Below are 72,089 nucleotides of genomic sequence, written 5' to 3'. Positions count from 1 at the left end.
CCATGAGAATAGTGACAACCTGTGACTTATTGACTTACTTTATCAAATACCTCCTTGATAAACACTCAGGGGTATATTTACTAAAGGTCGATTTTAATTGATTATAATCGATTTAAAATCGATCAAAATCATCAACGTCTACATTTTGTTTCTGGGACTAAATCACAAATTTACTAATACTTAAAAAACAAATTAAAAAATAGTCTGTTAGTAAATGTGTGATTAGGTCCCAGAACAAATATTGATGTTAATCGATTTAATACGATTAAAATTTATTAAATATGACCTGTAGTAAATATACCCTCATAGCTAGTTATTATTGATTCCTAATAGTCGCTAGTCGCTATTTAGCGCTGCAAGTCGCTTAAGAAACAATTGCTTTCCTGTCTAATCGTGTGGTTCCAAAGCACAAAAAGTTATTTATGTAAAGAAAAAGTAACATAGTGAAAGATTTAACAGCTAGAGTAAAAAGCAATCAATAATAGTACAAGCCGATACATACGCATGCGCACTGGTCCCAGTATACAGTCATCAATCCAGAAGTCTGTGATCAACAAAGAGGATGTCTGTACACTGGGATCGGGACGCCGTTTATATACCTTACAGAGTTCTACGTTAACAAAGGAACTAGTTTACAGGTTTCCATTGGTTCTTGCTTCTGGATAATCTGGTCATTGGTTGATTCATACGTTTTCATCAGGGGCATGTCTTAGTTCTCCAATGGTCACATTGTGTAGTTTCCCACCGAACAACTGGCTAATACTGGCTACAACAGAGCATACAGATAATAACATTATATGCAATAAATCCCTATCATCCATAACTAGCGGAGGCAAGATGCAACTCCTTTGCCGATAGGAACAGGAGTCTGCAAATAAACCGGGATTTAATATGATACCAAACATGACATGTCCACTATATTCTAAACCTTAGATCTCGCTTAAGTACATTTACGTTATAATTATCAGTTTAAAATACCTTTAATAACACTGGTTATTAACTATAATGTGTGGGAACCATCTTGCACATATGCATCCGCATATGTGCGTCTGTGTGTTGAAATTAGCAACTATATACATAATGAGTGTCCATGTGTAAGTATTTGCATACACATATGAGTGTCCGTGTATATAAATATATATACATTTATATGTGTGTGCGTTATGTGCATCAATGTATGTGTGTGTTGTGAATACGCAGTTTAGCGCATTGGATTGTGCAACGCAAAGTAGCGTTGTGGTTTAATCGACATCAGACTATAGACCAGATCGTCAGATAATAATTGTGGGTGATCATATTCAATTATTTGACTTCGACAGTCCACCCTTTGACAGCAAACATAAAACTATCACCTTCTAATCTTAAACTTTCTAGTCATGCATAATAATTTATTATTCAATGTTCTAGTTAGGGTGACACAATTTGGTCATGGAACCATCACTAATGCATTTCAAGAGAGGGTAAAACAACCCTTATATGCACTCAGCGGATCTATAGGGGACCATTGGTAAGATGTGGGACCTCATCGAACCTATAAAGGAAGTTTGGGGGAACTAAGACTACATTACCTAGGATGTTTAATGGAAATTTACAATAATTATTATTATACATGACTCAGCCTATTCACATATTATTATCTGATGGCACATTCAATTTCAGGATTGTAATGCAGTTCTTTATCAACCTTAGTACCTATACCACCACCACTCACCACCATCATGATCTCATTTTCACAATTTACTTTGGTGTTACATTTTCCACTTTTTACCAAAGTAAGAACACATCTGACACATAAGCCAATTACTAAGATGACAATAAGTATAAAATAAGAAGCTTACCTGCACTCGCTACCATCTCCTGTACCCACTCTCCCAGACCAGCGAACCATTTTACAGGGTTTAACCCAGAGAACCATTTCTCTACCTTTACCTCTGTCTCATACAGCAAAGTATTATGATTCTTCTGAAACTCCCACTTTAGTTGTAGGATTTCATCCATTTTCTGGTCTGTCACCTCTTTGGGGTCATTAGTATTATTGGTGATGACACCAAAATTGGGTGGCCAAAGTCACACAATATCCACCAGTAACAGCTGTCAGGTAGTTTAACACTAACCTATGTTGTACCAATTCCTTTTTATAAGCCTGTAGCTCCCTACCCGTATACTTGAAAGTGTCATCATACATCTCGGTGATGTCTATTAATTTAGCCAGCTCTTGGATGTATCTAAAACTTAAAGTTCCCCGAGTGATCCTGGTGGGATCTAATGCTACCAAAATTTGGAAGCCAGTTGTTTCACTAATCAACTGTGTGGCTACATGTTCTTCACCAGGGATCATATTTCTTTTGTCACGATGTTCATACTGTGTGTGTATGTATGGAGGTGGTGTGGTTTTATGGATACCAATCATTTCATCATGTGAAAGGGTCATAATTTCTGGTACCACCCTTCCAAGATAACATAAACCTTCAGAACTCGGAGAGAGCCACTTGTAAGCTTTCCTTCCACATATAACATACACATCATCTGGGAGAATGTAAGGAATAGAATGCATCATTATCATTGAACACATTATTCTAACAAAGGATCCTGCCCCTATTTCTCTTATTTGACTGGTACATGTTTCTGGCTGTTTAACAGTTGCACAGTATCCTAATGCTACTATTAATTTGCTGTAACTACGCGTGTACCGATATCGGAGGTATCTCCCACTTGCAATAATACTGCATACAAGTTCAGAATTGTTAGGCTCATTATCTGCTCGGTGTGAAAAGGTCATTGTCTGATTGTTCCTGGACATCTCCCAATTTCCTGGTTTTCCAAAATGTGTGACATTTAAGCATACCAGGGATCTATCTACGTGGTACTGGTGGAGCTTAAGACTAGGGGGTCTAGATATATTAAATTTCTTGTCCACCATTCTTCCCCCATGTAATTCAAGTACCTCTGCTAACTTTAATGGCACTAATCCTGAATTACTATGTCCTTGAGGTACTTGTGAGCATACCCAACATGCAGTCTGGTTTAAGACCTTAACCACTAAGGAATGGTGATCCTCTAAAGGATGCCCACCCACATACAGGTTGCTCTTGGACTGGCAACGTTAGATGCATTTCTTATCAATTAGGGACCCACAGTACTCGCAAATACAATATTCATCAGACAATAACCCATCACACTGTCTCTGAGTTACATGGCTAACAGATCTCTTATCAATTCCTGTACTGAATTTGACCATATACCGCCCTGATTGTTTTATCGCTCTCTCTCCCGACCCCACTCCATCGACATCACTATCGGCCTCCCTCTCCGTCATCTGTCCTCCGTCACAGAAACAGTAAATCCCGAAACAAATAAGGATGAGGAGAACCCTGGAAGGAAGCAAAGACACAAAAACAGCCCGCACCTCCATTAGTGGAATAGTGGTCTGCACACATCTTTAGCTCAGGTGTTTCACTGCAGTCTCTAGCTCTCCCGGAACAGGCTCGCAATTGACAGGTCCACATGATCTCTCTCGACTCCGCCTTGTATTTCCTCCGGGTGGTTGACCTTTCTGCAGTGAGTGGAATGGACCCAGGTATCTCTTTCCGCTACCTTCAACGATGTGGTACTTGTCATCAACACCTGATACGGGCCTTCCCACCGGTCCGTCAAACAACCTGAGCATAAGAAATTTCGGATCATAACATTCTCCAGGTTCAACATCATAACAGTTTGTTTCTGGCATATCAGGTGACAACTTTTTCAATTTCTGTTGCTGCTGTTTCAGCTGTTTACTCATTTTTATAAGATATCTCACAGTAACCTCATTATTACTCTTCAAATCATCCTGTGGACTTACAATCAAATGAGGTGGTCTCCCAAGCAGTATCTCAAAGGGGGACAGATTAAGAGGAGACCTAGGAGTGGTTCTGATGCTATGGAGGACGAGCGGTAAGGCTTCTGGCCATCCTAATCCAGTTTCAGCCATGATCTTACTCAGTTTATTCTTAATAGTACCATTCACTCTCTCCACCTTCGCACTTGCTTGCGGTCGGTAGTGGGTGTGAAGTCTACTATTGATACCCATAAGCTTACACATGTTCTGGAAAACATCACCAGTGAAATGAGTACCCCTATCACTTTCTATGATTCTAGGGATACCGTATCTGCATACAAATCCCTGAACAATCTTTTTAGCAGTAAAAACAGCAGTATTAGTGGCAGCTGGGTATACCTCTACCCAATTAGAAAATACATCTGTACAAACTAATACATACTTAAGATTCCTGCAAGGTGGTAATTGGATGAAGTCAATTTGTATTACCTGAAAAGGACCGTCTGTCGGAGGGATATGGGATGGCTCGGTAGGTATTGTCTTCCCGACATTTTTCCTCAAACAAGTCAGACAGGACATTGCTATCTTTCCAGCTTGAGAAGAAAAGCCTGGTGCACACCAATTTGCTCTGACCAACTTGCACATACCTTCTTTTCCCAGGTGAGTCAGACCATGCTCTGCCTCAGCCAAGCTTGGGTAATATGCCTTGGGAGCAACGGGCCTACCTTGTCCATCTCTTCAGAGTCCGGAGGTCTCCTGAACACATCTCCAGACTGCCTTTTCCTGTAGGGAACACAAATTTTGCATCTCAATTAATTTCTGCGTGTCTATTGTCTGGAAGACCATCACTTTATCAGTTGTTAAGTTTATGCGCAACCCTGCTGCCCATTTGGCAGCTTCATCTGCTCTGTTATTGCCCATTGACACCGGATCTTCTTCACATGTGAGGGCTTAGTATTTGACGACAACTACTGCCTTTGGTAACTTTAATTCATAAGTTTTATAACTGCAGGATTTAGCAAACAGAATAAAAATGGAGTGATATACCATGAATGTATGTGTGTTAAGTGTACATGCGTGTGTGTGTGGGGGGAATATATGGTAAACTGTATATCTATTTTAAGGGAAGTTTAATTATTCACCTGCATTTCCGGCTTGACTCATGCCTAGAGATAAATTGTGGAGAGCAATCTAGAGAAATAATTATTTGTGCATGTATGTGTGTGTGTGGGTTAGTGGGGTCTCATGGTAATGCAGCCATGACGGTATAAAGAGATCTATTGTACCAAGTGTGAGTGAGTTTATTGCATATATGATATAGGCAGCACAGAAATTATTCCTCGTCATTTACAACAGCATAACCTGTGCATATTTCTCCTTTGTCAGTTGTCTATGACAACTCCCATCCGTGTAAAACATCACTTGCAGTAAAGGTCTGATTCAGATACTCCATACAATCATGTGTGTCAGTATACCTGCAAAACTCACCTTCAACCAGAGACTCACCTTCCTCCACCCTTTGTGCATCTCGAGGCACATATGGTAATCTTGCTGATGAGACATGTCTGGTTTGGGCAGAATTTAACAAAGTAGATACTGCATGCGGTGTATAGACAGTTGTATCATGCCCTAATACTACATCCTCACTCTTATTTACCAGAAGAGCAGTTGCAGCTATACTTCTTAAACACGTTGGGAGTGATCTTGCTACAGTGTCCATTTGTGCACTGTAGTATGCTACAGGTCTGCTAGCATCACCATGTTCCTGTGTGAGGACACCTGCTGCGCAGCCATCAGCTTCCGTGCAAATAACGCAAAGGGTTTTTCATAATCTGGTATTCCCAGGGCAGGTGCTTTTGTCAGACTATATTTAAGGTTAAGGAAAGCCTGCTCTGTCTCCTCAGTGTGTATGGCACGGTCAGATTTTGAGGATGAAACTAATTCCTGCAATGGTAAAGTCAAAATAGAAAAACCTGGGATCCATGTCCTGCAGTATCCACACATGCTCAAGAAGGTATGGATTTGCTGTTGGCTTTGCAGCAGTGTCATGGTCTGTATGGCATGTATTCTGTCAGTTGTCAAGTGTCATAGCCCCTGGGTTAGACAATGTCCCAAGTATTGAACCTTAGTCTGGCATGGCTGTAATTTGTCCTTTGCAACCTTGTGCCCTGTTTGTGAGAGATGAAGCAACAACAGTTTAGTATAATTTAAACATGACATAAACAAATCAGAGCACAACAACAAATCATCTACATATTGCATGAGGACAGACCCATTGCTTGGTTGAAAAGATTGCAAACAGTCATGTAAGGCCTGAGAGAAACTACTGAGGCTATCTATGAAACCCTGGGGCAATCGTGTCCATGTGTATTATACCCCTCTGTAGGAAAATGCAAGCAGATATTAACAGTCAAGGTGAAGAGAAACATAGAAGAATGCAGAACATAAATAAATGATAGTAAAATGAGTACTTGACCCCTAGCACTGACTATCATCCTCCAGCAGAGCATTGGCTGTCACCATGTGAGCAGGTTACTATAGGAAATTTCCTGAATCTTGTGAGTGCCCTCTCTGAGTGTACCTAGGTGTTCCCTTCTTAGGTGACCCCCAATTTCTTGATCTTCAATTCCTTCTTATGTGTCCCTCTTTATTACAATTATAACACCTTTGTGGTTTATGTGTATTGTAAGTTTGGGTCCGTGTATATGCTTCCTGTAGAGCCCGAATGCTTGCTGCCATTAACTTCTAACTCTGTGCCTCTTTTTTCCTATAAATGTTCTACGGCAGATTCTCTAAGTGTAGCTACAGTAGTTCCTATCCAGTTAGGTAGAGAGGTTTGCACTCTAGTTTTTAGATTGTCTTTGAGACCATCCATAAGTACCGTAACAGCTACTTCCCTGTGGTGTACATCATTTTTAATATCTGCTATCCCAGTGTACCGGGTTATTGCTAGCAGCGCTCGGGCAAAATAATCTGATGCCAATTCACTATCCTTTTGTTTAATAGTGAAGATTTTACTCCAGTTAACTACCACTGGGAAATATATAACCAATTGTGTTATTATACTTTCTATTTTTACCTGGTTATCCTCATCCATTAAGGATTCATCCTCCTCCAATACACAATCCTTAATAAACTTTTGTACATCAGTATTGGAATGGAGACAGGCCCCTAACACCACTCGCCAATCCTTATTAGTTGGCTCATGAGCATTACCTAAATCTTTAATAAATTTCTGGCATTTGGCTAATTGTTTCCTAGGGTCTGGAAAATCTGACATAATTGAATGTAATTCTGCTGTAGTCCATGGACAATGCATTTCTACATTCCTTATGGGAACTATACCATCTTTGTCCGGTTTCCCATTGGGAACTGCAATTGTACGGACAGGATGTACACCTACCACATCATTTTGTTCAGGATTACTAATTATTTCGGTGTTATGGGTGTTACCTCTCCTAGTACGGTCTCCACTAGTCTCACCAATTTCAGCTGCTGGCCCTGCTGGTTGGATCGCTGCCTTTCCTCTCTGTGAAACATCTAATATATTAACAGCATGTGCAATAGCTGAAATTACAGTAGGTACATCACCATTATCTTCAATAAAATTTTCCTTGAGGGGACTTAAAACAGTGTATAAGTTACTTATTACGATTTTTTTATTTTTGGTATTGGCTGTACTTTCACCTGCGGACGCATAAAGTGGAGGTGGTGCGCATTCGCTGTTTTGCGGCGCACCATTTTGTGGCGCCACGTGTTCCCCTCTTGCAACCACAGCCTTAAACAATCATTATACTTACTATCTTTTTCAAAGATTTGACTAAACATGTGTTATCTCTAACATTACCCAGTATCTCCAATTTTAGGAAAGGGTTTCATACATTCTTTGGTCATCTTGACCCATATGTCGCAGTACGCAGTAGCATACTCGCCATACTTTTCATTCATTATATACCTTGTCGATGCAACTGGCCCATTCATAAGCAGCTCTCCCTCGCCCATCCCTTGTCATTGCTTAGCACCCATCTAGGCCCATGCTTTCGCTTCTATCACTAGGGATTTCAGCGTTGGATGAATTAAATAAGATGCGTCCACTCACTTCAACCCACTGTGCACCACCAACCGCTAAATGTTTTTCCGTTAGCGTGCACAACGAGGGAGCAGAAAATAGCCTACGCAATTATTCTGCTTTCTTTACAACTTCTACCAAATTTCCTACTTTGAGTTACTCTCCCATGATAGAATTTAAGTATTCCAAAAAAACTTAAATTTCCTACTTTGAGTTACTCTCCACTGATAGAATTTAAGTATTCCAAAAAAACTTACCCTTTCCAGGGATTTCCTCCCACGACCCCCAAGTCACAATAACAGTTTACACTACCATGCGGTCCGATCGCATTGCCTAGAGACACTACCACTTATCAATGGACTTTGCGATTACTATTGGGGGTTCGGCCAAGAAAAGCTCCTTCGCTTTCTCGCTCAGTATACCTGCTGTGTATACCTACTCGGTAGTAGTTGTGCCTTGTCAGACACCTACCGAGTCTCTCCTGTCACTCCCTCTGACAGTGAAGAAAAAACCTTTTTCGTTTTTCTTTTCCCTCTTTTCACATCACAAGCATACGTTCACATCCATATTTTAGTTTTCTGTGCAGGAAAATGCTTTCCCTCCATGACAATATCTATTCAGAGGTTTTAACAAGCGATACAAGACTATCTATCAAAACGATTGCTTAAACATGTGGCAGTATTGCAGGGAAGACGCATACGCTATTTCCGAATCGCCTATTGCAGTGCAAAGTGACAATAAAAGAAACTGACTTTTCTCTCTTGTCCCTGGATTCTAATCAGCCTTCCTTATATCACCCAAAGAACGGATATACGATTTCACAACACTGAGTGCAAAACAGGTTTAAAACACATTGCATTCTTACCTGTATGTGACGCATCCACCCTTTGTTGAGGAATCGAAATCCAGTCGTCGCTTTGAGTAATTTCCAGTAGCTTGACCTCAAGGCCGAGCCCCCATCTTTTGACTCGTAATAGTCGCCAGTCGCTATTTGGCACTGCAAGTCGCTTAAGAAAGAATTGCTTTCCAGTCTAATCGTGTGGTTCCAAAGCACAAAAAGTTATTTATGTAAAGAAAAAGTAACAAGGTGAAAGATTTAACAACTAGAGTAAAAAGCAATCAAAAATAGTACAAGCCGATACATACGCACTCACACTGGTCCCAGTATACAGTCATCAATCCAGAAGTCTGTGATCATCAAAGAGGATGTATGAACACTGGGATCGGGATGCCGTTTATATACCTTACAGAGTTCTATGTTAACAAAGGAACTAGTTTACAGGTTTCCATTGGTTCTTGTTTCTGGATAATCTGGTCATTGGTTGATTCATACCTTTGTCATCAGGGGCATGTCTCAGTTCTCCAACGCTCTCTTTGTGTAGTTTCCCGCCGAACAACTGGCTAATACTGGCTACAACACTGCATACAGATAATAATATTCAATGCAATAAATCCGTATCATTCATAACTAGCGGGCGCAAGATGCAACTCCTTTGCCGATAGGAACGGGAGTCTGCAAATAAACAGGGATGTAGTATGATACCAAACATGACATGTCCACTATATTCTAAACCTTAGATCTCGCTTAAGTACATATTACATCATAATTATTACTTAAAAATACCTTTAATAACACTGGTTATTAACTATAATGTGTGGGAACCATCTTGCACATATTCGTCCGCATATGTTCGTCTGTGAGCAGCTATATACATAATGAGCGTCCATGTGTAAGTATGTGCATAGGCATATGAGCGTCCGTGTATATACAGTAAGTATATATATACATTTATATGTGTGTGCGTTATGTGCATCAGTGTGTTGTGAATACGCAGTTTAGCGCATCGGATTGTGCAAAGTAGCATCGTGGTTTACTCGACATCAGTCTATAGACGACCAGATCGTCAGATAATAATTGTGGGCGATCATATTCAATTATTTGACTTCGACAGTATATTTATAATTCTTTAAAGTGCTGATATTATCTTACATTACATATGGGGGAAATATATCAAATCTTGGAGAGAGTAAGAGAAGTTGCTCAAAGGGTATGAAATCCCGGTTGTCGGGATGCCACTGATCAGTATACCGACAGCGGCATCCCAACATCCAGAATCCCGATACCCATAGGAAGGAATGGTAAGTACTTTTCTAACCCCTACCCTAATAATTTACCACTAGGACAAATTACCTGTGTTAGAAGGATAGGTGGTGATCCAAAAATTATGAATACCAATTGAATGAAATCACTCAAAATTTAATTACATTTTGCTACACGAAAGACATTGTGGGTAAGCTAAGCATGTTGATGCAGCTATATGAAAAGCTAAGAAATTTGGGGCCTGATTCAGACCCGGATGCTAATCCATGATCGCTCGCTATGGGCGATTGTCGCCCATCTGCGCATGCGTATGCATCGCAGTGCGCATGCGTGAACCAGTCACTGCAATCGGGAATCGTGTGCTCGTAGCACAAAGACTGTGCGCTACTTTGAATGACAGATAGTGCCATTTGTGGGTGGTAACAGGGGAAGGTGCTTGTGAACGGGGGAGTGGTGCTGTGAATTGCAGGCGTGTCTGGGCGTCAAAACGGCATATTATGGGTGTGCATAATTAGCATGGAGGTGTCATTGTACACGTCACTTGGTTGTATTTCAGCCTGCAGTGATCACAGTGCTTGCGGTGGGGTAGGGGCTACCTCTACACTTCCTGGAGATGACTTGTGCTAAGTAAGAAAAGTGGGCGTCTTTTTACTGGCATGCGCTCACTCTGCCGTCTCTCTCTAAGACATAGAGGGCGTCCTTATACCAGACGGTGCGATCTCGGAATTTGCATACCCGGCCCCTTTTGGATGCGAGCGATCGCGGCTTAGCGTCCGGGTCTGAATCGCCCCCTTGGTCTTTTTTTGTTGTTGTCTAAAAGCATACCATAACATACCATGCAATTGGCTGGGCTATTATAAAAAATCACAGGTTTCTTTGCAGCAATGCTAGTCTTCCAAGGATCTTCAGAAAACTTGCTCTGTACTCCTAGACAAAAAGCCAAGAGCAGTAAACATTTTTTGGTAGATTGCCCAGTAGGTAAGGGACAAAAAATGCTCATCTGAATGTATCCCTGTTTAAGTAGGTAAGTTGCTTTGTGGTAAGATTAATGTTGCCAAGCTATTACCTATGAAGTTTTGGCATTCGGAACATACACTTCATATAAGAGAAGCTTTAAAAATCTTGCTAGAGAAACTTTTGATTTCCTCTTGTCGCAAAGCATATCTGGCAGATGGAACCTGGTGTCGTTCAGTTACGCTACCAAATAATTTATTCTGCACCACCAATGAAGAAAAATGGTTATAGAATTGTTACAAAATAAGGAATGCTTTCGGATATTTACATTGAATAGTCTGACCCTGAAGGGCATAACGAGCATAATGAATTTCCGTCATTTCTTTGAAATAGTATTTTTATTATTTCTTTTATAGATTGTGTAAGCCTTGGGATTGCGTTTTTCATCTTTATAACCAAGGGTAATATGTGGAGATCTTTCAATTCCCTTCTATCCTATTCATTTTTGTAAATCTTTATAGTATTTTAATGGTATGGGAGTATAGTTCATGAATTATAACATGTGCTATCATTTTTTAATGACATTAATTTACATTTTGTGGTGATTGTGCTGATAAATTATATGATACAATATGTTGTTTATTCCTATATGAAAACAATTATTTCACTGGTCCTGGACTCTTCTATTAATCAAGATTTTCTGTGGCAAATATGTCACAGTTTTAGCTATGTGTAAGGGAAATGAAAACTAAATTAGTTATCTATATCAATAATATATGATTTTTAATGTTATATGATTTTTATCTGAATCTTTTCTAATATTGTAATATGTATTTTATCATCTTTTAGAAATATTTACTGTGATTGCAACTCACCTGTGGCCCGTGTTGTTGCATGCATTACGCTGGTGTTCGTCGTTCTCCTGCAGTGTGGGTTTGATTTGTAACATGGAGTAGGAGCTTGATCATGCATTTATGAAGCTTGTGATTGGGTACCTTATCTGGGGCGAGCATTTATGCATATTTAAATATATATGTTTATTTGTTTTGCAAACTCTGTATATGTGTCTTGGAACATTGACTTGCTAGATATCTAAACTGCTTACTATAGGAAAGAAAACATGTTTTTCTCTATTGATGTCTACATCTGAGTGAGAAGTGATTTATAGTGCTGCATATCCCTATGCTGTTTTGATTATTGTCACATACAGCAACATATATATGAATACTGAGAGAATCTAATGTAACAATGGGCTGAATATCTCTATTCTATTGGCCAGTCACTGTGCAGATGGAAGGTTCCCATCTATGTGCCAGCAGATGTCTTTCCCATCCAGCAGTGCTGGTAATTATTGAGTATTAATCACAGCAATAGCAGTATGGCAGACAGTTATTACAGAATGATTACATCCATGACATTATTAGTAACACGTAGATTCCATTATAAAGAGTTTGGCATGCAGGACAAAATAAAAGTAATTCTGTCCTTAATTTCAATAAAAACATGAGGTTGAAGAAATTATATAAGTTGGTATTTCTACAATAAACTGTTTTAAAATTGATATGTATGAAAAATAAAGTGATGCGTACATGAAGGGGCCTATTCAGCCTTGCATGATAATTGGCTGTTATTACCCCTACATTGTGTGCACAGAGAGAAATATGTATATTCTCCTATAGGCATAGTTGTACACATCTATACGACCGCACTGCCCCTATCTATATGCTTGGTTTAATAGCCATCCTCACTATCAGCACGCACGTTCACAACCCCTATCAGTCTGAAATCATAACTATGGCTACATGCCCTCACTAAACTGAGCCTGTAGTCAGGATGGCGACAGAGGGGTACAAAGGGTACACCCGTTCCAGAACCCGATGTTCAATGAGGCCCCAAGGTTCAGAGGCACAAAATGGGGCCCTGGCACCTAATAGTTATTAACAAACTACATGGTCTGGCTGCCCATCAGGAGCATTCCGCAAAAAATATAAAATTATTAAGCTGACTAACACCTCCCCCTTACCGCTGTCACTTGGTCCAGTCCGGTACTGGGCATATGAATGATGTCACGACGCACGATGTCATCATGCATGATGCTGCCCCAGACAAACCTTTCCAGGACGTCAGTCTCCCCCCAGGAGCCAGAGTGACTGGCAACTCAGCAGCCTAAGCCTTAACCAACAGACTGTGGTGTGATAAATCAGCTTAGTTTTACTTTGATTTTGCTGCTACTTTGCTACTTCCAAATATATAGTGTATAAAAATGGGTAAAAATGGGTATACTGCAAGTAGAGTGGCTGGTCATGTGTTCATGGGTACAAGCAGCGTGGGTGTTTATATATATATATATATATATATATATATGTATATATATATATATATATATATATAGCAAAGGTGTGACTGATTTGCATATGACTCTGAACTGTCCATAGATGTGTGCTCTCAGCTGCAGGACATGAGCAGTATGATAACATGCAAATCGGAGTAGCTTGCAGCTCTGCATCAGCCCCAGTCTGTGTTTTTTATTAGTTCCCTTTTTTAAGGAAAAAAAATCTATTTTTAGGTCTGTCTGTGAATGTTTAGGTCTGTGAATATTATATATTTGTAGATAAATAAATAAAAACCACCAGACATTTTATGCGGGATTGGTTTGGTCTGTGACTCACTAGATACTTATAGATGTCCTTGTATTCAGTGCAATACTGCACATATTTTTTTAAACTTTGAACCCTCAATCTGCTACATTGCAGTCCTTATGTTAATAGAATCTACACTGTCGCGTAGCCAGAACTCAGAAACCCACACAAGAAATCTGTACAGAATGCAGAATCCTGGCTGAGAATGTGCCATTGTGTTCCAATACTGTATGAAGTGTTGGACTGTAATGGGGAGGAGAACAATTTAGAATAAAGCTAAGAGGAACATTGGAACACAGAGAACAAGTAAGGGCAGCAAAAGAGAACAAATGAATGAATAGAATAAGAACAAATTTAAACCTGAATGAAGAATAGGCACTATGTAGAGCACAATGTTCAGTGTTTGGAGCAGAGACAGGTTTGGTACAGAGGAGGAGATGTACCAATCCATAGAGAGTGATAAAGTTGAGAGTGATAAAGTACCAACCTGTCATTTTTCAAAAACAGTATGTAACATGGCAGTTAGGAGCTGATTGTTGGCACTTTATCACTCTCCAAGGCTTAGTACATCTTCCCCATAGTGTGGTATGCTGACATTCATGTTTATATTCATAATGGCGACAAGAGAATGTTGATATGGTCATAATGTCAACATGCATGTAGCATGATAGAATGTCGACATATCACCCCATGTAGCCCAACAGCGACTTACTTGCTTTCGATGGCTGCAACAGCTCCTGTGGCGTCTTCCAGGTCCCGGCAGTTATGTGCCTGTCAGTTCCAGTGGAGTCAAATAATGGATCGATGTTTCGATGAGGACATTGGCCCTATCCCTGCCCACAACCCTCCCTCTAGTGCTTAACCTGGGCACATCCAGGTCTTGACGGTCATGTGAATGTCAGTTCCGGTGGAGTCATCTGACGGAGTGACGTTCAGTACACTGGCCCTATCTGTAACTCCAATCCCTGCCCCTAAAACTACTTGACTTGAAGTCAGCCAGCCATAGAATCTGTGTGAATCATATGTGTCCTTTATTAAAGGGATGAGGTGGCAAACCTAGCTACATTCAATGCAACTCTGCTCAGGGCCATCCCCAACCGAATTTGCTTGGTAAGTGAATATATATTTTGGTGCCCAATGGAGCAGTTTTGCGAACCTGAAAAAATTAAGGGGGCGTGGTCTCATGAGAAAAGTTTCAGCCACGAGCCACACCCCATTTTTGTCACACTGGAGGCATGCCCATCGACCTGTGAGAGAGAAGGAAGCCAAAGGGGGCCAACAACAAAGGGGAGAGAGACCGTAGACAGGTGGAAGACGTTTAAGAAGAGAGAGAGAACAGGAAAGGCAGAGAGAGAGAAGGAGGCAGAGAGAGGAGAGAGAGGCAGAGAGAGGAGAGACGCACAGAGAGGAGAGAGAGAGGCAGATGAAGGAGAAAGGGGGGGAGAGAAAGAGAGGCAACGAGAGGAGAGCGAGTGAGGCAAAGAGAGGAGTAAATAATTTCCCTAATTCCAGAAGGTAAAGAGAACCCCATGCATGACTGGAAAACACACTATCCATCATCCAGGCATATACAAGTACAAACCACAAGTGGGTGGGTTATTTGACTTTATATATGTCACCACTCACTACAATAGCACTGGACTGAAATCAGATCTTCAGACTTTCTATTCAATATGCTTTATATGGCACAGTGTGTCCCCAATTCTGGGTGTACATATACACACACACATCTAGACAGGGTTACATATAGAGACATACATACATATACAGTGTTACATATAGAGACATACAGACAGGGTTACATAAAGACATATACAAATACATCCAGGTACGGTCATACACAGGACACAAGCAATATGTTCCCCTGTAGTCTCACTTTGATGCGGAGTCTCCAGTAGTTCCTTTATCCCCCATGCTGCCTGATGCCCTGGACTAAGGAGTTGAAGAACAAGACGGTGTAACCCCCCCCTGCTCAGGTCAGAGCATGTGTGCTGGGCTCCTCCAATCAGGGTTCAGCACTAGGGATAGATATCGAATAGCCCACCATCAAATGATGACTGGACTTCCACCATTAAAACTTTCGATGCGATGGTAACTAACCATTGCATCAAAAGAATTTGATGGTAAAAACTATACAGTATATATGATGTGTGCATGCGCAAAAAGCCCTGCAGCGTGGTTGGCGAGGGGCGGGGTCGGGGACAGGATTGGTGAGGGGCAAGAATTGGGGCAGGATTAGGGGTGGGACCTGGAGATGGAGCAACAAAAAACAAACATACATAATTACATATACAGTAGTCTGTCATTGTGACTGTCACGTTACTGCACACTCTATAGCAGCGCTGCTGCCGCACTGTACTGCAGGGACTGGACGGTGGTTAGACACTACTAAATATACGTAGTAACATATACAGTGACAGTCCTACTCCCACCTAGCATGCCTGGCACAGGCAACACTAGACTAGTCAAAGCGATCTGCTCAGTGACGCTATCTTACAGTGCATGCTGCGTATGCTTTATAAATACTGTTCCAGCACTGGGAGTACTCTCTGAATATACTACTTCATCACTGGGAGTACCTGCATTGCATTATCTATCTATCTATCTATATATATATATATATATATATATATATATATATTAGGGGTGTGCACCGGCCACTTTTCGTGTTTTGTGTTTTGGTTTTGGATCTGGATCTTTCTTCGTGTTTTGGATCTGGATTGGTTTTGCCAAAACCACCCTTGCGTGTTTTGGGTTCTGGGTTTTGTGTTTTGGATCTGTATTTTTTTGAAAAAAAGCATAAAAACAGCTAAAATCACAGAATTTGTAGGTTTTTCTGCTCCTATGCTATTATTAACCTCAATAACCTTAATTTCCACTCATTTCCAGTCTATTCTGAATACCTCACACCTCACAATAGTGTTTTTATGTCCAAAAGGTTGCACCGAGGTAGCTGGATGACTATGCTAAGCGACACAAGTGGGCGGCACAAACACGTGACCCATCTAGGCGTGAAACTGCAGTGGCAGACAGGATGGCATTGAAAAACTAGGCCCCAAACTGTACATAATGCAAAGAAAAAAAAGAGGTGCAAGATGGAATTGTCCTTGGGCCCTCCCACCCACCCTTATGTTGTATAAACAGGACATGCACACTTTAACAAACCAATCATTTCAGCGCCAGGGTCTGCCACACAACTGTGGCTGAAATGATTGGTTCGTTTGGGCCCCCACAAAACAAGCTGGCAATTTATCTGTCCCTGCACAAACTGGCTCTACGGAGGCAAGATGTCATCCTCATCCTCCTCATCCACCGATTCCTCACCCTCTTCAGTGTGTACATCCTCATCCTCACAGAGTATTAATTCGTCCCTGCTGGAACCACAGGTCCCTCTGTACGTTCTGGAGGCTGGTCTCCCTGGAAGAGTTGATAATTCATTTTATGAACATCATCTTCTCCACATTTTGTGGAAGCAACCTCCTACGCCTTTCGCTGACAAGGTTCCCGGCTGCACTAAACACTCTTTCGGAGTACACACTGGAGGGGGGGCAACTCAGGTAAAATAGAGCCAGTTTGTACAGGGACCTCCAAATTGCTTCTTTTTCCTGCCAGTACAGGTACGGACTGTCTGACATGCCTACTTGGATGCTGTCACCGATGTAATCCTTTAACAGACAGACGCACGCTTGTCGCTGCTGCTTTGAGGATTCAAGTGCGGCTACAGCCCACACAATTCACAAAGACAGAAAAAAAAAAGAATATTTTTATTGTTTGTGGAGCACACTTTGAGGGTTACACCACCCTTTAACAGACAGACGCACGCTTGTCGCTGCTGCTTTGAGGATGCAAGTGCGGCTACAGCCCACACAATTCACAAAGACAGAAAAAAGAAGAAGAATATTTTAATTGTTTGTGTAGAACACTTTGAGGTGTCACCACCCTTTAACAGACAGACGCACGCTTGTCGCTGCTGCTTTAAGGATGCAGGTGCGGCTACAGCCCACACATTTCACAAAGACCGAAAAAAAAAGAACAATATTTTAATTGTTTGTGTAGAACACTTTGAGGGTGTCACCACCCTTTAACAGACAGACGCACGCTTGTCGCTGCTGCTTTAAGGATGCAGGTGCGGCTACAGCCCACACAATTCACAAAGACAGAAAAAAAAAGAACAATATTTTAATTGTTTGTGTAGCACACTTTGAGGGTGTCACCACCCTTTAACAGACAGACGCACGCTTGTCGCTGCTGCTTTAAGGATGCAGGTGCGGCTACAGCCCACACATTTCACAAAGACCAAAAAAAAAAGAACAATATTTTAATTGTTTGTGTAGCACACTTTGAGGGTGTCACCACCCTTTAACAGACAGACGCACGCTTGTCGCTGCTGCTTTAAGGATGCAGGTGCGGCTACAGCCCACACAATTCACAAAGACAGAAAAAAAAGAACAATATTTTAATTGTTTGTGTAGCACACTTTGAGGGTGTCACCACCCTTTAACAGACAGACGCACGCTTGTCGCTGCTGCTTTGAGGATACAGGTGGAATCTAGACGGGATTTGGAACCGAGGACACACTACCTCCATCAATTGTCTAAATCCCACTGCACTAATGTCGGATACCGGACGCACGTCTAACACCAACATAGCAGTCAAGGCCTCAGTTATACGTTTTGCTTCAGGATGACTGCTGTCGTACTTCATCCTCATCGCTAGGGACTGTTGGAGGGTCAATTGTTTAGTAAAAGTAGTGATGTTCCTACTTCCTCTCTGGGATGATGAACAACTCCCAGCAGCAGCAACAGCACTAGGAGGAAGTGGTTCTTGATCTTTCCCTATTTTATTTTTATCGGAGAAAGTTTGGTCCTCCATTTATGTTATATTGATATATATACGTGCGGCTAAAGCGCACACAAACACAGAAAATATTATTTTATTTTTGCTGGAGAGTAGTGCACTTTGTGGGTTACACCACCCTTTAAGAAATGAGCCAGCCGGCTCTTTACTTATGGGACACAGGCGCACGCTTGGCGCTGCTCCTTTGTTGATGCACGTGCAGCCACAGTGCACACAATTCACAAACACAGAAAATAATTTTTTTTTTGGTTTGGACTGGAGTGTACTTTCGGGGGTTACAGCACCCTTAACGGTCAAGCCAGCCGGCCCTTTACTTATGACACAGGCGCACGCTTGGCACTACTTTGTTGATGCACGTGCGGCTACTGCGCACACAATTCACAAACACAGAAAATAATTTTTTTTTTGGTTTGGACTGGAGTGTACTTTCGGGGGTTACAGCACCCTTAACGGTCAAGCCAGCCGGCCCTTTACTTATGACACAGGCGCACGCTTGGCACTACTTTGTTGATGCACGTGCGGCTACTGCGCACACAATTCACAAACACAGAAAATATATTATTTTTTTAGCACTTGGGGGGAGCACCCCTGATGGACAGAGCACCCCCTGGACAACACTGCAGCACTCCTTTAGGACTGGGACACTGCACAGGACTTTGGAGTGGACACAACCCCTATGGAGAACTGACTGCACAACACAGTCCAGCCAGCCCCTATGGACTTTGAAGTAGTGGACACAGCCCCTATTAACAACAGCAGCACAGCACAACACAGCCAGCCCCTATGGACTTTGAAGTAGTGGACAACAGCAGCACTACACTACACTACACTACACAGCCCTAACTCCCACCCTCCCTCTTCACTGTCCACAGCCGAGTGAGAAAATGGCGCCGACGTGGGTACCTTATATAGGATCCAAAACCCGCGAGACTCGGAAGGCGGGATGATGACGTTTTGCCTCGATTTCAGATCCGAGTCAGGCGGGAAAAGTCGAGCCTGATTCGGATCGGACTCGGATCGGGGGGGCTCGGGGGGGTTCGGATTTCAGAAATCCGAACCCGCTCACCCCTAATATATATGCACAATGGTCAGTGATTAAGTAGTATATATATATATATATATATATATATATAATATAATATATTTTATTGTAGCAGCAGTGCAGCACTGGGAGTACCCACGTTGTGCGTGTTATCAGTCACATGTATGAAGGGGGTGGGGCACAATAGATCATTTAGTAAGCATGGCGGCTGTCCCCTTTTTATGGTACTCAGCCAGCCGTATCCCCTCACAATGTTCTTGTACGCTGAGCCCTCCTTTACATGGGTACAGATGATGAGCACATACTTGAAAACGCCACTCAGGTCTATGGACCTCATTCAGAGTCGGTCGAAGCGGCCGCACGGTCGTACGGAAAAAGGGGCCGGATATGCAAATGATTCCCTCGCAAGTTGCGTCCCTAAGTTCGGATCGGTAGTTGGCCGACCAAGGGCAGGAAGTGGTCGGAAGACAAAAAAATACGCCCCCTTCTCGAACGCATTGCACGTCATCTCCGGGCATATAAGGATTAATCGAGACCATCGGGAACCATCGGAACTGGTTGTAGAGCTTAAGGTTGACCATACCCTCTCTTAAGCTCTACGATCATGTCAGTGTAAAAACCTCCCATGTCACATGTGCCATGACGCTACTTTGTTAATTATGCACTCCCATAATCCGTATGCACTCCCATAAAACGCCGTTCGCATAATGAGGCACGCCTGCGTTCGGATCTCCACTCCCCCGTTTTCAAACACCTTCCCTGTTACCACCCACAAACGCCTCCATCTGTCACTCAAACTACCGACCTGGCTGTGTTCAAGGAGAGAGAAATTTCTGATCGTAGCAACTAGTTTGCGCACGCGCATTGCGAACTTTACGAATGCGCAGTATAGCGAACATTGGTGGCGTACGACCGTGCGCCCGCAACAACCGACTCTGAATGAGGTCCTATATCCACCCTGGCCTGCTCTGTGTGCTGTGTGAGTGACTGCTGCTGCAGGACGAGGGCTGCACACTGATTGGCTCTCTGAAACGGTGAGAGCCAATCAGAGCTAGCAATATGCCCTGTTGCCTAGCAGCAGCCTAGAGAGAGGGGAGGGGGGGACTGAGGGTCACCTCTCTGAGGCAGTGAGAGACAGCTTCCAACGAACCCAGCATGAACCATGAAGATTTTCAGATGCAGAGACATAGCACACAGCAGCCAGGGGAGGCATAGCTTTAAGAATTAAAAAAAAACAAGCCACCATCGGAACACCATCGAATGATTACCATTCGAACTGCCGCCATCGAATGGTAAAAACACTACAATCGCAAAAAATTATCAATGGTCAGCAAACCATAGAGAAAAATACCATGAGACTGTGCCTACGCATGTGCCATTCAGGTGATCCGTGATTCAGTAAACTTCTCAGTGGTCGCTATGCTCCTGCACTGTGACCCCGGTCAGCTGGCCAGGACTTCACTGCATCTCAGTTAACAGCACAGAGCAGATGTCTGGGGTTACAGAAGGAGCACAAAGATCAGCTGACTGGATCACAAAGGAGCTCACCGATCACCGACCACTGGCCCCTGGTGCAGGTAAGTGTAATTTTGTCATTTTTTATTCTAACTTTTTTCTTTGTAATCTGCCTGTGGTCTATCAGACTCACAGGCTGATTACAGAAACCTGCTCCGGGCTCTGCTTTCCCTATCAGCAGACAGTAAAGGCTGAACTAGAGTAAGCAAAACAGGGGAGGAAGCCTGCATAATGCCATCTCCAGATAGCTTTATTATCACAGGGCTCCCTCCCGGTTTTTTATTACGATTTATTTTAGTAACACTGAAACAGATCGCATCTCCCATTACAAGTAGGGAAATGTGATCTGCTTAATAAAAGGATGTGTATTTAAGGGCTTGGAGTAGTTTTTTTACGAAAACTGCTCCAAAAGCACTTTGATACACTTGAGTGATACTAAAATAATGTGAAAAGGGTCACCCTTTTTCACATTATTTTAGTAAAAAAAGATTGATAAATAGGCCCCAGAGTGATAAAGGAGAGTATCAAATGCATCACCACCGAAGTTGCACTTTTAAACATTCTTGCATCAATCCCCTTAGTGTTTATTGCTACAATGTTTATTATACATTTAATTTATTTAACAGTTTTTTAAATAGTACTTACATATTATGCTGAACTTTAAAAAAACAAATATTTAGTCATTCATATAAGTCCCAGTCCCAATGCAGCTAAAATCTATATTCCCATGGACACATATGAGTACATGCTAAGGTACATTTTTTATTGAAATTCAATTAACCTACCACTATGTTTTTGCATTGAGGGAGTAAACCCTTAAAAAAGCTCCACACAGTTGAGGCCCTGGCCAGGGCCCGCACGACATTCATGGGCCCAGGTAACATTTATTGAAAATACTTAATTTCTCCTCCTCCACAGCTTGCTGGGCCCTCTCCGGGCTCCTTTGACAATGCCGGGCCTGGGTTATTAGTATAGACCCAGAGGCGCTTTAAGCACCGTGTGCAGGCTCCAAACAGGCCCTCTCCTCTCTGGCGCCACAGTAGACTTTGGCATTGTGCCAGGGACTACTGCGCATGCGCAGGTCACCAGGAACATGGTGCAGAGCAGCAGTGATCCACATCAGACCATGGCGCAGAACAGCAGTGATCCACATCAGAACATGGTGCAGAACAGCAGTGATCCACATAAGAACATGGCGCAGAACAGCAGTCATCCACATCAGAACATGGCGCAGAACAATTAGTTATCCACATCAGAACATGGTGCAGAACAGAGAGTTTCACATCAGAACATGGTGCAGAACAGCAGTGATCCACATCAGAACATGGCGCAGAACAGCAGTGATCCACATCAGAACATGGCGCAGAGCAGCAGTGATCCACATCAGAACATGGCGCAGAACAGCAGTGATCCACATCAGAACATGGCGCAGAACAGTTAGTTATCCACATCAGAACATGGTGCAGAACAGCAGTGATCCACATCAGAACATGGTGCAGAACAGCAGAGATCCACATCAGAACATGGCGCAGAACAGCAGTGATCCACATCAGAACATGGTGCAGAACAGTAGTGATCCACATCAGAACATGGTGGAGAACAGCAGTGATCCACATCAGAACATGGTGCAGAACAGCAGTGATCCACATCAGAACATGGCGCAGAACAGCAGTGATCCATATCAGAACATGGTGCAGAACAGCAGTGATCCACATCAGAACATGGCGCAGAACAGCAGTGATCCACATCAGAACATGGTGCAGAACAGCAGTGATCCACATCAGAACATGGCGCAGAACAGTTAGTTATCCACATCAGCCACTGCCCAATGCAGCAACATAATCCATTGATGCAAAATTGGACCTACAGGGTTCCATAGTGATTGGAGCATTGAAGGACCAGGGCCCGCACGACATTCATGGGCCCAGGTAACATTTATTGAAAATACTTAATTTCTCCTCCTCCACAGCTTGCTGGGCCCTCTCCGGGCTCCTTTGACAATGCCGGGCCTGGGTTATTAGTATAGACCCAGAGGCGCTTTAAGCACCGTGTGCAGGCTCCAAACAGGCCCTCTCCTCTCTGGCGCCACAGTAGACTTTGGCATTGTGCCAGGGACTACTGCGCATGCGCAGGTCACCGGGAACATGGTGCAGAGCAGCAGTGATCCACATCAGACCATGGCGCAGAAAAGCAGTGATCCACATCAGAACATGGTGCAGAACAGCAGTGATCCACATAAGAACATGGCGCAGAACAGCAGTGATCCACATCAGAACATGGCGCAGAACAATTAGTTATCCACATCAGAACATGGTGCAGAACAGCAGTGATCCACATCAGAACATGGTGCAGAACAGAGAGTTTCACATCAGAACATGGTGCAGAACAGCAGTGATCCACATCAGAACATGGCGCAGAACAGCAGTGATCCACATCAGAACATGGCGCAGAACAGTTAGTTATCCACATCAGAACATAGTGCAGAACAGCAGTGATCCACATCAGAACATGGTGCAGAACAGCAGAGATCCACATCAGAACATGGTGCAGAACAGCAGAGATCCACATCAGAACATGGCGCAGAACAGCAGTGATCCACATCAGAACATGGTGCAGAACAGCAGTGATCCACATCAGAACATGGTGCAGAACAGCAGTGATCCACATCAGAACATGGTGCAGAACAGTTAGTTATCCACATCAGAACATGGTGCAGAACAGCAGTGATCCACATCAGAACATGGTGGAGAACAGCAGTGATCCACATCAGAACATGGCGCAGAACAGCAGTGATCCACATCAGAACATGGTGCAGAACAGTTAGTTATCCACATCAGAACATGGCGCAGAACAGCAGTAATCCACATCAGAACATGGTGCAGAACAGCAGTGATCCACATCAGAACATGGCGCAGAACAGCAGTGATCCACATCAGAACATGGCGCAGAACATCCACATCAGCCACTGCCCAATGCAGCAACATAATCCATTGATGCAAAATTGGACCTACAGGGTTCCATAGTGATTGGAGCATTGAAGGACCATACTTTGTCAGCTCTCATCTTTTCATTTGCACATTAGAATGTGAAATCTTTTTAAAATTAACTCACATTTAGAAATGATGGGCAAAATGTACTAAGCGGTTGGTTTGTTGACGGTTTGACGGCAGGTTCTAAACCCCGGGGATTTGGTGGCGGTTTTTCCGCTGTTTCTAAATGACAGCCCTGTTCTATTCTATTGTAAAATGTATTTTGACGGTGGTTTTGCAGGGTTTTGCAGTGGTTTTGGCCTTAGTAAATCTGTGGATAGCAAAACCGCCGCCAAACCACCACCAAACCGCTGGTGTTTAGAACCCGCCGCTTAGTAAATTTTGTCCAACATATCCATTTTTATTTTTTTTTTAGATAAATGGATTGAAATTTTATGACAGACAGAAAAAAGAAATAGCATAAAGAGATTTGATAGTATGTACTATTAACCTATTAATAAGACACAATCCTAGTATGAGCATACAGAAAAAACAAGATACATCATGGAGAAGTAAAGAATTTAAATAGTCGAATTGAGAAGGCAAGGGGAAAGAGGTGTGAAAAGGGAGAGAGAGGAGGGGCGAGGAGCCTGGGTGGTGTTATTAAGGGAAAAAAAAAGGGGGGGTGGAGGGAGAAAGGGGGAGTTGTTCGTAAGCTACACACAGGAGGAGAGATTATGAAATATCAAGTATGAGCCTCATGATAGGAAGTTCAGGGAGACCAAATTTCAGTGAATTTGCGAGGACATTAATGTAAGCGGCTATTAATATGTTCCAAATGATAGGTGTGCCAAATAGAGTTGTGCAAGGCAGGGGAGGAGGGGGTGTAAATGTTTTTCCAGGAAGCCGCAATTGCACAGTTAGCTGCATTAAGAATGTGTCTAATAAGTATTTGAGTGGGCTTATCCCCATGAGGGATGGGCCTCGGTAGTAGACTATAAGAGGGGCAATGTGGAAGTGAGATGTTCGTGAGGGAGACAATCAGATGGCGTACCATGTCCCAAAAGCATCTAATCTTAGGACAGTGCCACCAAATATGAGCAAAGGTGCCCTCCTCTCCATAGTCCCTCCAGCATCTATCCGAAGACTGGGGAAAAATGGCTCGGATACCATCTGTATAAATGCTTATAGGTGTTTTCTTTTATTCTAAAGCAAATAGAGGTTTTTAAACACTCCTCCTGCTACAGAGTATCTCCCATGTCCCTTTCCCAAGCTAACACATATCCATTTCAAAGTCTCTCAACCTTCTTTACAGAAACCTCCTTTGACAATGCAGCCCTATCTTATGAATGATAAACTCCCTCAGCTACACTAACAGGAAACAGACAAATTTGGGGGAAATTCAGTTAGCCGCAAGGTTTAGTCTGAACCTCTTGGGATACCATAATGCAAGTTATCCAGGTATGATAACCTTGCTCATTTCTGCTAACACTCTTAGAGCCTCCTATAACCTGCACCCCTACTCTCTCTGGTAACCACTTCTCAAAGTGTCCACACACTGGACGATATTTTCCATGATTTGCACAAAAACGATTTGCACGAAAACAATTTTTGGTACTATTTACATGAAAATGACACATCAGAACGATACATTGTTTAAAAACATGCAAATCGTGCAGCTTCCAGGAACGATAATGATCTGATGCGTGGTCCCCTGGGTTGTTTTTTGTATCTTCAGATCTTACCTACCGCAGGTAAGATCTGGCAATCTCCTTAATGACGCACAGGAAATCATTAAGGGCGTAAGTTAGGTCTTTAGTCACATTGCACAGTTTAGCAACATATCATCTGCCCAGGAGTGCCGGTGAGTTGCCTGGGGAGTTCAAGGGAAATTGTTGACGACATTGCATCTTTTGCAAGTTGTCCAGTGTGTGGAGGCAGTGGCGTATCTATATGGGTGCAGTGTGTGCAGGGCACACGGGCCCCGCACCGCACACCCTGCACCCATATTATTTTAAACTCACCTGTCCGTGGTCCCGCATCGGGTGTCAGCACTGCTCAGAACACGAGAAAATTACCACCATGGCCATTTTCCCGGTGTTCTGCAAACTCTAGTGCCCAGAGTCTACTGTGCATGCACAGAACGCTGGAAAATGGCCGCAGCGCATGCGCAGTAGACTCCGGGTACATTTTAGTGCCTGGAGTCTACTAATGCTCCAGTGGCTGGCCAGCCACATCAGTCGGCTGCCGGCCACCGGGGAGAGAGGAGGCGGCCACGCACGGGGAGTGCACACGGGCCCCTCCTCTTTTAAGACTCCCCTGTGTGGAGGCCTTCACTCTCACCAGACTTTTCCTGTGCCGCTACCCACTTATATAATGTCTGCCATCCCCGATCAGACTCTGCCACAGCCATCAGGTCTTTAAATGCTCTCTGAAAGCCCATCTCTTTAGTAGAGCTTACCCTACTGCCATCTATACTACCCACACTAGTGCACCATCACAATTACCCCAATCTACACTCTGAGGTACATGCACTTCTTTTGTTTCAGTAGTGCTGTCTTCCAACTAAATTGCAAGCTCTTTAACGAGCAGTGCATTCTCTACCCTTTGTTTTCATGTCTGTATTTATTTTGTCTACCTTGATTGTCCCTGTTTTCCTCAATGTTTGGCACTGCGGATCACAGTGGTGACTTAAATGGGTTCGGTATGAATGACCAAAGCCGGAAGACCGTCAGCAGTTTTTGATCCCGACAGGTAATTAAGGTAAGTATAACTAACCCCCCCCTTAACCCTAACCCTCTCCCCCCCCTAACCCTAACCCTCCCTTAGGGGTACCAAACCCTAACCACCCCCCAGTGCCTAACGCTAACCCCCCGTAAGTGCCTAAACCTAACCTGCCTGTCCCAGCAGCCTAAACCTAAGTCTCCCGGGGGGTTGCCTAACCTTAACCTCCCCTTCCCCTAGCCATAAGTCCCCTCCCGGGGTGGTGCCTAACCCTAAGTCCCCCCGGGAGTCCCTAACCTAACCCTCCCCCCCCCGCCGCTTACCTTCGTTCGGTATGCCAGGCATCGGGCTCCCTGCGTAGGGATAATGTTAGGCGTCGGGATTTCGACACCTATCATTAGTCCCCTGTCGGGATTGCACAGTCGGGAAGCCGGTGGTCAGCATTTCGAACGTCGGCTTCCTGACTGCTTACCGACTTAAATATCTATGATGATGATAATAATAATAATAATAGGGATGAATTAGAATGATCAATAACTCGTCAACATATAGCAAACAACAATGAGCAACCTTGTGTTATCACAGTTATTACTGTCCAGATGATATCACACAATTGCTATCATAATCCTTTGCCTTGCGATCACTGTTTGTCTAATACCTCTTTCACATCTGAATGCCGGGAATTAGTTCATGCGTTCATCTCCAAGCGTCGGCTCTTCCTTTGTAGTAAACGGGACCCGGGTTGCATTGACTCGGGTTACCCGTTCACACTGCACCGCAAGCCAGGTGTTCCACGCTCCTCGTGACCAGGGTTGAAATGTCGGGTCGCTCAACCCAACTTATTTCAACCTGGCCCTTTTCACACTGCACAGTAACCCGGGTTGCTGCTCGTTCACATGCAATAACCCGGGATATTGCTTACAGTGTGAAAGGGGAATTATTTGAGTATGAAGCTGATAGAGAAAATTTGATTCTAATAGTAATAATTATTCTGATTGTAGTAGAATCATTGTGCTCAGGGGACAGCGCTAATATATTAACACAGCACTTGAAATAATACTTTTAATCATACATCTTTAAATTGATCTGTTTTTATATTACAATTGGCATAAAAATGAATTTATGTCTAACAAGAAAGGGTACAAAGGAAATTGGTTAACAAATATTACAATAAATTATGCTTAGTTACACAAATGCATACATTTTATTGATTCTTGATTTGTTTTTTTTTTGGCTCCATGACAGCAAAAGGGTTAAAATCTGATGGTAAAGCAGCACCAATATTTTCCATTAGGCCCCAATATTTTCAGTTGTGGAAGACAAAAGAAAATTGAAAGGAGATGAAAACAGTCTCTCTGGTTGGCAGGACAAGTACAAATCCTGCTAAGAGATCCTAATTAGGAGGCTGTGATTCTGCTGCTGTTGGCAGGAGACTAACAAGTGGGGCTATTTTTATGGAATAAGATTATTGTTTTTTTAATTGCTATCAATGAGCAGAACAGAATTTGCAGCTTTGCTGGAGGCAACGATACTCTTTATGGAGCTGGGAATTATATTAATAATATAAACACAGATGCAATCAAATCATACACATAGAAATGTGTATATCTACACATACAATGCATCCGGAAAGTATTCACAGCGCTTCACTTTTTCCACATTTTATGTTACAGCCTTATTCCAAAATGGAATGAATTCATTTTTGTCCTCAAAATTCTACACACAATACCCCATAATGACAACGTGTAAAAAGTTTTTTTGAGAGTTTTGCAAATTTAATTATAAAAAAACCTCTAAGAAATCACATGTACATAAGTATTCACAGCCTTTGTCATGAAGCTCAAAATTGAGCTCAGGTGCATCCTGTTTCCACTGATCATCCTTGAGATGTTCCTACAGCTTAATTGGAGTCCACCTGTGGTAAATTCAGTTGATTGGACATGATTTTGAAGGGCATATGCCTGTCTATATAAGGTCCCACACTTGACAGTGCATGTCAGAGCACAAACCAAGCATGAAGTCAAAGGAATTGTCTGTAGACTTCCGGGACAGGATTGTCTCGAGGCACAAATCTGGGGAAGGGTACAGAAAAATATCTGCTGCTTTGAAGGTCCCAATGAGCACAGTGGCCTCCATCATCTGTAAATGGAAGAAGTTCGGAACCACCAGGACTCTTTCTAGAGTTGGCCAGCTGTCTAAACTGAGCGATTGAGGGAGAAGGCCCTAGTCAGGGAGGTGACCAAGAACCCGATGGTCACTCTGTCAGAGCTACAGCATTCCTCTGTGGAGAGAGGAGAATCTTCCAGAAGGACAACCATCTCTGCAGCAATCCACCAATCAGGCCTGTATGGTAGAGTGGCCAGACTGAAGCCACTCCTTAGTAAAAAGCACATGGCAGCCCATCTGGAGTTTGCCAAAATGCACCTGAAGGACTCTCAGACCATGAGAAACAAAATTCTCTGGTCTGATGAGACAAAGATTTAACTCTTTGGCATGAATGCCAGGCGTTATGTTTGGAGGAAACCAGGCACAGCTCATCACCAGGCCAATTCCATCCCTATAGTGAAGCATGGTGGTGGCAGCATCATGCTGTGGGGATATTTTTCAGCGGCAGGAACTGGGAGACTAGTCAGGATAGAGGGAAAGATGAATGCAGCAATGTACAGCGACATCCTGGATGAAAACCTGCTCCAGAGCGCTCTTGACCTCAGACTGGGGTGACGATTCATCTTTCAGCAGGACAACGACCCTAAGCACACAGTCACAATATCAAAGGAGTGGCTTCAGGACAACTCTATGAAAGTCCTTGAGTGGCCCAGCCAGAGCCCAGACCTGAATCCGATTGAACATCTCTGGAGAGATCTGAAAATGGCTGTGCACCGACGCTTCCCAACTAACCTGATGGAGCTTGAGAGGTGCTGCAAAGAGGAATGGGCTAAACTGCCCAAAGACAGGTGTGCCAAACTTGTGGCATCATATTCAAAAAGACTTGAGGCTGTAATTGCTGCCAACGGTGCATCAGCAAAGTATTGAGCAAAGGCTGTGAATACTTTTTTTTTTCTTTTCAAATTTCTTTATTGTTTTTTCCACATTAAGAGAACATAGTCAAAGTAGTACATCACAGAACATTATACATTTGCATAGAACTACAAATTGTACATTTTGCTAAATTAAAGTCTCAATAATTATTAGAAGTCATAATTAACATCTAAGATGTAACATTAGAGACAACTTTTCATCAATAAAGATACTAATAACAGGGTATTATGAATATCTATGCAAAATATTAGCAAAATAAAAAAAAATAAAGATATACAATCAGTATCTGTAAGCATATAGGGAGACAGAGGGGAACACAAAGGGGTAAGAAAGAGGGGGAGGGTGAATACAAAAATATATAGTCTGACATCTATTGACTTCCATTAAATTAATATATACTAAATAGTGAAAGAGTGGGAAACAACTTATCCAGGGTCTGATATGGTGAGACGTCTAAGTAAGTACTAATCTGTGTTTTCATATAATTTTATAATATGTTCTTGAGAAATTCCTTCTAATGTATTAATAAAGGGTTCCCACTTCTGATAAAATTTCTCAACGCCTTTATTGATATCAGGTATCGTTGAGCGTCTATCAAAGTAAAGAAGTTGTAACAATTTTCTTTGTACTTCTGAAAGAGATGGTGAAGATGAATTTGTCCAGTGTATTAGGATTATCTTTTTTGCAACAGTGAGAAGTATAGTTATAAGGCGTATTTTGGAATGTTTATCTGTACCTAGATCCCAAGAATTAAAATTTCCGCATAAACTTGCTTCTGGGTTAGGAATTAAATGAAGAGAAAACATACCATTAATAAATTGAATAATTTTGTTCCAATATTTTAACATTTTTGTGCATTCCCAAATACAATGTAGGAACGAGGCTTTAGAAATGTGGCATTTTAAGCATGATCTAGATTCGGTTGGTAACATATGAGATCTCTGAGCTGGAGGAATATATGCCCTATGAATAAAACGAAGGTGAACTTCTTGTAGATATGCGGACTGAAGAGGCTGTGAGCAGGGGCTGGCTGGCAACTTTTAGCCTGGGGGGCAAATGCATGCAGGCGGCCATGGCAGAGGACTAGCGTGCAGCCAAGGTGCCCGAAGAACGTGCGTGCTACGGCGCCGCCCCCCCTCAAGTGTTTCAGGGAGGAGGCGGGTCCATATTGGATTAATTTTAAGGTAAAAATAAAGATTAGGGGCAGTCCCCTGTCGTAGTGCCCATATGCAGTGCCCCCGTGTGCCACAGGAGAGAACACCCTTATGCAGGCCTCCAGTAGTGCCCCCAGTAGTGATCCCCCCCTATGCAGTGCACCTTGTGCCCCCAGTAGTAAGCCCCTTATATAGTGCCCCCAGTAGTGGTCCCCCCTGTGCAGTGCCCCTTGTGCCCCCAGTAGTAAGCCCCTTATATAGTGCCCCCTATGCAGTGACCCCAGTAGCAGTCCACCCCCCATGCAGTGCCCCCAATAGTGGTAACCCTTATGCAATGCCCCTTAAATAGTGGCCCCAGTTGTAGTCTCCCCCCTATGCAGTACCCCCAGTATTGCCCTTTATATAGAGCCCCCAGCAGTGGTCCCTCAATGCAGTGCCCCCAGTGGTAGTCCCTCCCCCTATGTAGTGCCCCTAGTAGTAGTCCCCTCCCCCCATGAAGTGCCCCTAGTAGTAGTCCCATCCCCTTGTAGTGCCCCTAGTAGTAGTCCTCCCCTTGTAGTACCCCCAGTAGTAGTAGTACCCCCTTGTAGTGCCCCCAGCAGTAGCCCCCCCTTGTAGTGCCCCCAGTAGTAGTAGTCCTCCCCTTGTAGTGCCCCCAGTAGTAGTAGTAGTCCCCCCCTGTAGTGCCCCCAGTAGTAGTAGTCCCCCCTTGTAGTGCCCCCAGTAGTAGTAGTCCTCCCCTTTGTAGTGCCCCCAGTAGTAGTAGTCCCCCCCTTTGTAGTGCCCCCAGTAGTAGCCCCCCCCTTGTAGTGCCCCCAGTAGTAGTAGTCCCCCCTTGTACTTCCCCCAGTAGTAGTAGTGCCCCCAGTAGTAGTAGTCCCCCCCTTGTAGTGCCCCCAGTAGTAATCCACCCCCCTGGTAGTGCCCCCAGTAGTAATCCACCCCCCTGGTAGTGCCCCCATAGTAGTCCCCCCCCAGTAGAGAGAGACTTAATAAAAAATAAAAAAAACACTTACCTGAAACTCCCGCTCCTGGTCCCGACGCTTCTACCGGCTCCTCCGGCCGCTTTGCATTATGGGAGAGACGTCGTCATGACGACGTCTATCCCATTACCCACTGCGGGAGCCAGAAGATGGCTCCTGCAGTGGGAGCAGCAGCAGCCGATGAGAGTCTGACAGACTCTCAGCGGCTGCTGATTACCGCAAACACATAGCTGCCGGCTCCGGCGGCTGTGTGTTTGTGCTGTGTAGCACTGACCGTACTGCGTCCGGTCAGCGCTACACATGCGGTGCAGTCTGTGTCACAGTGACACAGACTGCCCGCGGCCCGCATGACTCTGCGGCCCGAGGGGCACATGGCACCCTGCCCCCTGGCCCAGCCCGCTACTGGCTGTGAGTACTTATGTACATGTGATTTCTTAGTTTTTTTTTTAAATAAAATTTGCAAAAATCTCGAAAAAAAACTTTTAACACATTGTCATTATGATGTATTGTGTGTAGAATTTTGAGGACAAAAATTAATTTATTCAATTTTGGAATAAGGCTGTAACATAACAATATGTGGAAAAAGTGAAGCACTGTGAATACTTTCCGGATGCACTTTATCTTCATGATAACTATATAGTGATTGGAGGCATACTTGCCGACTCCCTGAAATAGTAGCAATTTCCCTTACTCCCTGAAGAGTCTAGCAATCTCCCTGATTGCACCAAACCCCTTTTATGTAGCTGTTATATACAAAAAGAAACAGAGATATATACTTCCATATGGGATCATTAGTATCGTTTCCCTGCATTGGTTATAAGGCACAATGATCCCTATGGCTAAATGCATTTTCTGAAAAGTATCAGTGTGTTTTCATACCCATCTTACTAACTGCTTTGAGGCTCATTTACATTTGTTTGCAAATCAATTTTTATGACACGCCTCTCAGATGTAGCAGCACACGCACAGTGCCAGATTAATGTCCACATGTGCCTGGAGCTGAAATTTATGATGGGCCTATTGTGTTCTGCTGCAGGGGGTGTGACAAGTGACACAGTAGTGTGACTGATGTGTATATATATATAATATATATATGTATACCTCCCAACTGTCCCGATTTCAGCGGGACAGTCCCATTTTAGATGCACTCTCCTGCTGTCGCACCCACAGGCCACAGTGTCCCGCGGGCGGGGGGAAGCTGGAGAGGACACTCACACTGCTGCTCTGCATAGCTGAGCAGTGGTGACTGGATGACGCACGCATGCCGCGTCATCCACATACACATTGTCGATGGCTCTGTTAGAGGCTGAGGGGCTGTCCAGCATCTCCTGGGACGCTGGGCAAGCCCCTAGTATGACGAAAACGAGGGCGTGGCTCGTGGGCATGGCATTTCTTGCAAAACCACGCTGCTTATCAATAGGCCACACCCCCTATTTTTGCACACGCGCCTACGCAACTGTCCCTGCTCTCCAATATCAAAAGTTGGAAGGTATGTGTTGGGAGGCAATCGGGAAGCCGACTGCCTAAATACCGGCAGCCGGCTTCCCGACTGTCTTATCCCGGCAAGGGTGTAATGCCGGGCATCTAGATGTAGACGCACGCATTTCCCCGACGCGGTGCCCGGCATCACGATCGTAGTGATGCCGGGCACCGCGAGCGGACAGCCGCGGGGGGGAGGGTTAGGTTTAGGGCTCCCGGGGGGGGGACTTAGGGTTAGGCAGCCCCCCGGGAGGGTTAGGGTTAGGCTAGGGGGAGGGAGGGTTAGGGTTAGGCACCCCCGGGGGGGACTTAGGGTTAGGCACCCCCCCGGGGGCCGGCGGTATTTCATACCAATTCCTTGTGTTTATATATACATACACATACATTCATATGCACCTGTGTACCCACCTAATTTAGACAGATAGATAGATAAATAGATAGATAGACAGATAGATCAATTTATATATATATATATATATATATATATATATATATATATATATACATATATTAGGGGTGAGCGGGTTCGGATTTCTGAAATCCGAGCCCCCCCGATCCGAGGCCGATCCGAGTCAGGCTCGACTTTTTCCGCCTGACTCGGATCTGAAATCGAGGCAAAACGTCATCATCCCGCCTTCCGGGTTTCGCGGGTTTTGGATTCTATATAAGGTACCTGCGTCAGCGCCATTTTCTCACTCGGCTGTGGACAGTGAAGAGGGAGGGTGGGAGTTAGGGCTGGCTGGGTTGTGTAGTGTAGTGTAGTGCAGTGTAGTGTTGTGCTGTGCTGCTGTTGTCCATAGGGGCTGTGTCCACTCCTCCAAAGTCCATAGGGGCTGGCTGTGTTGTGCTGTGCTGCTGTTGTCCATAGGGGCTGTGTCCACTCCTCCAAAGTCCATAGGGGCTGGCTGGACTGTGTTGTGCAGTCAGTTGTCCATAAGGGCTGTGTCCACTCCAAAGTCCTGTGAAGTGTCCCAGTCCTAAAGGGGTGCTGTAGTGTTGTCCAGGGGGTGCTCTGTCCATCAGGGGTGCTCCCCCCAAGTGCAAAAAAATTAATATTTTTTCTGTGTTTGTGAATTGTGTGCGCAGTAGCCGCACGTGCATCAACAAAGTAGTGCCAAGCGTGCACCTGTGTCATAAGTAAAGGGTCGGCTGGCTTGACCATTAAAGGGTGCTGTAACCCCCAAAGTGCACTCCAAACCAAATAAAAAAATATTTTCTGTGTTTGTGAATTGTGTGCACTGTGGCTGCACGTGCATCAACAAAGGAGCAGCGCCAAGCGTGCGCCTGTATCCCATAAGTAAAGGGCCGGCTGGCTTGTCCATTAAAGGGTGCTGTAACCCCCAAAGGGCACTCCAAACCAAATAAAAAAAAATATTTTTTTGTGTTTGTGAATTGTGTGCGCAGTAGCCGCACGTGCATCAACAAAGTAGCGCCAAGCGTGTGCCTGTGTCATAGGTAAAGGGCCAGCTGGCTTGACCATTAAAGTGTGCTGTAACCCCCAAAGTGCACTCCAAAAAAAAATATATATATTTTTTTGTGTTTGTGAATTGTGTGCGCAGTAGCCGCACGTGCATCAACAAAGTAGCGCCAAGCGTGCGCCCGTGTCATAGGTAAAGGGCTGGCTGGCTTGACCATTAAAGGGTGCTGTAACCCCCAAAGTGCACTCCAAACAAAATAAAAAAATATTTTCTGTGTTTGCTATGTTGGTGTTAGACGTGCATCCAGTATCCACCATTAGTGCAGTGGGATTTAGACAATTGATGGAGGTAGTGTGTCCCCAGTTCCAAATCCCGTCTAGATTCCACCTGCATCCTCAAAGCAGCAGCGACAAGCGTGCGTCTGTCTGTTAAAGGGTGGTGTAACCCCCAAAGTGCGCTCCACAAAAAATAAAAAATTATTCTTTTTTTTTCTGTCTTTGTGAAATGTGTCGGCTGTAGCTGCACCTGCATCCTCAAAGCAGCAGCGACAAGCGTGCGTCTGTCTGTTAAAGGATTACATCGTGACAGCATCCAAGTAGGCATGTCAGACAGTCCCCCCTCCAGTGTGTACTCCGAAAGAATGTTTAGTGCAGCCGGGAACCCTGTCAGCGAAAGGCGTAGGATGTTGCTTCCACAAAATGTGGAGAAGATGATGTTCATAAAAATGAATTATCAACTCTTCCAGGGAGACCAGCCTCCATAACGTACAGAGGGACCTGTGGTGGTGGATTCCAGCGGGGACGAATTAATACTCTGTGAGGATGAGGATGTACACAACACTGAAGAGGATGAGGAATCGGTGAATGAGGAGGATGAGGACGACATCTTGCCTCCGTAGAGCCAGTTTGTGCAGGGACAGATTAATTGCCAGCTTGTTTTGTGGAGGCCCAAACGAACCAATCATTTCAGCCACAGTCGTGTGGCAGACCCTGGCGCTGAAATGATTGGTTTGTTAAAGTGTGCATGTCCTGTTTATACAACATAAAGGTGGGTGGGAGGGCCCAAGGACAATTCCATCTTGCACCTCTTTTTTTTCTTTGCATTATGTACTGTTTGCGGCCTAGTTTTTCAAACTGCCATCCTGTCTGCCACTGCAGTGTCACTCCTAGATGGGCCACGTGTTTGTGCCGCCCACTCGTGTCGCTTAGCATAGTCATCCAGCTACCTTGGTGCAACCTTTTTAACATAAAAACACTATTGTGAGGTGTGAGGTGTTGAGAATAGACTGGAAATCAGTGGAAATTAAGGTCATTGAGGTTAATAATAGCATAGGAGCAGAAAAACCCACAAAATCTGTGATTTTAGCTGTTTTTATGCTTTTTTTAAAAAAAATACAGATCCAAAACACAAAACCCAGAACCCAAAACTCGGAAGGGTGGTTTTGGCAAAACCAATCCAGATCCAAAACACGAAGAAAGATCCAGATCCAAAACCAAAACACAAAACACGAAAAGCGGCTGGTGCACACCCCTAATATATATATATATATATATATATATATATATATATATATATATATATATTATATATATAAATCTATATGGCTAGAGATTACACTGACCTGTGGAGGGATTCTAGACATGCTGGTGCCTGGGCTGCTTTCCTTCCTGAGCTAGGAGACGCAGCATAATAGCAGTAGGGCAACACATGGGTGGAGCTTCAGATGACTCGTGGGTGGAGCTTCATCAGGCCAGCGGTGGGCGGGGCTTCGAGACGGATGGACGGTCGCCCAGCCGAGGGGGTGAGTGGGGGTTACAATGGGCTAAACTTCGAGTGGCAGGGAGGTGAGTGAGACTGGGCTGTTGGTGGTCACAGGAAATAATAATATATTTTTTTTCCTGTCTGCACTGCAGTCAGTGTATCTTGTGGGCTTATTTTCAATGGGGGGGTCTAGAGCTGTAGCTCCACCCACCCCATTGATAAACCGGCCCTGCACACGCTCACTTTAACACACGCTCATAGGTTTTGCTCTCACAATCAAAAGTAGGCAAGTATGTTGTAAGGCCCTTGATATGTATGGAGTAGGCATAGTAGTGTTCATATATCTGAAGAGAAGACAATATTGATTTATGTAACACACCTTTTCCCTGGGTCTTCTGGGTAATCATGTGTATTTAGATTTTCCACTTGTAATGCTTCTCACTTGGTGGTTCTCTTAGTTGCAGAGCCTCCACCCGCATCTTTACACAACGTGCTCTTCTGGGAAGTGTTCAGGGTCAGGTACACCAAGGGAATATTTGTGGAACCCCCTGCTCAACATGTAGTCAGACCACAAACACCAAAGGACAGAGGCGTCACTAGGGTTGGTGTCACCCGGTGCTGTAACGCATGGTGACACCCGCCCCCCCCCCTCCTCCTCCACCAAAAAAAAAATTGGGACCAAAGTGCAGGGCAGCCATCAGAAATCGTGGGGACCAGGACTGGCAATATAGGCAGGGCCTCCCACTCACTGTGTTTCTGCAACTCCAGTTCCGCAGCATCTCCCCGGCCAGCACCCCTTCTGTCTCTAGGCAGCACTCACATACAGCCCTAACAGACCACAGACACTTACCTTCTCCTATGTTTTCTGGCTGCTCCTCTTCACGCTATGGCTGGATCCTGTCAGTGGTGCAGCGTGCGTGATATCATGACGTCTTTAGCGCCTAAGCTCAAATAAAATAAAAAACTGTATTGTATCAGGCAGCCGCAATCCCCCACCCACACTTCTCTCTCTCTCTCAGCGATCACCCCCACATTCTCCTCTCTCTCAGCAATCTCCCCACATTCTACTTTGTGCCATTTTTGTTTCACTGATTACCCCCACATACACAGACACATTCCCCTCTTTCTCTCTGTGATTTTCACACACATTTCTCTCTGTCAGTAAGCCCCCTTTCCCACACACACACAGGGTCTGATTCAGAGCCGGACGCTATTTGCGCTCGCTCGTTTAGAAAAAGGGGGTGGCTATTTAAATTAACCGTTCGCTCTTTGCGGTCTGTTGACGCCTCCATGTCTGAACGAGCGAACAAAACATGCGGTCGTTATTTTGTAAAAAACGCCCCCTGGCCGCTCGCATCATACGTCATGTCCGCTATTTATTAGATTAATCGAGTACATCGAACAGCGTATGAACTGCTCGCTATTCTTGTGGTTGGTTTTTCCTACCGCAATCATGCGAGTAGTTCTGGCTAAAAGACAACCAAGTGACGTGCTTTGTTAATTATGCACACCCTTAAAACGCCCGTTTTGACCTTTAAGCACGCGTGCGTTCTGATTTCCACTCCCCGTTTTCAAGCACCTTCCCCTGTTACCACCCACATACGCCTCATCCTGTCACTCAAATTAGCAGGCATTTGCTATATTGCGAGCACACGATTTCTGGCGGCACTGACTGGTTCGCGCATGCGTATTAAAACCCATACGCAGATGTGCAAACATCGCTCGGAACGAACGAGCGGCCGCTTACGAGCGGCTCTGAATGAGACCCACATTTCTCTCTGTCAGTAAGCCCCCTTCCCCACACACATACACATTCCCCTCAGTCAGTAAGCCCCCTTCCCCCCACACACACACATTCCCCTCAGTCAGTGAGCCCCCCTCTCCACACTCATTCCCCTCTGTCAATGAGCCCTCCTCCCCCCACACACACACATTCCCCTCCGTGAGTGAGCCCCCGTCCCCACATACACAAATTCCCCTCCATGAGTGAGCCCCCGTCCCCACATACACACATTCCCCTCAGTCAATAAGCCCCCCTCCCCACACTCATTCCTCTGTCAGTGAGCCCCCCTCTCCACACACACACTTCCCTCCATGAGTAAGCCCACTTCCACACACACATTCCCCCCCTCCATGAGTAAGCCCCCCTCCACACACACACACACACACACACACACACACACACACACACACACACACACACACACACACACACATTCTCTTCCTGTCAATGAGCTCCCCTCCCCAGACATTCCCCCCAGTTGAGCTCCCCCACACATTCCTGTCAGTAAGCCCCCATCCCCCCACATTCCCCTCTGTGAGTGAGCCCCCCACAGACATTCCCCTCTCTGTCATTCTGTGCCCATCCCCTCCTTACCTCTAGTGTGCTTTTGCTGAAGTCTGTTTCAAGGGTAATGACTGAGGAGCAGTCAGAGGCAGAGCAGTGGAGAAGCACGGAGCTCAGCTCAGGCATGTACTGCTCTTGGCTGCTCTGAGCTCCTTGTAAGGTGGCTGGTCCGGGGGAGGGGCCAGCCATCAGGAAGTACAGCTACAGTCAGTGTGGCAGTGAGGAATCTAGTTACCTCCGTGGCAGTGAGCTGCTGCCCGGCTCTGCAGATCCCCACTGCCACTGACGGCATGCACTGGGATCCCGGCCACCACTGGCCCATTACTCCGCGCCGCGGGCCCCCCTCTCTGTCCAGTAGCGGGGAGCAGACTGTGGGATGGGGGCAGCTGCATTAGTGTGGTGGCGGCAACGCATGCAGGGGGGTGCGGGCAGGAGTGTGCGGCTTTTGGTGTCACCCCCTTGGAGGGTGACACCCGGTGCGGCGCGCACCCCCCGCACCCCCCTTGTGACGCCACTGCCAAAGGAATGTATTACACAGATATGTAGCATAAGCCACCCTGGCACATTTATTAAAGGGTTTTGGATAGCTACTGCTTTTATGTGTTTTATATCAAAATTAACTTTGTAAGATGAATTACAAAAAACATAAAATATAGACATAGAGGGGTAAATTTACTAAAGTGAGAGTTTTAGAAATGGAGATGTTGCCCATAGCAACCAATCAGATTCTAGCTATTATCTTCTAGAAGGTGCTAGTGAAATGTTAGTAAGTAGAGTCTGATTGGTTGCTATAGGCAACATCTCCACTTCTAAAAACTCTCACTTTAGTAAATATACACCAGAGAGTTAAATTAAACAGTTGATAATGTACAAAAAAAAATAGCACATTAACCTGTTCTCTTCTGTCTTTCCTTTATAGAACCTTCCTTCTAAATACAAATAACACACAGGCTTTTGCAATCACTGCCAACATAAACAGCAGTATCACAAATGGCTTCCACACACGCCACACTCAAAATTAGACAATGGAAGTTAGAGATGTGCGCCAACCCCCGTGTTTTGGTTTTGGATCTGGATCTCCCCTGGTTTTGGATCTGGATTGGTTTTGCCAAAACCTCACCTCCATGTTTTGTTTTTCGGTTTTGGTTTTAGAGCTGCATTTTTTCTTTAAAAAATCACAAAAACAGCTAAAATCACATAAAATGGGCCTGGTTTTGTTCCTACAGTACTATTAAGCTCAATAACATTTATTTCCACTCGTTTCCAGTAAATTTTGACCACCTCACAGCACACTATATTGTTTTCATCCAGTTTAGGCCCAAAATTTGCACCAAGCTAGCGGGCTGACTAAGCTATGCGGCAGCAGTGGGCGGCACAAAAATGTGGCAGATCAACTCCAACATGGCACATCAGGAAAGAAATGTTTTTATTATTCAAGAGAGGCCTGAGGGAGTTGGAGTATGTATGTAGTTGAAGGCAGGGACAGGAAGGGTTTGATAGTAAATTTTATTACATTTTTTTTATTCCAAAGTAAATTTATGAGTGAGGAGGGGAGGGGAGGGGAGGAGGCATTTACAAAAAAAATATTTTACTCATTCACATCAGTCCTTGCCCCAGAAGAATCCTTGAGTGCTATTCCTGCTGCTGGGAGTGGATTTTCTCATCCCAGAAGGGGACCAGGAAGACTTCTAGTAGTGCTTTCCACATGAAAAAGCATTTTCCAACCTGTACAGGGACATTCAAAAAACATAGTTAGTTAGTGGCCTCCAAACTGCCACTTAACCAGCACAAAGATATTAAGGGGTAAATTGAATTTACTAAAGTGAGAGTTTTTAGAAGTGCGTTTTAGAAGTGATGTTGCCCATAGCAACCAATCAGATTCTACTTAACATCACTTTCTAGAAGATAATAGCTAGAATCTGATTATTTTCTATGAGCAAGCAACATCACTTCTAAAACTCACTTCTAAAAACTCTCACTTTAGTAAATTAAATTTACCACTTAAGGCAGGGGTGGGGAACGTTTTTTCTGCCGAGGGCCATTTTGATATATATAACATTATTTGCGGCCCTGGTGCAGGCAACACCCCCTGTGTGACATCACGATCATGATTACAGCAATGCCCAGAGCATCCTGAGGGCAGCAGTGTGACTGTCTGAAGCATCCTATGGATGCTCCAGGTGGCCCTGCTCAGGGCCAGATTAACCATAAAGTATCCTAGGCACCCGCCTAGGGCCCATCGGATCCTAAGGGGCCCGTGGCTGCTCCCTCTCCCCCTCCGAAAATGTGCTGCTTTGTGTTTCAACTTCTACTGCACCGGCCGGGGAGAGGTAACACACACACAATATATATCACTCAGCAGCAGCAGCAGCACGATCAGGGCTCTGTCTTTAACATGCTGGGAAGGAGGACTCGTAGGCGGAGTTACAGTCCTTCAGCTGGCAGCCCGGGGATCAGTGTCACTCACCACTGCAGCGCGACATCTCCAAACAATACCACCCCTGTGATATGCAGTGTGAGCAGGCACAGTGAGTTCAGCCAGTCTCCTCAGCTTCCCCCTCCCCCGCATTGTAGCCAGATCCTCTCAGCAGCAGGCCTCCCCCCCACAGCCTGCGCTGCTGTAGCCAGCCCCTGCAGTCACAGTAAGTGCTGCCTGCCTCCTGCATTGTAGCCGCTCCCCCATGTAGCCAGCCTCCCAGGCAGCATGCACTGATCTAGTCAGCGGCAGCTTAGTCCAACCAACCCCCCTCCCTGCAGCCTGCGCTGCTATAGTCAGCACCTGCTCCTCACTCAGTGTGTGAGTGCTGCCAGCCCCCCCTCCCCACCACAGTGTAGCCATCCTCCCATCCCCCTCTGCAGTGTGGACAGCCCCCCGCCCCACCACAGTGTAGCCATCCTCCCATCCCCCTCTGCAGTGTGGACAGCCCCCCTCCCCACCACAGTGTAGCCATTCTCCCATCCCCCTCTGCAGTGTGGCCAGCCCCCCTCCCCACCACAGTGTAGCCATCCTCTCCTCCCCCTCTGCAGTGTGGCCAGCCCCCCCTCCCCACCACAGTGTAGCCATCCTTCCCTCCCCCCCTGCAGTGTGGACAGCCTCCTCCGACTACTTCCCCAGCCTGGGTAAGTTTACCTTAAAAAATATTCTTATACTGTTAATTAACACTGCTTTCTCTACTTGTGTGTGTATATATATATATATATATATATATATATAGTCAGGTGCATAAATATTGGGACATTGACAGAATTTTCATATTTTGGCCTCTATCCACCACCACAATGGCTTTGAAATGAAACAAACAAGATGTGCTTTCACTGCAGACTTTCAGATTTAATTTGAGGGTAATTACATCCAAATCAGGTCAACGGTGTAGGAATTACAATGGTTTCTATATGTGCCTCCCACTTTTTAAGGGGCCAAAAGTAATGGGACAAACTAAACAATCCTAAATCTAATTTTCACTGTTTAATATTTTGTTGCAAATCCTTTGCAGGCAATTACAGCCTGAAGTCTGGAACGCATAGACATCACCAGACGCTGGGTTTCATCCCTGGTGATGCTCTGCCAGGCCTCTACTGCAAATGTATTCAGTTTCTGCTTGTTCTTGGGGCATTTTCCCTTCAGTTTTGTCTTCATCAAGTGAAATGCATGCTCAATCGGATTCGGGTCAGGGGATTGACTTGGCCATTGCATAACATTCCACTTTTTAGCCTTAAAAAACTCTTTGGTTGCTTTTGCAGTATGCTTCGGGTCATTGTCCATCTGCACTGTGAAGCGCCGTCCAATGAGTTCTGAAGCATTTGACTGAATATGAGCATATAATATTGCCCGAAACACTTCAGAATTCATTCTGCTGCTTTTGTCAGCAGTCACATCATCAATAAATACAAGGGAACCAGTTCCATTGGCAGCCATACATGCCCACGCCATGACACTACCACCACCATGCTTCACTGATGAGGTGGTATGTTTTGGATCATGAGCAGTTCCTTTCCTTCTCCATACTCTTCTCTTCCCATCACTCTGGTACAAGTTGATCTTTGCCTCATCTGTCCATAGGATGGTGTTCCAGAACTGTAATGGCTTTTTTAGATGTTGTCTTGTGAAGTCTTCTCTTGATTGTTGACTTTGACACATATACACCTACCTCCTGGAGAGTGTTCTTGATTTGGCCAACTGTTGTGAAGGGGTTGTTCTTCACCAGGGAAATAATTCTTCTGTCATCCACCACAGTTGTTTTCCGTGGTCTTCCAGGTATTTTGGTGTTGCTTAGCTCTCCGGTGCGTTCTTTCTTTTTAAGAACGTTCCAAACAGTTGATTTGGCCACACCTAATGTTTTTGCTATCTCTCTGATGGGTTTGTTTTGATTTTTCAGCCTAATGATGGCTTGCTTCACTGATAGTGACAGCTCTTTGGATCTCATATTGAGAGTCGACAGCAACTGATTCCAAATGCAAATGTCACACCTAGAATCAACTCCAGACCTTTTACCAGCTTAATTGATAATGAAATAACGAGGGATAAGCCCACACCTGTCCATGAAATAGCTTTTCAGTTGATAGTCCCTTTTACTTTTGGCCCCTTAAAAAGTGGGAGGCACATATAGAAACCGTTGTAATTCCTACACTGTTCACCTGATTTGGATGTAATTACCCTCAAATTAAATCTGAAAGTCTGCAGTTAAAGCACATCTTGTTTGTTTAATTTCAAAGCCATTGTGGTGGTGAATAGAGGCCAAAATATGAAAATTCTGTCAATGTCCCAATATTTATGCACCTCACTATATATATATAGTCAGGTGCATCTTGACAAAGGTCCCTGGACTGGACCGAAACGTCGATGGCTGTACGTTTTATGATGATCTAAATAAAATCAATATTTTATGAACATTTCTTGAAGCCTGGTGAGTGCACCCTCATTTTTTGGAGATTGTCTTTTGGCATGGTTTTTTCCTTGCTTGGGATAGCTACCCCAGCATTGTATTTTAATAAGACGTGAGTGTGGACATTATGTGGTTTTTATATATATATATTTATATATATATAGGACAGAATACGCGGAACGGCACTCAGTGAGACTTCACAACCAAATGAATGACAGCACAGCTTTGCTGAAGGACCTTCAGCAAAGCTGTGCTGTCATTCATTTGGTTGTGAAGTCTCACTGAGTGCCGTTCTGCGTATTCTGTCCTATATGTTATTTTTGGAAAAGGCACCGGAGCATTGCCATTCTATTGCGAGTGCCGGGCTAGTTTGGATTTTATATATATATATATATATATATATATATAAATTTCCAATGAGGAGGCACTCACAGGCTGGATAGACATGAAAAAATTAGAATGCTTTATTGCATTAGTGCATCTACGTTTCGGGGTACACTCCCCGTCATCAGGGGAGTGTACCCCGAAACGTGTCCTGATGACGGGGAGTGTACCCCGAAACGTAGATGCACTAATGCAATAAAGCATTAGAATTTTTTCATGTCTATCCAGCCTGTGAGTGCCTCCTCATTGGAAATTTATACATGCAGGGGACCTCCATTCTCAGGGTGAGCACCGCAGCAAGGTATCTATTGCTCGCATTGCAGGAGTGCCGGTAACATGGATTGTATATATATATATATATATATATACATATATATATATTTTTTTTTTTGCTGGGTCACTACCTATTATTCTTTTCCCTTTCCTTCTGTCTCACCATGTTCTTCCCCTTTTCCTCCTATCTCCCAAAGATCGCCCCGCCCTTCTTCTCATCCACCTCTACTTGTTTCCCTTTCCTCCTGTCTCCCTCTGTTTATCCCACTCTCCTCCAGTCCACCTCTGTTCATACACACATATGTGCACACTCCTTTCATACATATATGTGTATACACAGTTGGCTACATATATATATTTATTACAGGATCATATACAAATATATATATGTGATTTACTAACACTGTAGTAACTGTGCATATATTACAGTCGGTGTGACTGGAGCAATATATACACACACACACATATATATATATATATATATATATATATACATAAATATATATATTATATTATATATGATGCTGGTATATAATATGATGTATGTATCTTGCTTCAGCAACACCTACTGTAATATATGCACAGAATTGTTTGAGGGATGGGGGCTCCAAACCAGTATCTTGCCTAGGGCCCCATAAGGTCTAAATCCGTCTCTGGCCCTGCTGCACAGATTTTGGCTGCAGGTGTCATTCTAATCTAGCAGAAAAAAGCTCTGAGGGCCAGACCAAATGATTCTGGGTGCCTTATATGGCATACGGTTCCCCATCCCTTCCTTAAGGTCTTACGTTGTGTCTTTCTTGAGAATACTGTGTCAACTTCTGCTGCTAGGAGTGGATTTTCATCCCAGAAGGGGACCAGGAAGACTGCTTGCCAAAACAATTGACTGTAAAATAATCATTTGCAAAGCTTCCACATTGAACATTTCCCAACCAGTACAGGGACATTAAAAAAAGACATAGGCCCTCATTCAGAGCCGTACGCTCTGAGCAGAGCGCACGCTCTGAATGAGGGCCGGGCTCCATTTTCATGGAGCGTCCTCCTGGACGCTCGTATAGCTGTGGGTCACCACCCACAGGCTATACGAGCGTGCTTTGTGATGGCCGCGATGGTCGAGACCATCGCGACCATCGAAATTGCGAGCCGGAGCCTGCGGTTGAGGTTTTCAACCGCAAGCTCCGGAGTGATTTTGGCTCTATCAGAGCCAAAATCACTCCCACTGACATCACTAGTGATGTCAGTGGGCCGGCTTCTGACGGGAGGCGTTCCCGTGGGAACGCCCCCGTCAGGGAGGCACGCCCCCGGCACGCCCACCAAAGGGGGCGTGCTGTCAATCAACATTGACAGCACGCCCCCTTTGATCGGACACAACGAGCGAAGGACTTTCCTTCGCTCGTCGCGTCTGGCGCATGCGCACGACGGAGCTCCCTCCGTCGTGCGCATGCTCAGTGCATAACATCGACCCACTTGCGAGCGGACAGCCGCTCGTGAGTGGGTCTGAATCAGGCCCATTGGCCCTCATTCAGAGCCACTCGCAAGCGGGCGCACGTACGTTAGGCGTACGTACAAAAATATTTAAATTCAAGGGCTCGCTCGTATTTTCGAACGCATCTAAAAATCCTCCCCAAACTCAGACGACCCCTCCTCTAACTAACGAGCGTGCGAAATAGCGAGCGTACATCCCCGAAATGGCTTGAAGGGAACGCACGCACAAGTATAAACCGGAAGAGGCCATGTCAGATGTCGATTACCTGCTCCTTTATTCTGCCTACCTCCATCAATCGTATCATGCCAATCAATGTATCAATTAGCTTAATGTTTTTTTTTTTTAACACAATGCAAGAAACTTTACTCTTGTCCGTGTTTGTGTTTACCCGCAGAATACGTACGGCTTAAACATTCGCTTTTATTGCTCAAAAAACATGTTAGCCACAATGAGACAATTGTTCTATTGCTGTGGATCCCCGCATATTTTCCGGGGTTCATTTCTTTATTTAAATTTGCTTACGCATGTCACTGCATCAAGCCTATCATAACTCTCCAGAGATTTCTGGCCCTGTCGAACACATGACTCATACACTAACCAATCAAATTGCTCCTGTTAATTTCCAAGCTACATTAGCCAATCAGAAATTTTTGCCACACTTTATCAAAAATGAATTTTAAGAAAAACACCATTGCCATCATGAGAGCCTCCGCATTCACCAGGCGCGAGCTGCTGGTGCTAACGGAGGTGCTGGATCGGCGTATCACCAGCCAGCCTCCACCCATCACCAACCGGCAGAAGCGTTCCGCGTATGCGGAGGCACGGGCCCGCCTGCGCTCCTTCGGCTCACGCCGCAACATCGGCCAGCTGGAGCGCAGGTGGTCTGATCTGCAACGGCGAACGCCCCGCTTGCTGGCATGCTTTCGCATGCAGATATTGGAAAGTAAGTGTTATGTATTGTGGTTTTCATGTTTGTCTTTGTGGGGCAAACTGCGTGTGCATGTTTTCATGTCTGTCCTATTTTTTCATTCTCATCATATCTGCGTGTGCATGTTTTTATGTCTGTCCTATTTATTCATTCTCCTCATATCTGCATGACCATGTTTTCCCTCTATTTCTGATATATTCATTCTACTCATATTTGCATGTTTTTTGTTGGTGGTGGGTGATTTTAAAATGTTATTTGGGCAGGATTTGGCCAGAAACTAACCACAATTTGTTTGACATCTTTTAGGGGGACAGGCAAGACTACGCCGTCACCGTCCGGCCAGACGGCGGTCCCGCCCACTCTCACCCACCCCCAGCCAACACTCCACCCCAAATAATTCCCCTATTCCCCCCTCCTCCCAAGCCTTCCAAGAGCCTCTCCCGGAACTGTCGGGCCTCCTTCCCCTCCGTCCCCCTTCCCCCTCTCCTCCAAACACCCCTCTTCCAATTACCCCCTCCCCGGAGTCCGTGATAACCCCGCCCCGTTCTTTGGGGAATGAAGGCTCCTCCGAGGATGAAGATGGAGGGACTTCGGGATCTGCCGTTTTGGCTACCTGTATGTTTTTATTTTGCGTATTTTTTAACCACAAACTGTTTGTATGTAATCATGTGTCGTTCCTTTATTCGTGATTTTTGGGTTCTTTTTTGGTGATTTAGCAGTTTGCCTTTACCTCTTCCTGCTGATTTCAACATACACATATCACACCTGTGGGTATTTCTACATAGGCCTTGTAATTTTTGCAGCACCCCTTTTTTTTTTAAATTTTGGTTTTGGAGTGATTTCGTTGTGTTTTTGTTTTTTTAATGTGGATTCCCTATTGTTTGATTAATCCACACACTTTTCTCACCCACAGAGGAACAGAGGCGTCGGCAAGAGGTCGAACATTGTGTGGCACACATGCGCCAAAATGTAATTGGGGTGCTTGTGGCCCTTGACCGGCTGTCTGGCATCCTTCGGCAGTAGTTTTTTTTTGTTTTTATATTTTTCAAAATAAATTGTTTATTTCTAATATACGTTCTGCCTCATTCGTTTTTTCAAAACCAAAGATAGTTAACCCTGACATAAGTAGACTGTTCCTGCAAGGTTTTGCATTTTTTAAAAATTAGAGTGGGTTTTGTATTTGTATGTAAAACACCCTCAAGAAACACATAACAGTAACAATGTCATTTCCCTTTTTGTGTGTAGTGGCAATTAGATATTTCTACATTTTACAGGTTCCTAGTTGGTGGGCAAGCTGCTTAGGCGAATCTTACAAAGCCAAATGATTGGACAGGCTTCCTTTTGGTGTGGGTTGGGAACCTGAAAACATATTTCATTTTTGCTCAACTGGCGTCAGTACTGGATTACCCCTTAGTCAAATGTAAGGTGTGTTAACCTGGTTAAACTTGCTGGTAACGTCCAAAAAAGGAAGAACATTTAACTCTCCAAACATTTATTCACAACATAACTGAGAAATCAAAGTGGTCACTCACAAAAAAAACACACAGTGAGAATCTCAAATACAACACATACCCAAGAAAAAAAAAAACAAAAAAAAAAAATCAAGAACTGGTTGAGGAAGGACCATGCCAAAATGATTCCACAAACATGGCGTTGCGATATGGGTTCCAGAATATATTCCCAAAATGAGCAGATCCAAATTTTGGTAAGGGTAGCATGAAGTAGTGAGCGTTGTAGGGCCAAAGATTATGTGAACAAACCGAAGATGTTGAAAAAAAGAAAACAAAATTAGATGTTCGCAAACAAACACAAACACATTAGGTTAAAACACTGTTTTGTTCAAACTTACCTAAAAAATCTGTCCACCACATCATCGCGTATGGCCCCCCCACATACTGACCTCCGACCAACCTCGGGGGGGCCATCCTCAGGTAAGGCATCCTCTGGCTGCATTGGGACACCACTCCTTATGGCGATGTTGTGAAATATCCCACACAGGACCACAATTTTCGACACCATATCCGGCAAATACATGAGCTCGCCACCAGAGCGGTGGAGGCATCTGAATCGGCCTTTTAAAAGGCCGATACAGCGCTCCACCACTTGCCTGGTGGCTGTAAGTGCGGAATTATACTCACTTTGTGGCCCTGGTGTGGGAGCCAAATAAGGAGTGAGCAGCCAGGACATGCAAGGATATCCACTGTCTCCTATGGAAAAGAATTGACAACATCAGGAACACTGTGTATCAAGCTTAACATTGTTATGTACTAAAGGTCTCCACTTACCCAGAAGCCATGCATCACCAGCTTGTAGGTTGGTTAATTTGTGCCATATCCCTGATTGCCGGATGACGAAGGAGTCATGTGCACTTCCGGGTAATTTAGCATTCAGGGACAGGATCTGGAGGGAGGCATCACATACCACCATTACATTCAGGGAGTGATAGTGTTTCCTGTTTCTAAATATGGCCTCCAGCCGGGCTGGAGGCTGAAGTGGTATGTGAGTACCATCCACAACCCCTATGATGTGTGGGAAGGCAGCTATTTGGTAAAAATTGGCCTTGGCCACACTAAGGGCACACATATCCAAAGGCATTTGAATAAAATGATGGAGGTGCTTGAAAAGTGCCTCCATCACTGCCCTCAGGATCCGGGAAAAGGAGGATTGGGAGATGCCCGCCACTATTCCCACCGTTGTTTGAAACGATCCTGAGGCACAGAAATGTAACACCGCCATAAATTGCGTCAGTGGTGGTATTGCTGTTGGACTGTCAATTTGCCGCTCAAGATCACTTTCTATTAATGAGAGAGTGTCTATGATGATTTTGGGAGGTAGACGGTAGCGTCTTAAAACCTCATCGGGCATTCCAAAAAGGGTGACACGTGTTCGAAATATCTGGGGCCTTGCATGCCTACGATGCCTACGCCTGGGACGAGATTGAGGTTGGTCGGCTTCCGGGAGCATGGCCAGAACAATCCGCCCCAGATCAACCTGAAATTCAAAGATTTTAAAGTAAGGCTTTTGACCCACCCCAAAACTATATTAAAACAACTTAGCTTGATGATACCATCCATTGCTGCTTACATGCCGGGGTATTGTCATGATACGTCCAAACTGAAAATAAACACCAAAATTACTTGACACATTTCACTCTGTGCATTTTTGTTTACAAATTTTGTGCTAGACCAAAGTTAAAATATGCCAAACACCCATTTAGCAAAACAGGAAAGCGACATTTAACACAGTACATCAAAATGGGTCGAAATGTTGGCACAAAAAGCGAAAGAGAAACCACCAAAAAGTTAGAATTATTATTAAGCTGTTAAAAATGCGCTAATTAGTTCGCTAATACAAGTCACAAGAGTAACTACTAAAAATGCGCTAATTAGTTCGCTAATACAAGTCACAAGAGTAACTACTAAAAATGCGCTAATTAGTTCGCTAATACAAGTCACAAGAGTAACTACTAAAAATGTGCTAATTAGTTCGCTAATACAAGTCACAAGAGTAACTACTAAAAATGCGCTAATTAGTTCGCTAATACAAGTCACAAGAGTAACTACTAAAAATGCGCTAATTAGTTCGCAAATACAAGATAAAAAATGGACTTACCAAGAGCAAATATATAAGAGTCAAAAACAAAAGGTCTTTTGGGTCGAAAATAAACAAAATCTAAAATAGAAGAAATTATGGATCCAAAATTTAAAAAAAATAAGAAACACAATGAAACAACAATTGAACAAAAGTTAGACTTCACAAAACTTACCAAATCAAGAAACGAGGTCCCAAAAATATAAACCTACAAAGATAACGGAAAAAAAAAACGCAAATCAAACCAACAAACGAATCTACAACCGCCAACTCCTTTCTACGCAATCAATAAACTCCAGCCAAGATAACCTCCAACAATCCAAAAACGCCACCTCGACTTGAGACACACCAAGCCATAAATAGTGTTTCGTTTCCCGCACAAATTAAGGAGGGATCATAGGGCCGCACAATCAATGATGCGGCTGCAAAATAAGGACGCATGTATAAATACGTCACGAAAACACATTCAAATTCTGTTGTATTTCTTGTTTGGACCTCAGACATGGCGACAGACCAGGGAAAAAATGCCCAAGAGTCAGGCGGTAAGTCTTTCATGCATTTTCTATCAACGATTAATTTGAAACATAAGATTAGGCAAGTTGTGATTTTGTGAATTCTGTAAATTTACACAAATAGGTGAGGAGGATGACATGGAAGAGGCTGCTGGGCCCAGTATTCCGGCCAAAGCTGCCAAAAAAAAAGGCAGCCACATTTCACAAGAAAGGAGGTTTTGATCCAGAAGTGTGTGGACATCCTGCCACAGGCAGACAGGAATATGAGTGTAAGCCAGAAGTGGAGAATGTGGGAAGAGGTAGCCGTTGCTGCCAATAGGGTGGGTGATTATGTCCGTCTAGCCCGGGATGTCAAATGGCGGTAAGTAAACCCTTGCCCCCCCTAAAAACAAACCCCATTTTAAACCAAAGGATAATGGCTTCCATTTTTTCCCACAGATGGGGCGACTTCAAATATCGCTTAAAACAAAAACTCGCGGACAGGGCTAGGCATGCAAGGGGGACAGGTGGGGGTCCCACCCCTGTGTCATTGGAGTTGACGGATTTAGAAGAGCTGGCACAGGGGTGTGTGCAGCCTGTGGAGGTGTTTGGCGTGTCCAACATGGATACGGACATGCCAGACTTTGCGGCTCCTCATGTTGTCCCAGGTAAATCTTTGGATGTCATCAACTCTGAAATGTTATTGTGCCAATATGTAGATTGTAATGTGAGGCTTTTCTCTTTTTTCCTAACAGAGACACAGGCGGATGAGTCTGCTCCAGAGGGGAGCCTTGGCCGCCGAATTTCTGCTGGCTCTGCAGGGGAGGAACCAGTACATCCGGCTGAGGACCCTGCAGAAGCCAGTCCAGGACAATCCCCCTCGCAGGCAGTAGCCCTCCTCACAGAACTCAATTTCAAATCGGATTCCCATACGGAGATTCTGCAGAGGATGGACGCCAGTCTGCTACGGGTGGCTGAGGCCCTGGAGCAAAATGCTGCGGCCAACGAGACCATTGGTCAGGCCCTGGCGGAAAATACCAGGGCCAACATCCGCATCGCCAATGCCCTGGAGCAGCTCGTTCGCCAGCACATGGTGGAGCCGACCTCCCTTCCTGCCGGAACATCAGGATCCTCCACCTCTGGCACAACATCAGCCAATCCTCCAAATGTGCCTAGCCCTGTGCCTAGTCCAGAGGCCACAACATCTGCCTCTGGACAGGCCAGCCCGATGACATCCCGGACCCGGTCTGGCGCCCTCCCTCCCCCATCCAAACGGGTGAAAAAACGGTGACAGCAATGGTGACTTTTCCCACAATCCTTCTGTGCTTGGCTCATATTCCTTTCGGGTCAAAACTTCCCTCTCCTTTCTTGTGAAATGTTTTTATTTTTTTGATGTATGTTTATGTCAACAGTTATGTTGGGCCAATTTGTTTGATTTGGGAACATATCTTTGGGCAAAAAAGATGTCCCCAAAATTTTAAAAATAAGTTTTTTTGTTTGAGCAATAAATTGGAAATTAAACAATGACATTGGATTGTGAAATTATTTTACAAATGGGTTACATTTAATCCTGGGCCAAAAGGCAAAAACTCGGCCAAAAAAAAAAAAAAAGGGCTCTTTAAGGAACGTTTAAAAATTCATATAATTCGGCAAATTCAAGAGGCACAAATAAAATGGTGCGAAACTGAAAACATGATGAAATTATTGTTACAATAGGCCCTAACCACCAAATTGCTGCCCAAATAAACCCCCCCAAATGTACGCAAATTGACTGTGTCATCCTGACATTAGCAGCTCTGAGTTCCACCTGCGTACGTTTTGTGCTATCCCAAAAAACTGATTTCAAAACACATACCAAGCCGGTTCTCAATCCAACACTAATTGCTTTTCTGCCCGCCCGCGATTAATCGCAACAACATCGTGGAGTCCAGGGACGGAGGAGAAGGCCATCGCCAATGTGGTTGAGTAATCCAGACCCTAAGCTGTGCGAGCATTTGGAAGGGAAAGAGTGACGTAGAAATCCAGTGATGTAGGAGTCGGTCCGTACACATTTTACGCTCGCATCTGCTAATGTATGTACGCCCCAAGAACGCCTCGCCACGCCTGCGTTTTTCCATCTCCACCCTCGTCAACACCCTAAAACGCCCTGTTCTGTCAATCACATTTGACATGTCACTTCCTGTACGCTATTTTAGGAACGAGTCCCAAAAAACTCGCAATCTGCAGTACGCACATGCGCAGTGTTACTCCGACGCATGCGCGGTTATTCAACATCAGAATGCAACGAGCGTACTGCTGTTAACGAGTGGCTCTGAATGAGGGCCATAGTTTGTTAGTGGCCTCAAAGTGCCACTTAACCAGCACAGATATGTGGACAAGCGTAAGATCTATGATTTAAGGCAGGGGTAGCCAACCCTGGTCCTCGAGAGCTACCAACAGTGCATGTTTTCCAGGTCTCACAGAATCACAACTGTAATAATTAACTCCACCTGTGGATCTTTTCAAATGTGGTACTGAGTAATGCAGCGTTTTTCAACCACTGTGCCGTGGCACACTAGTGTGCCGTGTGCGGTTGTCAAGTGTGCTGCGGTGGTCAGCTCAGATCGCTTGTACTGTAGTGCGTTTAATTCCTGAGGAGGCCAATGTGGTGTGTTTTATTCCTGTGGAGGCCAATATAGTGTATGTTATTCCTGTGGAGGCAAATATGTGTGGTTATTTTCATGTGGGAGCCAGTGTTTATGTTTTTCATTGGTCACTCACACCGCATAGCTGGATAGTGTGCCTTTGCAATTTTAAACTCTTGTGTAGTGTGCCTCGAGTCGAAAAGGTTGAAAATCACTGGAGTAATGAATACACCTGTGCACCTGCTAGATGGTCTGGAAAAAGTGAACTGTTAGTAGCTCTCAAGAACAGAGGTTGGCTACCCCTGATTTAAGGCCTTACTTTGTGTGTTTCTTGAGAATCCTGCGTCTGCTTCTGCGGCTAGGAGTGGATTTTCATTCCAGAAGGGGACCAGGAAGAGTGCTTTCCAAAAACAAATGACTGTTAAATAATCCTTTACAAACCTTCCGAAAAAGCATTTCCCAACCTGTACAGGGACATAAAAAAACCCATAGTTAGTTAGTAGCATTCAGTTCAAACCGCCATTGTACCCACTGTCCACTTAACTGGAGCAGATATTGTGGACCAGCGGAACAGAGTAGCAAATGCAACATTTAGGTTTTAAGGTTTAAGTCTTACGTTGTGTCTTGAGTGCCATGCCTGCTGCTGGGAGTGGATTTGTATCCCAGAAGGAATGAAGACATTGTTTTTTCTTCCCAACGGACAAAGATCTGAAGAGACGTTACTAACTATTGACAGGAAAAAGGGGCAATTTGGAGGCCCTTATACAAAACTGCCTTTGCTTTACTTGAGCTGACCACCTTCCAGTGTGTACTCAGAAAGAGTTTTCAGCACAGCCGGGAACCTTGTCAGTGATCGGCCTGAGACTACTTCCCCAAAATGTGGAAAAGATGATGCCCATTAAAATGAACTACAAATTCTATGAGAAAGACCTTTACCATCAATTACGTGCAAAAATTACAGAGGCACCTGTAATGGTGGTTTCCAGCAGGGAGAAATTAATATGCGTGAAGAGGATGATGTTTATACATCACCATAGATTATACCATCACCCAAGCCTATATCTTCATCCCATCCTGTGTTGTGTATAAATTACAGCTGCGCTCCCTGTTAGATTGGGGATTCATTGTCCACTTTAGTGGATGTAAGCTCCATTTTAGTCCATATCATCACCACACCTCCTACACATCTTCTGACCTGGGCTACAGGAGGAGCAGCTGCACTCTGGAGAATGGTTGCATGGAGTTGCCCCTCTGCCTCGCTGAAATTCAGGTAGAGGGGCCATGGGTACGGACTGGGAGTAGGGACACTATAATCAGAGAACGCAGTATTAGCTTCTTTATTCCATTTTTTAAACCATATCCTCTAATTTCACCTTCAAAAATGTTTATCCAAATCTCAGCAGAGGCGTTTTGTGATGCCATGGCTAACGCGCACACACACACACACACACAAAACCAGATTGATTGAATTAATTTTTTTGTGGCACTTGGGAGGGAGAGAACGAGGCAGCAGCCTCTTGATAAATGACACAGGCAGAACCCCTGACACACACACAACTGTGGCTGAAATGATTGGTTCGTTTGGGCCCCCACACACACACAAAAAAGATTGATTGTTTGAATTTTTGGGGGGCACTTGGGAGGGAGATCACCCGAATGAGGCAGCAGCCTCTTGATAAATGATACAGGCAGCTCCCCTGACACACAGAGACAAAAAAAGATTGATTGAATTAATTTTTGGGGGGCACTTGGGAGGGAGAGCACCGAAGGAGGCAGCAGCTTCTTGGTAAATGACACAGGCAGCACCCTTGACACAGACACAAAAAAATAGATTGATTGATTAATTTAATTAATTTTTTTGGGTTACTTGGGAGGGTGAGCACCTGAACGAGGCAGCAGTCTCTTGATAAATGACACAGGCAGCACAGTACCCCTGCGCACCTACGCTGCTGATAAATGTGCCTAATGCGCACACAAAAAAAATTGTTTTTATTTTTTCACTGGTGGTGTGGCTAACACGCACACACACAAAAAAATTTTTCTATTTTTTCACTGGTGGTGTGGCTAAAAACAGACACAAAATAATTGTTTTTATTTTCACACTGGTGGTGTGGTTTTTATTTATTTTACACTTAGGGTGAAGAGCACCTCTGATGGACAGAGAACCCCCTGCACAACACAGCAGAACAGCCAGCCAGCTCCTATGGACAACAGCCAGCCAGACTCTATGGACTACAGTTAGCCAGCCCCTATGGACAGGACAACAGCCAGCCAGCCCCTATATGGATTAATATGGACAACAGCCAGCCAGCCCCTATGGACAGGACAACAGCCAGCCCCTATGGACAACAGCCAGCCAGCCAGCCAGCCCCACAATTATTATTAGGGGTGTGCACCGGCCACTTTTCGTGTTTTGTGTTTTGGATCTGGATCTGGATCTTTCTTCGTGTTTTGGATCTGGATTGGTTTTGCCAAAACCACCCTTCCGTGTTTTGGGTTCTGGGTTTTGTGTTTTGGATCTGTATTTTTTTTAAAAAAAGTATAAAAACAGCTAAAATCACAGAATTTGTAGGTTTTTCTGCTCCTATGCTATTATTAACCTCAATAACCTTAATTTCCACTCATTTCCAGTCTATTCTGAACACCTCACAATAGTGTTTTTATGTCCAAAAGGTTGCACCGAGGTAGCTGGATGACTATGCTCAGCGACACGAGTGGGCGGCACAAACACGTGACCCATCTAGGCGTGAAACTGCAGTGGCAGACAGGATGGCAGTTTGAACAACTAGGCCCCAAACTGTACATAATGCAAAGAAAAAAAAGAGGTGCAAGATGGAATTGTCCTTGGGCCCTCCCACCCACCCTTATGTTGTATAAACAGGACATGCACACTTTAACAAACCAATCATTTCAGCGCCAGGGTCTGCCACACAACTGTGGCTGAAATGATTGGTTCGTTTGGGCCCCCACAAAACAAGCTGGCAATTAATCTGTCCCTGCACAAACTGGCTCTACGGAGGCAAGATGTCATCCTCATCCTCCTCATCCACCGATTCCTCACCCTCTTCAGTGTGTACATCCTCATCCTCACAGAGTATTAATTCATCCCCGCTGGAACCACAGGCCCCTCTGTACGTTCTGGAGGCTGGTCTCCCTGGAAGAGTTGATAATTCATTTTATGAACATCATCTTCTCCACATTTTGTGGAAGCAACCTCCTACGCCTTTCGCTGACAAGGTTCCCGGCTGCACTAAACACTCTTTCGGAGTACACACTGGAGGGGGGGCAACTCAGGTAAAATAGAGCCAGTTTGTACAGGGACCTCCAAATTGCTTCTTTTTCCTGCCAGTACAGGTACGGACTGTCTGACATGCCTACTTGGATGCTGTCACCGATGTAATCCTTTAACAGACAGACGCACGCTTGTCGCTGCTGCTTTGAGGATGCAAGTGCGGCTACAGCCCACACAATTCACAAAGACAGAAAAAAAAAGAACAATATTTTTATTGTTTGTGTAGCACACTTTGAGGGTGTCACCACCCTTTAACAGACAGACGCACGCTTGTCGCTGCTGCTTTAAGGATGCAGGTGCGGCTACAGCCCACACATTTCACAAAGACAGAAAAAAAAAGAACAATATTTTAATTGTTTGTGTAGCACACTTTGAGGGTGTCACCACCCTTTAACAGACAGACGCACGCTTGTCGCTGCTGCTTTAAGGATGCAGGTGCGGCTACAGCCCACACATTTCACAAAGACCGAAAAAAAAAGAACAATATTTTTATTGTTTGTGTAGCACACTTTGAGGGTGTCACCACCCTTTAACAGACAGACGCACGCTTGTCGCTGCTGCTTTGAGGATGCAGGTGGAATCTAGACGGGATTTGGAACCGGGGACACACTACCTCCATCAATTGTCTAAATCCCACTGCACTAATGGCGGATACCGGACGCACGTCTAACACCAACATAGCAGTCAAGGCCTCAGTTATACGTTTTGCTTCAGGATGACTGCTGTCGTACTTCATCCTCATCGCTAGGGACTGTTGGAGGGTCAATTGTTTAGTAAAAGTAGTGATGTTCCTACTTCCTCTCTGGGATGATGAACAACTCCCAGCAGCAGCAATAGCACTAGGAAGAAGTGGTTCTTGATCTTTCCCTATTTTATTTTTATCGGAGAAAGTTTGGTCCTCCATTTATGTTATATTGATATATACGTGCGGCTAAAGCGCACACAAACACAGAAAATATTTTTTTATTTTTGCTGGAGAGTAGTGCACTTTGTGGGTTACACCACCCTTTAAGAAATGAGCCAGCCGGCTCTTTACTTATGGGACACAGGCGCACGCTTGGCGCTGCTCCTTTGGTGATGCACGTGCAGCCACAGTGCACACAAGTCACAAACACAGAAAATATAAATTTTTTTGGTTTGGAGTGTACTTTGGGGGTTACAGCACCCTTTAACGGTCAAGCCAGCCGGCCCTTTACTTATGACACAGGCGCACGCTTGGCACTACTTTGTTGATGCACGTGCGGCTACTGCGCACACAATTCACAAACACAGAAAATATATATTTTTTTGGTTTGGACTGGAGTGTACTTTGGGGGTTACAGCACCCTTTAATGGTCAAGCCAGCCGGCCCTTTACTTATGACACAGGCGCACGCTTGGCACTACTTTGTTGATGCACGTGCGGCTACTGCGCACACAATTCACAAACACAGAAAATAATTTTTTTTTTGGTTTGGACTGGAGTGTACTTTGGGGGTTACAGCACCCTTTAGCGGTCAAGCCAGCTGACCCTTTACTTATGACACAGGCGCACGCTTGGCACTACTTTGTTGATGCACGTGCGGCTTCTGCGCACACAATTCACAAACACAGAAAATATATTATTTTTTTAGCACTTGGGGGGAGCACCCCTGATGGACAAAGCACCCCCTGGACAACACTACAGCACCCCTTTAGGACTGGGACACTGCACAGGACTTTGGAGTGGACACAGCCCCTATGGAGAACTGACTGCACAACACAGTCCAGCCAGCCCCTATGGACTTTGAAGTAGTGGACACAGCCCCTATTAACAACAGCAGCACAGCACAACACAGCCAGCCCCTATGGACTTTGAAGTAGTGGACAACAGCAGCACTACACTACACTACACTACATAGCCCAGCCAGCCCTAATTCCCACCCTCCCTCTTCACTGTCCACAGCCGAGTGAGAAAATGGCGCCGACGCGGGTACCTTATATAGGATCCAAAACCCGCGAGACTCGGAAGGCGGGATGATGACGTTTTGCCTCGATTTCAGATCCGAGTCAGGCGGGAAAAGTCGAGCCTGACTCGGATCGGACTCGGATCGGGGGGGCTCGGGGGGGTTAGGATTTCAGAAATCCGAAACCGCTCACCCCTAATTATTATGCACAACAGCAGCGCAGCACAGCTCCCAGCACCTCACAAGTCACAATTATGCAACAGCAGCGCAGCACAGCTCCCAGCTCCCTCCCTCTTCACTCTCCACAGCCAGAATGAAAAATGGCGGCGACCGCGGGACCTTTATACAATCCAAAACCCACGAGAATCCGACAGCGGGATGATGACATTTTGCCTCGTTTTGAGATCCAAGTCAGGCGGGAAAACCCGAGCCGACTCATTTCTGCCTCGTATTTGCTAAGTTTGGGTGGGTTCGGTTCTCAGGGAACCGAACCCGCTCATCCCTAATGAAAGTGCAGGAGGCCAAAATGGCGCGTTTATGGTCTAATGCCTAATTTCACGGATGCAGGCAGGGCAGCAGTTTTCAGAGTGTAATTGCAGGGAAAGTGCACAGGTTTGTCCAGACAGGTGATAGGATAGAGCATACTTGCCGACAATCAGCTCCCTCTATAGCCACATGGGGTGTTCTCATATGTCCCTGTCCTGGCATCCCGGAGATGGGCATTTCTATTTGTTGTGTTGGTAATGAGCGTGATGCCAGAAATTAGTGACTGCCTAGCCCAATTGTAGTAGCACAACACCAATGACCAGTGTGCAGTGACCAGCGAAGTGGTGAGAGTCCTCTTACCACTGCTAGCCAGTATTGCCGGAGACCTTAGTATCACACAGCTGCACCGTTGAAATTTTATTGGTATTTCATATTTACTAACTCACAACCAGAAGTACAATTTGAACAGAAGCTGCTTTAGCTGTGATACTGTCTGGCGGTGAACAGATTTCCAAGTGGAAGGAGGGCTTCTAAAACTGCTCCCTGATGGGATACCGTGAAGCTGACTGCTAAAAACTGCTATATATGCTTACCCGACATGTGTATCCATGGTACGCATATATATTGGAGTATCTTGCTGAGATTAATTGATACTTAATATACTACACTATTGGGCGCTTTTCCTTCCCCCCCCTCTCTCCACATATATATATATATATATATATATATTGTGATAGGATCACTGGTAAAGTGGTCTGTGGCAGGTACATTTGTCCCAGATTCCTGTCTTTTGTGTTTTAAACCCCCAGGAGAAAGTCTGCAGTGTAGCAGGCTTGAGTTTCGGCTTTTTGAAAAGCCAGTTTGGGACCTGGGGCTTGTGGGTGAGAGGAGAGGGAGGGCTCCACCCACGGCCACTCCAGGTTTTGGTTCTCGCAGCCTGGTAACAGGCTTGATTGGGTTCCCACCTGAGGGTGGCCAATATAAGCCTAGTGTGTTGAGGGCTGATTGTCTCACCTGGGAGAGCAGACAGGGAGTTTGCTCAGAGACACTTGGATACCTAACTGTGAGTGTTGTGCTGTGCTTTTGTTGCTGGCAAGGGCATTAGGCCCTGCCAGGTTCTGGTAGTGAGGGAACTACCTGTGAAGTTAGTGCCCCGACAGGGCTAGGATTTATATTTATGTTTTCTTTATGTTTCTGACATTGTACAATAAAGACTGGCGCCGACCAGCTTGTACTTGCATCCAGACTGGTGTGCTGCTTCCCTGCTGCTGTGTGTGTGTGTAAGGAAGGAGTCCTCTACCCAGGAGAGGGACCCCCTAACCTAACTGTGTCACAATATATATATATAAAAAATGTATACTGTGTGTGTGTATATATATATGTTTTTATTTTTTTTATATATATATATATATATATATTAGGGATGAGCGGCTTCGGATTTCTGAAATCCGAACCCCCCCGAGCTCCCCCAATCCGAGCCGGGAACAGAGTCTGGCTCAGGTTTTCCCGCCTGACTCGGAATTGAAATCAAGGCAAAATGTCATTATCCCGCCTTCCGAATCTCGCGGGTTTTGGATTCTATAAAAGGTCCCCGCGTCGGCGCCATTTCTCACTCCGGCTGTGGACAGTTAAAGGGAGGGTGGGAGTTAGGGCTGGCTGGGCTGTGTTGTGTTGTGCTGTGCTGCTGTTGTCCATAGGGGCTGTGTCCACTCCTCCAAAGTCCATAGGGGCTGGCTGGGCTGTGTTGTGCTGCTGTTGTCCATAGGGGCTGGCTGGGCTGAGTTGTGCAGTCAGTGGTCCATAGGGGCTGGCTGGACTGTGTTGTGCTGCTGTTGTCCATAGGGGCTGGCTGGGCTGTGTTGTGCAGTCAGTCATAGGGGTTGTGTCCAATCCAAAAGTCTATAGGGGCTGGCTGGGCTGTGTGTGCAGTGTCCCATAAAGGCTGTAGTCCTAAAGGAGTGCTGTAGTGTTGACCAGGGGGTGATCTGTCTATCAGGGGTGCTCCACCCAAGTGCAAAAAAAAACATTTATTTTTGTGAATTGTGTGCACTGTAGCTGCACGTGCATCAACAAAGGAGCAATGCCAAGCGTGCGTCTGTGTCATAAGTCTGTTAAAGGGTGGTGTAAAACCCAAAGTGCACTTAAATTTTTTTTAAAAATTCTTCTTTTCTGTGTTGTGAATTGTATGCGCTGTAGCCGCACGTGCATCAACAAAGGAGCAGTGCCAAGCATCCGCCTGTGTCATAAGTCTGTTAAAGGGTGATGTAATCTACAAAGTGCGCTCCACAAAAAATAAACAATTCTTCTTTTCTGTGTTGTGAATTGTATGCGCTGTAGCCGCATGTGCATCAACAAAGGAGCAGTGCCAAGCATCCGCCTGTGTCATAAGTCTGTTAAAGGGTGGTGTAACCCCCAGAGTTCGCTCCACAAAAAATAAGCAATTCTTTTTTTCTGTGTTTGTGTGTGAAATTTATGCGCAGTAGCCACACGTGCATCAACAAAGGAGCAGCGCCAAGCGTGCGCCTGTGTCATAAGTAAAGGGCCGGCTGGCTCGTCTGTTAAAGGGTGGTGTAACCCCCAAAGTGCGCCCCCCCCCCAAAAAAAATTCTTCTTTTCTGTCTTGTGAATTGTATGCGCTATAGCCGCACGTGCATCAACAAAGGAGCAGCACCAAGTGTGCACCTGTGTCATAAGTCTGTTAAAGGGTGGTGTAACCCCCAAAGTGCGCTCCACAAAAAATAAGCAATTCTTTTTTTCTGTGTTTGTGTGTGAAATGGATGCGCAGTAGCCGCACGTGCATCAACAAAGGAGCAGCGCCAAGAGTGCGCCTGTGTCATAAGTAAAGGGCTGGCAGGGTCATCTGTTAAAGGGTGGTGTAACCCCCAAAGTGCGCTCCAAAAAAAAATATTCTTCTTTTCTGTGTTGTGAATTGTATGCGCTGTAGCCACATGTGCATCAACAAAGGAGCAGTGCCAAGCGTGCACCTGTGTCATAAGTCTGTTAAAGGGTGGTATAACCCCCGAAGTGCACTACACAAAAAATAAACAATTTTTCTTTTTTTCTGTGTTTGTGTGTGAAATGTATGAGCAGTAGCCACACGTGGATCAACAAAGGAGCAGAGCCAAGCGTGCGCCTGTGTAATAAGTAAAGGGTCAGCTGGCTCATCTGTTAAAGGGTGGTGTAACCCCCAAAGTGCGCTCCAAAAAAATAAAAAAAATCTTCTTTTCTGTGTTGTTAATTGTATGCGCTGTAGCCGCACGTGCATCAACAAAGGAGCAACGCCAAGCGTGCGCCTGTGTCATAAGTCTGTTAAAGGGTGGTGTAACCCCCAAAGTGCACTCCAAAAAAAATTAAAGATTCTTCTTTTCTGTGTTTGTGTGCGCCTTAGTTGCACGTATATATGAATATAACATAAATGGAGGACAAAACTTTGTCCGATAAAAATAAAATAGGGAAAGATCAACAACCACTTCCTCCTAGTGCTGAAGCTGCTGCCATTAGTCATGACATAGACGATAAAATGTCATCAATGTTGTCTGCCAAGGTCGATGCCCAGTGTCATAGTAGAGGGCATATAAAATCCCAAATGACACAGTTCAGGAAAATGACCTTAAAAAAAACATTGAAATTATCTGAGGAGAAACGTAAACTTGGACATATGCCATTTATGACACGGAGTGGCAAGGAACGGCTAAGGTCTTTCCCTATGTTCATGACAAGTGGTTCAGCTTCACATGACGATGGAAGCCCTCCTCCCGCTACAAAAATCAAATGAGTTAAGCTGGGAAAAGCACGGCAAAGAACTGTGCGTTCTTAGAAGATATCACAAATCCCCAAGGAGAGTCCAAGTGTGGTGGCGGTTACGATGCCTGACCTTCCCAACACTGGACGGGAAGAGGTGGATCTTTCCACCATTTGCATGCCCTCTGCAAGTGCTGAAAGGAGCACCCACAGTCCACTTGCTGATATGCAAATTGAAGATGTCACTGTTGAAGTACAACAGGATGAGGAAACTGGTATAGCTGGCGCTGAGGAGGAAGTTGGTGAGGAGGATTCTGATGGTGATGTGGTTTGTTTAAATCAGGCTACAGGGGAGACAGTTGTTGTCTGTGGGATAAAAAAGCCTATCATGGTCATGTCTGGGCAGAAGACCAAACATTCCACCAAAGGTAAAATAAGTAGGGGTAGGGACGTTAACCACCTAGGAACATCCTCCCTTATATGTCACCTGCAGCATGTTCATAAAAAGTTACTGTCAAGTTCAGAAACTTTGGCTAAGACCGTAAGCAGTCCAGGGACACCTAAATCCCTTTGTCCTGTTGTATCCAAGCGCCCGTAAACCACACAGTCAACTCCCTCCTCGTCAATTTCCTCCTTAGTCAGGATCAGAAGTAGTCCTGCAGGCCATGTCCCTGGCATGACTGACTCTCCTATCTGGGATTCCTCCGGAGGATCCTGCATTGCTACTCCAACTGCTGCCGCGGCTGCTGTTGCTGCTGGTAGTCGTTCATCATCGCAGAGAGGAAGTATTAACACCACTACTTTTACTAAACAATTGACTCTCCAACAGTCCTTAGCGAGGAGGATGAAGGGATGAAGTATGACAGCAGTCATCCTGAAGCAAAATGGATAACTGAGGCCTTGACTGCTATGTTGGTGTTAGACGTGCATCCAGTATCCACCATTAGTGCAGTGGGATTTAGACAATTTATGGAGGTAGTGTGTCCCCAGTTCCAAATCCCATCTAGATTCCACTTCACTAGGCAGGCGATACCGAGAATGTACAGAAACGTCAGAAAAAGTGTCCTCAGTGTCCTAAAAAATGCGGTTGTACCCAATGTCCACTTAACCACGGACATGTGGACAAGTGGAACAGGGCAGACTAAGTACTATATGACTGTGACAGCCCAATGGGTAGATGTATCACCTTACGCAGCAACAACAGCAGCGTCACCAGTAGCAGCATCTCAGAAACGCCAGCTCGTTCCAAGGCAGGCTACGCTGTGTATCACTGGTTTCAGTAAGAGGCACACCGCCGACAACCTCTTGGAGAAACTGAGGGAAATCATCGCCCAGTGGCTTACCCCACTTAGATTCTCCTGGGGATTTGTGATATCTGACAACGCCACCAATATTGTTAAGGCATTACATCTGGGCAAATTCCAGCATGTCCCATGTTTTGCTCACACAATAAATTTGGTGGTGCAGAATTTTCTGAAAAACAACAGAGGCGTGCAGGAGAAGATCTGGGTGGCCCGAAAAATTTCTGCGTGCCGAAGACTGGAGCACCAGCAAACACTCTTGAACCTGCCCCACCATCACCTGAAGCAAGAGGTTGTGACGCGGTGGAACTCAGCCCTCTATATGCTTCAGATGACGGAGGAGCAGCAAAAGCCATTCAAGCCTATACATCCACCTATGACATAGGTAAAGGAGGGGGTATGCACCTGACTCAAGCACAGTGGAGAATGATTTCCGTGTTGTGCAAGGTTCTCCAGCCCTTCGAACTTGCCATACGTGAAGTCAGTTCAGACACTGCCAGTTTGAGTCAGGTCATTCCCCTCATCAGGCTTTTGCAGAAGCAGCTGGAAAAAGTGAAGGAGGAGCTAAGACGGAGCGATTCCGCTCGGCATGTGGGACTTGTGGATGAAGCCCTTCATTTACTTTGCCACGATTACAGGGTGGTCAATCTGTTGAAATCAGACCACTGCATTTTGGCCACCGTGCTCAATCTTTGGTTTAAAGCCTATGTGGTGTCTCTTTCTGGCCGACACAAGCCTGCAGAGGTGCAAAGACCTGCTGGTGAAAACACTGTCTGCTGAAGTGGAACGTGACACGTCAACAGCTCCTTCATTTTCTCCCACAACTGGGGCTACCAGGAAACAACTTAGGTATCCTAAGCAACCTGCTGGCGGTGATGCAGGGCAGGCAGGACCAAGTTTGGACATCTGGTCCGGACTGAAGGTCCTGGCAACAATTTCTGACATGTCTACTGTCACTGCATATGATACTGTCACCACTGACAGAATGGTGGAGGATTACATCGGTGACAGCATCCAAGTAGGCATATCAGACAGTCCGTATGTGTACTGGAAGGAAAAAGAGGCCATTTGAAGGCCCCTGCAAAAACTGGCTCTATTTTATCTGAGTTGCCCCCTCTCCAGTGTGTACTCCGAAAGAGTGTTTAGTGCAGCCGGGAACTTTGTCAGCGAAAGGCGTAGGAGGTTGCTTCCACAAAATGTGGAGAAGATGATGTTCATCAAAATGAATTATCAACTCTTCCAGGGAGACCAGCCTCCAGAACATATAGAGGGGCCTGTGGTGGTGGATTCCAGCGGGGATGAATTAATACTCTGTGAGGATGAGGATGTACACAACACTGAAGAGGGTGAGGAATCGGTGGATGAGGAGGATGAGGACGACATCTTGCCTCCATAGAGCCAGTTTGTGCAGGGACACATTAATTACCAGCTTGTTTTGTGGAGGCCCAAACGAACCAATCATTGCAGCCACAGTCGTGTGACACGGACCCTGGCGCTGAAATGATTGGTTTGTTAAAGTGTGCATGTCCTGTTTATACAACATAAGGGTGGGTGGGAGAGACCAAGGACAATTCCATCTTGCACCTCTTTTTTTCTTTGCATTATGTACTGTTTGGGGCCTAGTTTTTCAAACTGCCATCCTGTCTGCCACTACAGTGTCACTCCTAGATGGGCCACATGTTTGCGCTGCCCACTTGTGTCGCTTAGCATACTCATCCAGCTACCTCGGTGTAACCTTTTGGCCTAAAAACAATATTGTGACGTGTGAGGTGTTCAGAATAGACTGGAAATGAGTGGATATTAATGTCATTGAGGTTAATAATAGCATAGGAACAGAAAAACCCACAAATTCTGTGATTTTAGCTGTTTTTATGCTTTTTAAAAAAAATACAGATCCAAAACACAAAACTCAGAACCCAAAACACAGAAGGGTGGTTTTGGCAAAACCAATCCAAATCCAAAACACGAAGAAAGATCCAGATCCAAAACTAAAACACGAAAATGGCCGGTGCACACCCCTAATATATATATATATATATATATATATATATATATATATATAACGATCCCGCAGGACGGCACTCTATAGACTTCCATCAGTAAAAAGGTCCTTTATTATTCCAACGTTTCGAGGTTTCCCCCGTCGTCAGGGACAGCAGCACAGCAATAACATCACAAACAGACATATATAGCCATCACAATAATTACAATTAAAATAATCCAACTCACCTGCAGTGCGCTCACCTCCAACTCCACGCGCCGGGTGCCACAACAAGGCGTCGCACCGCCCGTGATATATCAAACAGAGTCTCTCACACACCTGTCTCCGACCTCCCGGACAGCGCGTCACCAGCAGCAGCCCAGCAACAGAGAAGTCATCAGCCCGCGCCTGTAGGGGCTATTGACAAACAGTCTGTGTTGCCTAGCAACACTTAAAACTATGAAAAAGCGCACATCATCAACATAATTCTCTACTAACAGAGAAACATTAATGATCTCATCAAGTTTAAAAAAAGTATAAAATACATAAAGACATACAAAAACATCTGGAAACTGTTAGCGGCATATACTTAAATCTATCACAATATAGGTATACAACCAAAGCATATTCATAAATATAATGCAAGGCCCACGATCATAATAATAATAATAATCATCAAAAAAAGGCATATATATGATGTATTTAACAAACGCCTAAGGCCCTCATTCAGAGACGTTCGCTATTTGCGGTCGTTCGTTCAAAAACAAGGGGTGGCTATTCAAATGATCCGTTCGCAAATTGCAGTCTGTTCACACCTCTAAGTCTGAACGAGCGTGCAAAACATACGCTCGTTTATTTGTTAAAAACGCCCCCTGGCCGCTCGCACCATACGTCATGTCCGCTATTTATTAGATTAATCGAGTACATCGACCAGCGTATGAACTGCTCGCTATTCTTGTGGTTGGTGTTTGCTACCACAAATTTGCGAGCAGTTCTGGATATAAAATAACCCAGTGACGTGGTCAATGACGCTGCTGTATTAATTATGCACACCCATAATACGCCCGTTTTGACCTTTAAGCACGCCTGCGTTCGGATCTCCACTCCCCATTTTCAAGCACCTTCCCCTGTTACCACCCACATACGCCTCATTCTGTCACTCAAAATAGCAGGCACTCGCTATATAGCGTACAAACGATTTTTGGCCGCACTGACTGGTTCGCGCATGCGTACTAAAAACCGTACGCATGCGCAGATGTGCAAACATCGCTCGGAACGAGCGTACTGCCGCTAACGAGCGGCTCTGAATGAGGGCCTAAATACCAAGGAATAAGCACATAAAGAGATTATAGAAAGCACTGTAATCCTAGTGTCTCATTTAAACCCATAGGGGCAATCGTATCTAATGTAAATATCCATTTACTCTCCTTTTTCATTAAAATCTTATTCCTATTCCCACCTCTCAAAAGAGGAGGCACATGATCTATAATCATAGATCTTATGGACGCAACACCATGTTTATATTGAGCACAATGATGAGCAACTGGTTGCTCACTTATGCCACTATCAATTGCCTGGCGTATTGTGGTACGGTGAATTGCCATCCGCTCTTTAAATTGACGTTGTGTCTTCCCCACATACGACAGCCCACAGGGACAAGTTAGCATATAAATCACATATGTTGTTGAACAAGTCAACGCAAAATTGATTTTATATTTTTTGCAAGTATGGGGATGACAAAAATAGGTACCTGATGACAGAGACCTACACGTCACACATCCCAGGCAACGGAAACACCCCATTCTAGTGCTTAAAAAATGAGTCGATTTTTGTGGACGACTCAAATTAGTAATATCCAAATGAACAATTTGGTCCCTTAAGTTCCTATTCCTCGAAAAGCTTGGCAATAATTTGGAATTATGTAATGCAGGTAGTTCCTTATCAGAACTCCCTATGGGCCACCATTGCTTGGCATGTTTCACTGTATATGCGCTTTGTGTGCTAAATCGATTCACCCAGGGTACACAATTCTTATCCAAAATTTTACCCTGCTTATTTCCAGGTAACAGAACGTCACGTGGAATGCTCAACACCTTATTTTTAATAATATTCAATTCTTGTCGTTTATAACCCCGACACGCGAACTTTTCTACTATGTGTTGTAGAGCTCGTTCTACCTCATTTTCATCGGAGGTAATGCGTCTCACTCTTAATAGCTGAGAGTATGGTAACCCTTTTCTTAATGCATAACGGTGAAAGCTGTCATTTCTTAACAAAGTATTTCTGTCAGTTGCCTTCGTATATAGGGATGTCTGAAAACATTCCCCATCGTACGAAATGTGCACATCCAGAAAATTAATACTAGAAGAGCTCATCTGGTATGTGAGTTTTACCACACTATCGGAGGAATTCTGCTTATCGAGCAACTCAATCAACTCAGAATCAAAACCCAACCAAAAAATGAGTAGGTCATCTATAAATCTCAGATATAATGCTACTTCAGATCTTAAATGCTTATGTTCAAAAAAACAAAGATTGCTCGATAGAATTCATAAAGGCATTGGCATACGATGGGGCCACAGAGGACCCCATTGCACACCCGGACACTTGAAGATAGTATTTACCGTCAAATAAAAAATAATTTCTGGTCAACACTAACCACAATAACTGTATAAAAAAATCAACAGAGGGACCACTGTATTCAGAATCATCACAAATGACCTGTCTAACAGCCTCCACACCTGCCCCATGCGGGATACAGGTGTAGAGGCTGGTGACATCCGCCATACACATAGTCAATGTGTCACTATCTACTTTGAGATCCCTAAGTCTTAACAACAAAGAATTGGTGTCCTTCAAATAAGATGTTAGTCTCTGGATGCAAGGGTTCAATATAGAGTCCAGGTATACAGAAATGGGATGGTAAAGTGACCCTCGGGCAGATATTATAGAACGCCCCGGGGGCACTTGTGCATTTTTGTGCAGTTTGGGTAGAGTATAGAACAATGGAGTGATAGGATATTCCACTGACAGTGCTGATTTTAATTCCGCTGAGATGATACCACTCATATTTGCCTGGTTTAATACTCCATCCAATTTGTTCTTATACCCAATGGTGGGATCCCCCACTAGGAGTTGATATGTTGATGGATCATTTAACTGACGATAACATTCATCTTTATACTGTATTAAACTTTGTACCACCACTGCTCCCCCCTTATCTGCATTCCGGACAACAGTATCCTTTCTTGCTGAGAGGGATTTGAGGGCAAATCTTTCATCCATAGATAAATTATGATGGTAATAATGTCCATGAACAGGATAAGAGCCCTCCTGGTCCAATAATCATGTGAATGTTTTTATAGAGGCATTATGGGATACCGGATCAAATTTAGAGCGAGGGATGATTCTTTTAACAGACTCTGGAACAGAATTGTTATTTTGGCCACTTGCAATTGTATTTTTGCCAAAGTGATCTTTTAAACGCAAAGTACGATTTAACTTGTAAGTGTCAACCTTATTCCTTGCCTATGGATGGAATAAACGATAAGCCTTTAGACAATAAACTATGCTCAGCATTAGATAATGGAGTGTCAGACAAGTTAAATACAAGATCATTTATCTGCGAGGTGGTCTTTTGTTTGTTTTGCCGTAAATTCAGTTTGGACCGCCTCGTCCACGGCCGTTTGGAGTTTGCACCATTGAACGTGTCTGTGTCCCATGGTGCAAACTCCAAACGGCCGCGGACCTTTTTACTGATGGAAGTCTATTGAGTGCCGTCCTGCGGGATCGTTATTTGGAGTTTGCTGACTCTGGAAGGGCACCTTAGCAAGTAACATATACCCTGAATGTGAGTGCCGGGCTATTGGTGTTATATATATATATATATATATATATATATATATATATAAATAACAAAAAAAGACCTATGAAGGATATATGAATAGATAGAGCAGTTAAAAAACTGTGATGTGGCAATTTCACAAATGTCACAGTCAGTGTGAGCAGGCAGGCAAAGTGGTGTGCAAGGCATGATGCGGAATGGTGTTTGACATCTGGTGTTTTGGTACTGGTGTTGTAAGTAAAGTGGATTAAGCTTTGACCAGTTTTACCCACCTGGTAGTAGGCCTATTCATATTATACTTTCCCCACTATCTACACACAAAGTAGTATAACACTACAATTTCTGGCGCTGGTAATACACATAAAAGGTCTTAATTGATACCTGCTGCAAGTAATTTAGGGTCTAGTTAGGACCCAAAAAATCCAAAAATGTCTAGAAAGTATAATCACTGCACTGGTATAAATTGATCTATAACCCAATGATTCCGCAATAATATGATGAAAAGTGTGCTCTCTATTATCCAAACAGGAGGCTGGTTTCAATTATACCACATAGGTTTTATTCAAACACAAAATAAATAAATAAATATATACACACATATATCTAAATTAAAAGTGACATAAATAACAGCAATCTCATGGTGAAAAACAACAGGTGACCGGAGCCAGAGTAGTAATGGATGTAGCAATCAATGTGTTTCGTCCCGTAGGACACCGGGACTTTCTCAAGACTTGCAGAGTAGCAATCAATGTGTTTCGTCCCGTAGGACACCGGGACTTTCTCAAGACTTGCAGAGTTGCTACTAATTACAAAGACATTATTTGATATATGATATGTGGCTTTTAGAGAGCCCAAGAACTGGCTATTATAACTAGAGATGAGCGGGTTCGGTTTCCAGAGATCCATGTCGGATCCAAGCAGGCTTGGATGTTCCCGCCTTACTGGGATCTCTCAAATCCAGGCAAAACCATAGAGACAAAATCTCGCGGTTCGATCAATGTAGTACATAAGGGACCACGCGCAGACGCCATTTCACTCCAGCTGTGGAGACTGAACAGGGAGGGTGGGTAGTGTAGGGCTGGGAGAGGTGCTGGTGCTGTCTGCTGTGTCCTGGGCTGGTGACTGCTGATCCATTCTGGGCTGGTGCCTGTGACAGCTGTCACTGTGCTGTCTCTGCTATGTCCACTGGGCTGTTGCTGATCCATCTGGGTTGTCTGTGCTGTCTGCTATGTCCTGGGCTGGTGTTTTTCATGTCTGCTGTGTCCATCTGGGCTGGTGCAGAACTGTAGATACATCTGGGCTGGTGCTGTGTCCATCTGGGCCCAAGTTCTGGACTAAAAAAATAAAATAAAAAAATAAATATATAGTCAAAAAAAAAATCAAGTCAAAGTGTCTTTTATATTTTTCTGTGTGTGTGTGTGTGTGCGTGCTTGTTAGGCATAACCGCACGCAGTAGCGCACAAGATCCAGCCAGCAACACAAGTTGTAAGCTAGTGCTGCCTGTCTCCAGTCGTGCTAAAAAAAAAAAAAAAATCAAAGTGTCTTTTATATTTTTCTGTTTGTGTGTGTGCGTGTTAGGCTTAACCACAGTACCGCACAAGATCCAACCAGCAACGCAAGTTGTAAGCTAGTTCTGCCCGACTCCAGTCATAACCAATCTGTGCTCTGGGCCCAAGTTCTGGACCCGAAAAAAAATAAATAGTGTCTTTTGTATATTTTTTTTCTGTGTGCGCACACCTGCACGTGTGTGAATTTTGTAACCACACCTTGTCTACACTATTGGTGCTTGTGACACTGCTTCAAGAACGCAGAAAATATGGAGGGCTGTCACATGACAGGAGAGCAAGGCCAAGAACCACATGTTCTAGCTGCTGCCAGCAGTCATCATGATAATGCAAGGCCGTCAACATCCTTGTCCTCTATGAAGGCCCATGCCTTCAATCCTCAAGGGTATCCCAACTATCATCTTTGCACAGTCCTCAACTCTATTAGTAA

The sequence above is a fragment of the Taudactylus pleione genome, unplaced genomic scaffold (assembly GCF_031769625.1).
Source record: "Taudactylus pleione unplaced genomic scaffold, aTauple2 ptg000242l, whole genome shotgun sequence".
Taxonomy (NCBI): domain Eukaryota; kingdom Metazoa; phylum Chordata; class Amphibia; order Anura; family Myobatrachidae; genus Taudactylus; species Taudactylus pleione.
This window is presented reverse-complemented; position numbering follows the sequence as displayed.